Genomic DNA, 72,089 nt, shown 5'->3' on the forward strand with positions numbered 1-72,089 from the left:
CAGTATGGAAAGTGGTGGGAAAGAATAAGGATGTTTTTTTCTTCACAGGCGCTATCTGCCTTTAGAGAGACAAGTGTGTAGTCAAGGAGGAGATACAGGATGGGCTGGGGCAGGGCAAGTGACAAATATGTCCTGCGGTGTGAATGCAGTATGAACGGCAGAGCTGGTCATTAATCACTGGAAATAGCAGGGCACATTTCTGACAGAGGATTTTTATTTGTCATGTTTATTCAACTTTTAGAATATTTATCTTCCCAGGAGGTAGCCACAATTGACTAGTAAGTCTTATTTATAAAAATGTATGGTGAAATGGTTATTGACAAGATTATAGAACTGGCCTATAAAGCATCATTTAATAATAAAAAATTATTAGAAGAGATTATTATAACGACCCTAAAAACATGCAGTGATTAAATGGGGTCATAAACAAAGTGAAAACAGATCAAAATTTATGAATAAATCAATGGCCTCATCTGTGCTGTTGTCTTTATTTATTGGTGTTAATATATGTTTGGGATGTTTACTGTAACAATATATTTCGTACTTTGTGGAGATCTACGGAAGCTATTTCTCTCCTTTATCATTTTGCAACTTATTCTGAAGAACTACCAGTTTAAAGATAAGTCAGACTCAGTCCATATTAGAATGCAGGTTCTGTTTTTGAAATGGTCTGATGCTCACTGAGATATTTTTGGGCATTTTGAATTACCTTAGTGATTTTCCCGCTAGGGACCTGAGCCCTACCTCTATGGTAAATCCCAACATTGACCTCACTCAGGTGAGGTCCTCTTTCAGCATTGTGTGGCAGCACTTTTCAAGCTGGGGAACTCTTCTTCCCCTATATTTTATTAGAGATAACTTAATAGTATTAAACATTGTGCCATAACCTTAAGCATGAAGTAAAATTAAAATTTTGAATGATATGGAAAATTTAGCTGTGACAATGGCTCTGTCTCCTTGGCAGCCCATTACTAAGAGGTAATTTTCTTCTGTAAGGCTGTTGATATTTCAAAAAAATAAGCTTTATGACTGTAAACAATAATAATATTTTCTTTATCAAAAATGTAATGAAAAAATGACCAGGTGACCTACCTAGTGGATGAAGGAAAGGCTATGGATGTTGTCTACCTGGGCTTCAGTAAAGTCTTTGATACCATCTCTCACACCTTTCTCCTGGAAAAGCTGGTAGCCTGTGGCTTAGACAAGTGCACTCTTGGCTTAAAAACTGACTGGATGGCTGAGCCCAGAGACTGCTGGTGAATGGTGCTACATCCAGTTAGCCAGTCAACAGTGGTGTTTCCCAAGGCTCAATATGGGGGCCAATGCTGTTTAAAATCTTTATTGATGATCTGGACAAGGGAATTGAGAACACCCTCATTCATTTTGCAGATGACACCAAGTTGGGCAGGAGTGTTGATCTACTGGAGGGTAGGAAGGCTCTGCAGAGGGATCTGGACATGTGGAATCTATGGGCCAAGGCCAATGGTATGAAATTCAATAAGGTGAAGTGCTGGGTCCTGCACTTGGATCGCAATAACCCCATGCAACTCTACAGTCTGGGGACAGAGTGGCTGGAAAGCTGCCTGTCAGAAAAGGATCTTGGGGCGCTGATTGACAGCAGCTGAACACGAGTGAATTGTGTGCCCAGGTGGCCAAGAAGGCCAATGGCATGCTGGCCTCTATAGTGTGGCCAGCAAAGCCAGGGAAATCATTGTTCCCCTGTACTTGGCACTGGTGAGGCCATACTTTGAGTACTCTGTCCAGTTCTAGGCCCCTCAGTAGGAGAAAGACATTGAGGTGCTGGATTGCGCCCGAAGAAAGGCAATGAAGCTGGTGAAAGATCTATAAAATAGGTCCTACGAGGACCTGAGGGAGCTGGGGTTGTTTAACTGGGAGAAAAGGAGGCTTGGGGGAGACCTTATTGCTCTCTACAACTACCTGAAAGGAGGATGTAGCAGGGTGGGGATTGGCCTCTTCTCCCAGGCATCTAGTGACAGGATGAGAGGAAATGGCCTCAAACTGCACCATGGGAGGTTCAAGTTGGTAATCAGGAAGAATTTCTTCACTGAAAAGGTGAGTAAGGACTGGAATGTGATGCCCAGGGAGGCTGTGGAGTCATAATCCCTGGAATTGTTCAAGAAATGACTGAACATAGCAATTAGTTCTATGGGCTAGTTGACAAGTTGGTAATCTGTCACAGGTTGGACTCAATGATCTTGGAGGTCTTTTCCAATTTTAATGATTCTGTGATTATGTTCTACATCTCTGGGTTTTTTTCTTCTTGGTAGGTATTAGTCTGAAGAAATGTGGAATGGTACATAACAACAAAGAAATCCCTATCTAGAAGGGCACAGCAGAGAATGACCTTATCAAATGTGTGGAAATCGACCTTATCAAACATGTGGAAATTGACCTTATCAAACATGTTAAGCATTCTGCCATTATGCTAGGAGGCTCTTCTCCTTTAGCTGTTGTAGTAATTTAAAATTTTCATTTTGCTATGATACTGTAGTGGTTACTGTCATGACTTGTGAGGGTTTCCCGACTGTCAGGTGTGCAAAGATGGTGACTGTGGGATTCTCAGGGTTCTACAATACACAAGATCACAGAAGTCTGAGTTTCTGAGAATGTCTTTATTACAAGTTACTACAAGGCTACTGTTATTAAACCCAAATATATTGTATATATGTACAAGTCACTTCAAAATTACCACTAGGAGAGCAAGTATATTTTTAGATGTATGTGTATATATATTACTACAGTAAAGCAATTACTGAATTCCAACTACTGAAGCAAACATATGCTTATGAATATTTGCCTGTGTTTGTGCCCCATAAATGTATTACACAAGATGTTAGTGTTACAAGTTACACCAAGTTGCTCCAATCAAAGAAGGAAAAATTCTCACTTCAGTGATTATCCATGTTGTGGTGTCATGTAGTGTGGAGTCAGACAGTCATTCCCAGGAAGACTCTGGTGCAGAGAAGTTCTTTCCGTACCTTTTTACTGTAGATACATAAGTGGGCACACAGCATCAGTTACAAGAATAGTTATTGCTGATTCCTGTTTTCCTGGAAGGTCAGTTCATTATCACTGTTTCTTTGTCATGAACCCATCAAGGTTTCTTTGTCCTGCCAGCTACTCACCATCAGAGAGGTTTTGGGTGATCTTATCAGAGATGTCTTGGGACTCCAGCTAAGGATATATCCTTTATCAGTATGTTTACCAGGTCACCTTTTTGGTGTCTCCTGTCAGATGCAATTATTTAAATTCTCAATCATCAATTTTTTTTACTTTATTGAGAAATTTAATTAGTTTTAATTTTCAACAAATGTGAAAGTAGCAGTGTCCCTGGCACCTCAGAAATAAACTGTGTACTCAGTTATATGACATTTGCTTTTCTGTGCTTGCTGCATGAAGCCGCAAAAGACCTGTGTGTGTAGAAAATGAGAGCAAATGAGCAGAATATTTCTGGGTAAAACCCCTGATTTTTATTTTATTTTGTTTTGTATAGAAGGACATAAAACATGCAGTAGATTTTTAGTCTGAAGTACAAAAATACTTGATATATTTTTCAGTTTGGCAAAATTAATTCTAACTGCTGTCATACGCTTTTCAGAGACTGGAAGTCAGAAGAATGTTAAGTGAGTGTCTGAGGGCATTATTTTCTACTCTTTGGGTCATCATTCTCTTTTATTTCTCCCTTCCTCCCTCAACCTGAGGTGTAATGCAATATTCATGGCACTCAGAAAATATTGGGAAAAAATGAATTTTTATGTTTTTAAAAAATTTTTTAGGTCACTGTTCAGTGAAAAGTGTATTAGTATACTTACCACGTGTACCACAGGGGCCAATAAAGTACCATAGCATTTTCTAAAAAGTAGGATCAGATGGTGAATTAGAAAAAAAATTATTAAAAACCAAATTTTTGAGCATTTTGATGAGCCGACTACACATGTGTATTTGCAATTTCATTTTGTTCCGTGCTGTACTTGCTTTCCCTTCTATCCTGCAGGGACATTCTTTTTCACTCTTATTGTAGTCCAGCTAACTACCCATGAAATACTCTGGAGACCAAGGTTGGGGAAAGCTCTCCTTTAGTGCTGAGTAATCTATCTGTGTGCAGTTAATGAAGGAACTATTGTGAGACAGCAGGGAAATCAGAGTGGGTAACATAAAGATTTGTCCGATGACAGTGCAACTGATTACCACCTAGTTCTTCATAATTTTTTGTGTTTGTGGTCCTATTCTGTTTGAAGGGGGATATTATGTGAGGGATCGTTTATTATTCAGAAAATATACTTATCTCCTTAAAACTAAGTGAAATACTGGACTGGGAAAAGGGAGTGGAGACATCTTTGTTTCTGTGCATGTTAGGAAAACCCATCAATATAACAAAAGAATAGAATGTTAAGTATATATGTATATATGTATACATATATAGTTTCCTGAGTGGAGAGGAAATTTCAGCAAGGAGACAAAAGGAACTCAGTAACAGGCATTAATCACATTTACTTCCCCTGTATTCAGTCTCTTTTGCCTTTCTAATCCACACTGCCTTGTACACTGCATCTGCTCCCTGCCTTTTTTGTCAGTGCCTGCAGGAAGTGCTAGTGCTCTGACACTGTTGAGAGTTTGGCTCCCAAAGAACACAGTTCCAAAATTACTGCCTAATGCTTCAGTCACCTGAGGAATAAAAAGAAGGAGGAGATACTGAGATTTCTCTGGTACTGAAATGACAGGGTCTAAGCCTTTCTTCAGCTCTTCGTGGTGACATTGTGAGCTTGAACCTCAGCCAACCAAAAGACACAAATATTACTGGAAATGACAAGGAATGAATGTCAATTAACATGACAAAATCACGTTGGGAATGCTTTTTGCTGTATCATGTACATTTTGGTTCTTTTTTCCTGCTAAGAACAAGACACATTGTAACCACAAGACAATTTTATCTTTGTCTCCAGAATGTCCTGATCAATACCCCTTTGTTGGTATGTATGTAGCAATCAGTATCATCCCTAATATAGAAAAGTAAGAAAACCACAGCAGCAAATTTTCTACAATGTAAAAGTAAAAGGTATTGATTGAAGCTACTTGGATTTTTGCCCCAAATTGTAGCTACAAAGTATCAAATTACCATTTTTCTTGTGCTTTTCTCATCCCTGCTACACCTGCCTGCATGCATCCAAACATCCACAAATAGAAAATGTAATAGAGCAGAAAAGCTTTCCAGATAGAGCAATAGGAAAAGTGAGAAAGGTCAGCTCTTTTCCGGTTTACATTATTTAGCAATTCAGTCGTAAGCTCCCTTCTCTTGTCTTTTTAAGGAGAGTTAAATATTTCAGTAGGCTTTGGATTTCTGAAAAAAAAACAACCTATTGACCAACCAACAACAGAAAAACCCCAAACCGAACCCACCTCAAAACTAAAGGGAAAATTTAATTGCTGAATGGAAGTACTGAATAGATCAAAACCCCTCTCTTCACCTTGTCCACCAATTATAGTCCTCAGATGTGGGGGAACTGTATCAACATTTTCAAATTTTTAACTTTTCAAATGAGGAGTATTAGAGACTGCATGTAGGAACAGACTAGTAAAAAAAGCTTCAAACCTATGGATTTATTTGGGAAAAAAACCCTCACCAAACTCCAAGTTCACAAATGTCTGTTTTATAAGTCCTGCTGTATTTATGTTATAACAACTAGTATTAGGATGATACATGAATTACTAATCATCAGCTGAAGTGACTGCAAGTGCTCTAATGCTCCATTCACATGGGCTTTTAAAGAAATACTAGCAGTATCTGAAGGAAAGATTCACACTGCAGATTTATAGAGTGCTTGCCCTGGGCTATGTGTCTTTTGTAAAACAGTGTGGCACAATTAGCTAGATTGCAAAGCGAAGTCAGACAAGCCATGGCTTGCTACAGCAACCAAGATGTCTCAATTCTTAAAGTTTTTTTGTCTGACCATTTTTATTAACATATACTTCTTACATTTTCCTTCTATTGTCTTACAGGTCAGAGTTCTTGTAATGCTGTGAATGTTAAGAAAGCGTGAAAACTACAAATGAGAGAAACACAATTATAGGGAATAAATTAATGTCAATAAACTCATAGAGAAACCAGAAAATACCGTATAAACTATGTAAAAAAATTTCTGACTCTCTGGAATATCATTTAAATTTTTAAATATTGCTTAGAAATGTGAAAGGATTTGGGAGTAAATTCTAGGTAAGTATATCTATTTAAATGTCTGTAAAATCTCTTGATTTTAAGTAACAGTCACATCATCACTGTGGAGCGGATGAACATCTGATCAACATGGAGGACAAATCAAAACTTTTGTGAAATCTCATTTTCATCTGCATACAAGACTTTGCAGTACAAAAGGACGTTACAATAATGCCCTTCTATATACCAATAATGGACAGTGCCCTGAGAGATTTATATAACCAGCAATTTCCAAAGAAAACAAACAAGAATATTCTGGTTTCTAAAACACTTAATCACTTTGTCTGGTTTTTTTCAGTGCATGAACAATTTAATGGAATTTAGGCTTTAAAATTACACCAGTGAGAAACCACTTTAGAGTTGGGGGAAAGTGGCATTGTCACTATGTCAGCAAAACAGATATATTTTTAAAATCCTGTGCTTCATTTCAAAGTAACTATTTGGTGTGTATACAGGATAATTTATCAAAGTTGAATCCTCTTGTAATGAAAATTCTGTGCAGTCAGGTTCTTTGACTCATTTATATCACTCCACTATCGGAATCTTTCAGAATCTAGGCAAAGAAATTTAAAATATCTTTACTATAATCATTTATATAATCTCATTTCATTCTACTGATGGTAATTAACTCTTATTCCATGTAAAGTTTGGTACACAATATTGATGTCATCTGTCCAAGTTAAAATCAAATAAAAATTTGTATAATGGCTATAGTTTTTATATTGTTCTAAAAGATTTCTATAAGGGTAATTAGAATGAGACAAGATCCTCTTGAATTTCTTCGACATGACAGGCATTTGAAGGTGTTGAAAATTTTGAATGGTCCTACCTCTTCAAATTCCTGTGCATATAATTTTCTGTCCTGTATTTCTGTGTTTTGTTCTGTTAAAAAAAACCCAACAAAATAAACAACAAAAAGAACCCTGAATGTTTTGTTGCATACTTTCCTAAATAATCAAAACCTGAACTCTTTTTTTCACTTATTTTATTTCTTGTCTTTGCAATTTTGCAAATAAAGTATGTGTGCTCATATTTTAGTACTTTTTAATTCTTACTGTTTGATTTTAAGATTAAATCTTACTTGTGCCCTAAGAAATTACCCTTGTAAACACCAGCAAATGAATGAATATTGTATGATAACTTTTCTGTAGAAACTTTGCTGGCACTGGTATGGTCTTCCATTATATTCTATAGGGTTTTTTGTCAGTCATTTAGTGAATCAAATGTCTACAATGCCCTTTCATTCAATAGCACATTTCTATAAAGGTACTTTGGCAACTTTGGCTGTGAACTATTTTACACCTGCTTTGCAAAGAGGTTGTCTCTGAATTCTTTAAACTGTGGATCAGAAACTTGGCTTACAAAATTTCATTAGTAGTGCAGGAAGCTACTATAATTCATCTAACTGTAGTAAATTCAGTAGGAGTCAATTACATAATTCTACTTAAAGATGCTCTTAAGCGCTGTTCTGAATTGACAATTTAAATCTTCCCTTATTTTTCAAGTTTTAAGCCCATTTTAATGGGTCAAGAGTTAAATGGAAATATTTCACAGCTAGACCCATATGGAAAAACTGGAAATCAAATAAGCAAAGTATTGAGGATCAATCTTAACTCTAGGTAAAAGAAAGACCTTTTCGGAATTATCAATGTCATATTTTTCAAAACCACTAAATGCACAATAAAGAGATGACATGCTAGTGGCCTGTAATACCTCTAGCTGTGAGAAAAAAAAGTACTGTGCGATACGGTGAGTTGCACTGTTAAATTATCCTTTTTTCATTAATACTTATTTTAGAAATTATAGGTACTAACTTTTGCAAGTAACTGTGCAGTCTGGCTATATGTGAACGGTTTCATTTGGTGAAAAATCATAGCATACAAACAATGGCTGAACGAGTTGTTGATCATCAAATTATTATAATGGAATCTATTTTTAAAAGTAATTTTAATGTATTCTTGTGTGCTCTTTGCTTATGTTACCTCTTCTATTCTCAGAGAGAGCACGTATTTATAATCATATTTTGTCAGTTGATTCAAGGTTAAAGACAATGTTGATTACTATACAATGCTTGATTTTACAAATAGAATGTGTATTATGTGTATTGCTCTCTTTAAACATCTTTCTGCAGTAATTGGTGATAAACAGTGATCAGCATTACTATTTGTGACAAATCACGATGTTTCCATCTCCTTTGAAATATTCAATAGTCCAATTGTTACTTTTTTTTTTTTTGTGAAATGCCAGATGTTTTTGAAAACCTTTTGGAGTGAATCACTAATCTACTAAAGCTCCATTGTTAGGATTTTTGAATGAACTTTCAATACAAATCACAGAGAATTAAATAAAGATCTCCAACCACTGTTAATAGGAATTTTACATGGAATTTTCTTCTCCCATTTTGAAACTTTCCATTTTGCTCCCCTGAGTTCCTTGAATATTAAAATCCATGGAGTGAATCAAATAACATCTAAAACAAGCATAAAAATAAAGTTTGAAGAGCAAGAAGTATGCAAATGTTATTGACATTAGGCTGTAGTACTTCACAGGAAATGGGCAATGACAATTCTCATAAATCTGAATATATTTTGTCCCCTTAATATCTATTTTTTTTCTAAAGCTAGAGGAAAAATATGGCTTTTATAAAGTGACATCAAATGGAGTTTTATAATGCATACTATAACAACCACTTTTTGTTACACTTGATGTCATGTCCTTCTGTGCAGCTTTTTCTATTTCCTTTGTAATCCATCAGCCACACTTTTTCCATAACCTTTTGAAGTAAAACACAGAACATTAGCTAAAGAAATTAAATTATATAAAAAGATACTATCAGATGGAAGAACCCTGTTTTTAATTTACTTTGTGTTGACACAGATTTCTATCTGCTATCACTTTTCCTTATCAGGCTGACGAAATAGAATTTGTGCAGTGGATATATAGAAAACTCACTGAATGGCTATCTGTCATAGTCAGAAAAGGTGCTATCTGTCATCAGTGGGGACCTTATTTACTTTTAAAAATGTTTGCCCATACACAGAATATCAGCTACAGTGTCCTTGCCCTTTGCTCTGAACAATGTGGTTATTAGAAGGAACTAGTACTAAATAACATAACCTGTCTTTCTGCTCACAGATATTCTTTCAAATATCCAATCTGTACAATAAACTAAACCTCAAAAGCAGAAACAGTGCCAGAAAATATGAAGAAGCTTATTCAACACGACAATAAGGTAATTATCTAATTTTAAGCATGTTTTTAACATTTTTCAGCTTGTATCATTTGCAAAGTAAAAAGGGACTATGTGCTTCAGGAACTTTACCCATTGTGATTAAGTATTTTAATCTCAGTATCCTAAACCCTTCTGACAAGTTACATGTAGAACTTCACACAACAATTTTTATTTAAATATGAGTTTTTCTAGACTTAAATTAAGGAGCTTAAATTAAGGTTAAAAACTAGTTACTGAATAGTTTTTCTTCTCACAAAGAAGTGCTTAAGAAGTCCTGGGCTGAAATGAAAGAGTCAGAATGCCTAGATACAATTTCTTGTCACTGGCTTGTCACTGGCTTATCACTGTGTTCCATTTGAAATAATGGAGCAGTAGAAGTAATATGTACTACAGTAAAAATTTTTTGCAGTATAGTGAGGCACTGGATTCCCTAATGTTAAAGTCAGGACCTGTAAAGAAATATTTTTTAAAAATATATTTATTAAGCCTATTTTGAGATGGTACTTGCAGTCCAAAATGCAATGAACATTTTTCTTTTTTTTTTTTTTTTTCCCCCCTGTGGTACATTTAGACGCTGATCAAAGTCCTGTACAAACAAAAACTTAGTCATATGAAGAAATACAGTCCAAATGAAAAGACTTCTGTCAGGTGTTCTCTGGCTGTATATTTCCCTTATATTTCTAGTTTGTCAGGCAAGATATTGGTTTTTTTTTTGGGTTGGTTGGTTCCCCCTCCCAAATAATCTACTCCAAAATTAAAGACATTTAAAACTGATCTATTCTTAATATAATCATCAGTCCAGGAGAAAATTTTATTTTAGATTTTGAAAAGTATTAGTTTAATCTTCAATTCTAGAGCAGAAGTGGTGTTATTTTAATTATTAAGAATATCCTAAGCATGAGCAGTGATATTAAAAAGTAAGCACAGCAAGACACAGAAATTAAAGATTAACTTCATAATATCTTACATTTAAAACTGTCCAATGATGATGAAGAACAACTGTTATTTTAGAGAGGCTATTAACGTGAGACAGTAAACCTTGATGAAGAAGTCACTGGTCTAAGAATACTGGTCTAAGAAGAGAAACACTACTTAAAGGAAGGAGAAAAATTAACCTCTCTACCTCAACTTGTGTAATGACACAAACATTTGATTCCAAAATGTGCAGGGGAATTTTAAATCAGCTAATATTTTAAGTGATCATATGTAACACAAGAATGAGTATGTGCAAGAGACAAACATAAAAAAATGTGAAAAGCATGCTTACTCCCCTATATGTGCTACACAGTAATCACTGGACTGTGCCAAACCAATGTCTAAATGACATGGATACTTTCTTGATAATCAATGTTTCTAGTTTCTGGAAGAATCCCTTGTATCCTTGAGGGAGTTGCTGTTCTTTGGGGCATGTTGTTTCCTAACACTCAAGTAGTTACTGCATTAGTCACTGCAGTGGCAATTCTCTGCAGTGAGAGCAGTTCTGCATGGGACCTTTGTTAGGACTGAAGGCAATTCCCTTGATTATATGAAGTAGCATAAGTGGCAGCTGCTTTTAAAAGGAAAAACTGCTGTATATAAATTAAGATCCACTCTTTGCCTCAGCAAGGGCAAATCTGGAGGGTAGATTGCAAATACTCAAAGGACTATTGGAGTTATGGACTATTGGAGTTATGCTGTCGGCTTCATTCTGTGAAGGTAAGAGCTAAGATTTCATTCCGCATGTGCACTGCAAAAAAATACGCACAAATCTCTTGGATTAATATCGTTGTGAAGTAAAGTTACATACGAGCCCAAAATGATACAAACACATAATGTTAAAGTCCACCATATCCTGGAGTCTCTTGCACAGTGCGGGAAGGATCATTCTTTAGAGATATGTGCTCCATAATATTTTTATTTGTTTATCAGGATTTCAACAAAGTTTCCCCCCCCCCCCCCAATGTAGCTGAACAGAGGGCAGTACAAAAACAGTAAGGAAATATGATGCGCTGAAATTAAAAAATAAAAAAACCAAACAACTCCTATCCCAGTTAGCCCAATTAAAGGGAATATAATTCGAAACAACATTAACATCACTGTCAAATAATTGCAGTGATCAGTTAGCTTGGCATGATAGTACTAAATCTTTTCTTTTTCCTAAGGAGAGAGAGAATTAATTGCAAAACAAAATCCAGAAAAGAAGAGTACCACAGTGCTCTAAAATTACTTTCTTTGGAATAGGTTTTAAAACAAGAAAATTTCAAATTGAGCATAAATGGATGCTGTGATTCCAACTTCCAATAAAAGTCTAAAGGACTTAAGAAACTCTAGGGGCAGATTCTTAAAAAGTTTATCAACTAAAACATCAAGAGGTGCTGTTCTGGCCTGAAAAAATTAGAAGAGTGATCTTGGGATTTTTCTAATGTTCCAATTATTATTTTTCTAATGTATGAATAATAAAAGTAGTGGTACTCTGAAGAAAGTGGCTCATCGGAGCTGTAGTTGTTTGTTTGTTTGTTTTCATGGCCACTGTACATGTAGCACCATGGCATTCCAGAAGTGTTGTGTTCTGGATATGGAAAAGCTACAAGGACAACACAATTATGTTGGTATCCACCTGGCTGTTTGGGAGACATCTGTGTCTGAGCTAGTCCCCTAAACCCCTGTTTCTGAATTGAACTACAACAGGGTGACTTTTAGAGAGCAGATTAACCTGGCTTTTTCAATGAATATAAAGAGATCCTAAAAAGACTACCTCAGGTACAGATGTTGACAATGTAAAGTTAGGTGAAATGACTCTTTCCCTTACAACTTTGATAGCATCTGTTCAGTTGCTTCCATTTGTGTGTCTCTCTTCTTGCAGGAGGTGGTAATTTGGTGCTATCTTGCTACTAAACATTTGCTTTTGATTCTCAAACTGTTTATCCAGGAATGAGGGTTTTGCACTTATTGGCATGAAAGAAGTGGAGGAAAAATGAGAAAAGATAAGAGTAGACAGCTAAAGACAACAAAGAAAATAGAGTTAGTATTACTTTTGTGCTTCCAACTACCTCTTCCTTTCTCTTCCCAAATAATTTCCAGGTAACAAATACTACAAGTAGTGTGATAATTGAAAAAAGACAAGCTATACAGCCATCACAGATGCTTTGTTTCATGCCATACCACTCATTTCTGATCATGCAACTCTCAGCTATACAGCTAGTCTTTGCTCAGGGAAGTAGTCTGATTTATCTGTTTCTATAACTTTTATAGCTTTATAAGTATTTGAATATTCCTGGAGTGTTTCATAGAATCTTAGAGTCATAGAATGTGCTGAGTTGGAAGGGACCCACCAAGATCATCAAGTCCAACTCATGGCCCTGCACAGAACACCTCAAAAGTCACACCACGTGCCTGTGAGCATTGTCTAAATGCTTCTTGAACTCTGTCAGGCTTGATGGTGTGATCACTTCCCTGGGGAGCCTCTTCCAGTGCTCAACCACCCTCTGGGTGAAAAACTTTTCCCTGATATCTAACCTAAACCTCCCCCAACTCAGCTCCATGCCATTTCCTTGAGTCCTGTCACTGGTCATGAGAGTTAAGAGATCAGTGCCTGCCTATCTGTTTCCCCTCACTAGGAAGTTGTAGACTGCAATGAGGTCTCCCCTCAGTCTCCTCCAGGCTAAACACAAACCAAGCAACCTCAGCTGCTCCTTATCAGTCTTCCCCTCTAAACCCTTCACCATCCTTGTGGCCCTCTTTTGGACATTAATAGCTTAATATCTTTTTTATATTGTGGTGCCCAAAACTGCACACAATATTTAATGTGAGGCCACTTCTGTGCAGAGCAGAGCGGGACAATCCCCTCCCTTGACCAGCTGGTGATGCTTTGCCTGATGCACCCCAGGGCACAGTTGGCTCTCCTGGCTGCCAGGGCACACTGCTGACTCATATTTGCCAATGATCAGGACCTGCTGCTCTCCAGCCTCTCGTTCCCTAGTCTGTACACACTACCCAAGTTGCCCCATTCCACGCGCAGAATCCGACACTCACCCTTGTTAAACTTCATATGTTTGGTGACTGCCCCTCTCTCTAATTTGTTGTGGTCTCTCTGCAGGGCCTCTCTGCCCTGAAGCGAGTCGACAGCTCCTCCCAATTTAGTGCCATTTGAATCCCAAAACTGCAATAACAGAATTGTTTTAGGTGAGTCATGTTTGGGGTGTATGTTTTTGCAGTAGACCTCTGTAAGTAGTTGCAGTTCAATGACCATGAACATTTCTGTAGATACTTAATTTACTAGTGCTATGAGTCACTAATATAACATTCACATCTGAAGGACATGCTTGATCTTCAGGAAAAGAGAATGCTTGACTTTCAGGAAGAGGAGAAATTCCTTTAGAAAATTCTTTCCTGTTCTATAACTGGGCTTGTGTTCCAGTCAGACAGATATCAAAAATAAATTTAAAGTCATGATGAAGTCAAGGAAATGTGCAAGTGACCCCATTGGTTAAACCAAGGTGGACTGGGCATGTTAATTGACATCTTTCTACCAGCACAACTGCAGCAAATCTGGGACTGATCATTATTTACAGTTTGTGTGATTTTGAGGTAAGAGAAGTGATGCTGTTTAGTTATTGCCATTAGTGAAAGGGGATTTGCATGGAGAGTTTGATGTTTTAAAGGATTATCTCCTAGTATAATTTAGTTCATTTCCAAAACTATGAAAATTCAAGCCTGTCCTTTATAAAAATATAGGATGTTGCAGTGCTTTTATCCCTATGCCAAATGAAAAATAGTCATGTGGCAGGTAAAGTGGTTGGGTTCAGTTCTTGACTCCCTATATTGAGTGAATTGAATCTACTTCTCCTGCTGACAAGATGCATGTACCTGTCACCAAACTGGAGTCTTTACTAGAGAGGAAATGAGATACCCTTTTCTCCTCCAATGAACGTTTATGCTAAAAAAAATGAGAGATAAACTCATATAGGAGTGAATAATCATGCCCTTTAAATCCTCTAATTTTAACTTGTTAACTCTGTTCCCTGGTGTCTTTTGAACTTCGTATTTGCTTATTGACCCGTGGTACAATGAATTTTGTTTCACAACAGAAAGATGTGTCTGAAAATTAAATCACACCCATATGCCACTGAAGTAAAGCCTTATTAAGCAGAGAAATAGAACAATAGTCCATAACCTTTAAGTGTTCTAGTTGATTCTATAACAGCATTTTCTATGGCTGTTAGAATTAATGCTTCTCTACTGTCTCAGAATATTTTTATAGTATTGATTTTATTATTATTATGCTCAATAAACTTTTAGTATTTTTTTAACAGGTACGTGTGATTTTCCTGAGCAATAGATAGTCTCACAGGAAAAGGACGCTTTAAGCATCTCCGAATGTGTGGGCATACCAGTGAGATACAGAGAGTCTATTATGTAGCTACTTCATTTCAGTGTGCATTAGGCAGAGATAAGAGCATTTTGTTTGATTAATTCTGTGCAAAATCTTCTATCAAATTATTAATATCCTTTTAATAGGCATATCCACTTAGTAAATGAGATATCATCAACTTTCTCTATTGCAAACATTGCAGTATTTATCTGTTTCTCTGGTAATATTAGCCGTGACCCTAAAGAAATAAAACATGCATCTGACAGGACAAGGGCCAAGGTTCACACTGGATATATCCACAAAGATTTTTCTTGCATTTATTGTCTTGGCTACTTAGCAGGACTAAACTTGCAAAAATGACACAAAACCCAACAATAACTACAGACAAGTTATAAACTGTCCTCTGAAAGTCAACCTAAAGAGAAAAAATGTGCATCCTTCTAAAATCTCTACAGAAATGCTATTAATGTAATCCTAGGCACAGAATCTAATAATAAAAACATAATTAATCCTAAATTTACAATCAATGTTTCTGCAGAACTCCCATGATAACCTTATTGCTTCAAATGATATATGCACGTAGAAGCTGGTATTTGATTGAATATGATTAAAATTCAAGGCAGAGGGTGTTATGATTGTTCAGATCACATGCATCAGATGACTAAACACCAGAGAAAGAGGAGACTGCCTCAGCTAAAAGGATAGCACACCAATGAAGATCTATGTCGAGAGAGTAGGATTATGTGAGCAATTTCTCCTGCATTTTTGTAGGCCTTGCCTTGACATGGCCAGGCACAGACAGTATAAAATGCACAGTCATCATGGCTTCAGGCTCTGAAGCTGAAACAAAGAATGATCTGTGCCAATATTAAGGAGGAGTCCCAAAAAGTAAACAAGTGTTCTCACCTCATATGGACACCTGCAATAATCCAATTAGAAGCATGTTTTACTTTCATGTAACCAATAATGTAGAAGAGAGATCACACGCCGGGGTGTAAAAAAGTACATAAAGGGCATCTTTTTGTAAATAAAGAGGACATTTTGTGGGTCACATTGGTCGTGTGCAGTTTGTCCCGAGCCCCTCTGCGGACAGATCTACCAACTGGTTATTGAATTTTGACTGGAAATGTGAAAGACTATGTGCACCTCAATAATCTGTAGCTGCTCTTCAGAATGCAGAAACAAGAATATGGCGTGACATATGCTTGTAACACTGGGACTCTTTCCATGTATTTGGAACATCCAGAACACTTCCCCCCCCCCCCTACAACAGGACAACAAGAATCCAATGATCCAGATCCTTGTATTTGGTTTCATAAAGGTTGGCTGTTTACTGATACTTGGTTGTTGATAATGGTTGGTATAGAGCACCTCGAAATGCTAACATTTAACAAACAAAACGTGTGTTCCCTTGGTGCTGCATTTTCTATGTGTGCTCTGAAAGTTCACATACTGACAGTGTCTGATGAAACAAAAGCAGAGTAATTTCATTTAAAATAGCAATCCCTCAGGATTATACTCTGGTACCAAGATACTAGATTCAGTTCCCTGGATAGCCCACGAGGATTCAAAATTACATTCTCTATTTCCCATTTACAAGGGAAAGACCTTATGGCACAAGACAGAGAAAATAAATTTCTAGAGCTCACTGATGGGAACATTCTGCTGCAGATTTGCATTTTGAACCCGTGCTGGTGTGGATATGACTGCCAAATCAGACTATTATATTGGACAATGTATATAAAAATGTAAAACCTCAATGTGATATTTCCCCAAAACATTTTCCTAGTTTCCCAGTACTTGTTTAATGGAATCTAAAATCATTCTTCTGTGTTTCGCAGGAGTCCTCCTCCGTTAGTTTCCTGCACTGAACAAGGGTAATCTTACAGTTTCTTCAAAACACAGTGATTATAAACTGATACGAAGGATATGCTGATTTGTTCATCTGAACCGGTCGCCTTCCAGTTTTGCTTAATGTCCCTCCGGTTTTGCACTGGAAACCGCAGTGAACATTATTCATCACTATTCATCTTCTCATTGCCTCTCATGATTCTGTAATACTTTATCATATTCCATTTTGGTAACTTTTTGCCAGTCTTGTTATGGAAGTTATTCTATCCATTTGATGATACTTTTTACCCCTTTCTAAATAATTTTCAGTACTACCAGTATTGACTCTGTATTCAGAATTGTAGATATATAAACTAGGTACTGATGCTTTGCAGTTTCATCTTCTCTTTCATTTGTAATAATTATAAGGTTCTTCTTTTTTTTTTTTTGACTGCCACTTGGCAGAGAGCTCACATTTTTATAAAGTTATCTTTATAGTGTAAATATTATATTCTTCCCATTTTTAAGAGCAAATAATCAGTTCTGGAGTCCATCACTATATAGGCAAAATAAGACACAGTATAGGTAAAATCAGAGATTTGTTTTCCCATGTCTTTAATTTCATATTAAAATTCTACAGAATTTCATTTATGTTTTTATTACCCAATCACTATCACATTTCTTTTTCAGAATTTCCTGAACCTCACATGTATTAATCTTGATCACTAGGCTCTGCATTGCTTTGAATGCCTCTTAATGCAACCTGTTTTTCAGATTACTTATATATGTGTGGGGGAAATGGATTTCAATGCTGTGTCCTCCAATTTGAGAGTTAAACAATTCTGCTTCCTATCTTCTAATTTTGAATTCTATATATTTACTGTGGTGGGTTTTTCTCATTACACTTTCACTTGATACTTGCTTTACTTACGTGCCTTAAATGTAGAGCCTTTTTCTGGGGTATACCCCACTGAGCCATAGACATAACTTCCCAAATGTTCATTCTCTCACTGGTCCTATGAAACTTACAGTCACTACTCCAGGCACTTTAATTTGAAAGAACACATTCACTCATGCTGTTTAGTTCAATCTGTACTTTAATGTAGATCTCAATACTACCTCCAAAAGAAACTTTCAGACTGAGAAAACCGATGTCCATATGGTGTCCACTTCAGAGGCTCAATCAGATACACTCTTCAGAAAAGTTAAGAGAATTTCTTCTTCAGATTTTTTCCATCACTCTCAGCAGCCATGAACTAGCTATGGTGAACTCCACTCCTAGGCACCATAGCTCTCCCCATGCTTGCACAGAGAACATACATACACTGCTCAAGCTTATGAAGTCCACTAGGTTATGAGGTGCCTAAAGCTGTGTTCAGTAACACCCCAGTTCATTTCTGAATCTGAATCTGACCTTCACGTATGAAAGAAGAACAAACTCACATCTTTTCCATATCAGTTATCTGCTCATACCTTTCAGTAAATGCATGGGAGCTCTTATTTCATAAAAGCTCTGCTGTCACTCAAATTCATTCTCAAGCCAATTTAATGGCTCACCAAGTACCACAACTTAAATAAGCCAAAGACTCAAACAAAGAAAGCTTATGAAAAGGAAAGCTGGAAACAAAACCTCATTTGACACTCAGAAAAATTAACTTGATGTGATTTTTTTTTTACAGGCAATATTTTAATAATTATTGGTCTCTCTCGAGACTAGAAGACAGCATTAATTTAAGCTAAGTCAAACTTTCTGATCTTGCTGCATGTCTTTCCTAGGCAGCTGCATAGACAAAACATTCATTTAAACAAGAACTTTGAGCATAAAACAATGACACTTATGAATGAAACTATAAGAAAAATATACATGGTCATCTTAGAACAACATAACAGTAGTCTAGCTAATGACTTAAGCATTCTCCAGTTGAAGAATGTAGTTTTGGTGTTTGTTACTTATCTTTGTTCCCCCCAACAGACCTTACCATTCATTACACTCCTTTTCCTTTTATGAAGTGCCACTCTTGGCATTTGTTAGAGTTTAACATAACAAAATAGTACCTTAATGCCCTTTGGCAAACCTTCTTCCTGTTCCTCCAGAAGAATTCTTTGGATGAAAAATGTTCTCAAACTTGCTCAATCTACTCCTTGCTTCTTCTTTGTGATTTCAAAACCAGTTACTTTTGTATAATTTCTCTTCAATCCTTATAGTTTTTCAGTAAACCAAGTTGGTCAGAGAGCGCTCATAAGTCTTCCCTTCTAGTCTCAGTCATATAAACATTATAGCACGAGCAAGGTAGGACTCTATGACATGTAAACTGACAGGTTTTATGGTAAATTTCATATGACTTGAGAAGGGATTTGGTCGAAGAACTGATGGAGAAAAATGTTCATTTTGATTTAACTGTTTATCATTTCACTAGAGAAAAAGGCTTGAATTTACACCATGTGAATTCCTCTTGGAATTAGGTTCCTTCCTCCTTCTGTGAAAAGGGATTGAATGAAGGTTGAAATCTGAAATATCATCTGGAAAATATTAAGACAGAGATAATTTATATTCCTTATCCCTTACTCTGGCTAATTACCAATTTACTACGTATTATTATTTTATAGTAATCTGGAATGCTTAAAATAGCTCTTCCCAGTTCTTCTGATTGTTCAAGTGGTCTTAGACATTATTAATGCAGAGTATGGAAATCACAAAGCCTTAGTGTGACGTGTTTCTAATCAGTGTGTCCTGTAAAAAGAAGTATTTTTTTCAAGTGACAGCATACTTTTACTTTCACTGCATTAGAATTCACATATAGAAATTCCACAGTACTTACATTTTGAAAAACCCTTACAGTCATTTAGTGCAATTTTATAGTACAAAACTAATGTTATGCTAACACTAAATTCAACTGCTTTTTAAAATGCAGCATGGAATAACTCTCCTTTCTCTTAAGTGATCTTTCTTTTACCTCATTTTTAATAAATTATAGAAAACATTAAGTATTCTACTGATGCTTTCACAGAAGTACTTATATGACACTTTCATTCTGTTTTTAGACTCATCATCTGAATTAATTATGAATGATGCAAAGATTATAAATGATTGGGTTGTCTTCCGAAAATGTAAATTGATTGTACATGCTTTTCCTTCTGCTTCTTTCCAAAATAGACTTAATGTTCCAAGCTGAAACATCTGCTTTCAATAAAATCCTTGTGTATTTGTCCCATCAAATGCACTTGTAATATGTAATTTCTCTTTTGTTTGCAGCTGTTTCCATACTTTTCCCATGTTGTTTCAGACTTATAAAAAAGGAAGTTAAATCCTTTGTCCATCTGAGGCATTTTGTCATTTTCCTTGGGATGGTGAAACTCAAAGCTTGGAGTAAAGTGCAATAAACATTTATGACCTGGGACGAGATGTTCACTTGGGATGCATGAAGTCTGAATGAGATCTGCCACTACAGTAGTAGGTCTGTTCCTGACAGAAGAGTGTAAAGAAGGGGTTACATCCTAATTCCTTTGGCTTCACCTGGTATGGGGAAACCAGTGTGTCACTCTGAAGTTTGCCTCTGCAGGCATTGTTGTGCAATAAGAGGGCATTTGTACAACAGAAAGCAAAGACTTTGGTATAAAGCAAACATCGTGGTGACTTGTTTTCCCACAGTACAGAGAAAAGACACAGATGTTCCTTTTATCTCTTCTCATTTCAGCCAATTTTTCATTTTAGGGAGAAAAATCAAGGACATCAGGTATTTCCACTTCATTAGAAGAGGAAATGGGAGAAGCTTTTTGGTAGCTCCATCTGACCACTTGCACTGGCTCAGGAGGGGTTTTGGCAAAGTTAGAAGAGGACTAGAGACATATTTCTGTCCCTTTTGCAAAGAAAAGTCTCCCAAATATTCTTTGTCCTCATATCCATGCCAAAGCTAATAAATAAGCCAGAGAGTGATAAAGGGTCAAGCTGAATGTGGTAGTGTGTACACGCAGACTTTTCAAGGGATTCCAGGAAACTTATGTACAAAGATGAGACAAAAGCAAAACACAGCCTGCCAGACAAACAAAAATTCAATTTCAATACTTTTTTTTTTTAATTCTATACCAATTCAGCTTTCAGTGAAAGTAACTGTGCAAATAAAGCTCAGAAATAATTTACAGTTGCACCTGAAAGTCCAATGTTTCTTTATTTTTCCTTTTTATTTCTTCATGGCTTCCACCTCCCACCAAATTATTTTAATAACCTGGTTGCAGACTAAGTAGGCAGTTGCCTGGGACTATCACAGCTTTAATACCTACATATCCTCTGAGAAGATTGCAGATCATTTTGTTGAGAGGAACAAGGAATTATTTAGGGCATTCACTGAGCAGCAGCTGCTAATTCCCCTTCCTTCCCCTGTACAGTCCCAGAAGGATCAGCAAATTCAGTCTTTAAGCCATGACTCCAACTTCTCTTTCCCTCCTCCCTGAACATTATCAATGATTCAACCCCACATCAACTCTTCAACCTAACTATCTCCCTAACTTTCCCATATCACAGAACAATTTTAATGCAACACTCTTGAAGTAGGTAAATATAACTTTTCTCATGGTTTTGAGAAGCCAAAACAAGATCCAAATAAATATTCAGATTTCCTGAAGACTTTTAGAATCCTGGAAAGGAAAATAAAAGAGACCTTTTTCTTTTTTGTTTAATTTACCCAGTATAGATTATGTTGTCTGTTGGTCTTTTGTTCTGCACTAAGTTAGATGATTTTGTTCTCCAAGGCTACACTCCAGAAACTATAAAGAACTGTAACATTTATTTAAAAATACTTTTAGTATTTCCTGCTAATCATTCTCAAATTTGCTGGAGTTTACCTATCACTATATATTTATACTGTATAATGTGCTTGTTATGTTGATTTCATCTGTACTACTCCATACAGCCACAGTCTTCATGGTGAATTACATTTTTTGAGATCTTTATCCGTAAACATTCCTATAACATGCTGCCATTTGTCAAGTATCTTGAATTTAGTTTTTCTGGTTTTCTTTGCATGTGTACAAACAAAATTGAAGAAATAAGACATAAAAACTGTGAATCAGCTGACAAAGAAAGGGTTAACATGAGTATATGTATTTTTTTTCAATTTTCTGGAAAGAGTCAGAAATTAGTCCTGACTCTTGTTTGCATGGAAAATTAATAATAATGAACAGAAAAATTAAGATAGTTTCATTACATCATTTGAATGCTTTCCTAAATCAAAAGTCTAAACATAATTTTTTGTAACAGGCCTGTGTATAATGCGAATGGATTGTCTTTACAACTCATTCATACCATGATCACCTGTTCAGTTATCTTGTGTCACATCTAAATCTCAGGAGTTAGTGTACCCACCACTTCTGGAAGTGACCAAAATGTCACATTCCCATGGCAAATAAGAATATAGTGAGCAAAGCTGGAGGCAGTAGCTTGTCTAGTTGACGCTTTTGATATTTTTAGTTTTCCTTATTCGTAAATATTTTTCAATTTTATTTTTCAATAAAGTAAAAAGAATGTTTTGCAGTTATACACCACATTTCCTTCCAATGTTACTCTCTTTTAGTGTGATTAGAATTTTATGTTGTGTTAATGCTTTTTACTAAGAAGCACATTAATTGTATCATCTAGTTTCAATTAGCTCTAATAGAGTGCATGTATAACTGCAAAGTCTATTGTGCATATCCTCACATAGATGGAGAAATGGAGTAAAAGCTATTATTTTGGTGTCCTGATAAATTATGTTCCATATTATGTTAGATTAACAAAATGCATGACTAATGTCCCATGTACACATGAGCTGTGACAGCATTTCTGAGTGTTAATAAGTCTGAGCACTGGCTGATGTCCAGTTTCTTTTTTTTATGGTAAATGCAAATTAAGCCCACATCTTCTCATTATATTTTGTAATTTAGTTCTAAATGCTCAAATCTAGTCATTGTTGTTGACAACTTTTGTACTGTAGCTCTCCAGATTGAATTAAAAGTAATAATAAAAATAAAGTAATGATTATATCTAGATTGGAGCCTGAAGATAGTTGTTCTTTCTGAAAGCACATTACAAAATTGCACATAAACAAATTAGTGGCTAAAGGCAGCACTTGTTTGAAGCACAGTGGCCTTGCAGATACTGAATTTTTTTGCAAACTTCACCAGTATTCAAACCAACAGAGAGATTTTTTTGTGCAATAGAACATGAGTATCAGAAAATTGTTACCATTTTGTTATACAAAGAAAAACCTCGGTTTTTGCATCTGTGAGGTGCTACTGAGACTAACGACATGGAAATGTGCTGAGAGCACTGACATCAGAATAAGGATATGGTTGGCTGTGACCCTGCTAGACACATCAAAGAGCAATTGCAAGAATCGTTTAGGGACCCTCAGATAGCGCAAACTGATCCATTCCCTACCACCAGCACTAGGAGGACCATGATGTTTTTCTTAGACATAAAGCAGCTGAAAACTTTGTTTCTTTTTCTTGTGAATCTGAGATCATAACATCATAGAATCATGGAATGGCCTGGATTGGAAGGCACCTTAGAGATCATACAGTTACACCCTGCCTGCCATGGACAGGGATACCTTTCACTAGACCAGATTTCTCAGAGCTCCATCCAGATTCACCTTGAACACTTGAACAGGAATGGCGCATCCACAGTTTCTCTGAGAAACCTGTTCCAGTGCCTCACCACCCTCACAGTAAAAAATTTTTGCTTTCTTCCAAGCCTGGATGGTACTTGATTTGCAGAAGCATTGCATAACGCCAGTTCATAAAATAGTTGTCATAACTTGGGCTGCTCAGGTCAACTCTGGACGCAGACATGATGTACATACAAATATGACTAGTACAAGGTATACACCAGACATGGTGTCTGGAATATTTGGTTTCTGGATAGAAAATAGTATTGTCCTTAGCATGTGCCATTGAGTTCAGGTTCATATTTTAATGGCATTCTTTTGTTTTTCTGATGTGACTACAATCTTAGATAAATGTTCTTAAAATATTTACTGACTCCTGGAGTCCCTGTGCAGTAAAGATGTGGAACCAGAGGACAACCTCATTTGTTTGAGAGGCAGACCAGTTCTTGGATTGACAGGAGACTGTAGTGAATCTCTACATGCAGAGAACAAGCATCTAGGTCTTTAACCTGGTGCAAATAAATATATGAAGCAGGGCATTTTACACAAGTTGAAAACTGTGCTTTGAATCTACAGCTGAAGCCATCCTAAGTACAATGTAGATGAGAGGCAGATGCAGTGGGTACAGTAAGATTGGAAAGCAGTGCACCTATGATTGTGGCATAAGATACGAAAGTTATTAATTTTGCACCGTATTTTGTAATCCAGCATTGTGTGATGCAAAATACTGCTTCCTTTATAGTGCAATAGACATGCTCAGGCTGCTTCAAAGTATATTTGTGATACAAAATTCTAGGTGTGCCACATATGAAAGGCATAAAAAATCATAGTGCTTTTCCTTGAGTTTCCTTGATTTGAGTTTTTCCTTGGTTTGACAATGCTTAAAAAGACTATGTCTAATGGTAAGGCCAGATCCAGCCCTACAAGCCACCCTGGTAAGACTGTTCAACCCATGTCTAAATATTTGACAGCTGGGCCATAACATACAGTGACTTATTATTTACTATTAGCCTGTACCTATCTGACATTAGTGAACATTGCAAATAACCCAAAGAATGAGGTCAATTATACACATATGTCCCCAAAAGGCTCATCTTTGAAACATCTTCATAGTTATTGGTGAATGATGAACAAATTAGCAAATTGAATCTGATAGTGTAATACTTCACTAGCAATTCTTAACCATTTTTTCATGTCAATATGATTTGAAAGAATATCGAACAATAAGGGGGAAAAAGGATAGAAATACAGGTTATTTTATGGGCAAGTATTCCCAGCTACTTAAAGGACAAGTCAAAGATAGAAATAACTGTTTTAATAATAAAGAGATACTGCACATTGTAGAGGTAGCAAATTATTTCAGAGACAATACAGTTGTTGGATTTTAACTATTTGACAGAGAACAGAATCTCTGAAGGGCTTCTGTGTGTCTGTTGGTGGAACTATAATTGAAGCAATGAATAGGCCAGAGCTTACTGAGACTGATTAACCACATCACCTGTCCTGCATTAATGTTACTGCTCTTAAGGCTTTTAACTGTGAATGTTTTCCTCAAGAGGAACATATATAGTTTTCCAAGAAGTCTTTTCTTCCCAGTCTGCTTAAGTGTCTAAACATTACCTAAGAGTAGACTCATCACCTTTATCTAGGGAAAAATAAGCCTCTGAAGGGACTGTTTCAACTCCTCCTAAAATATGGATCTAAGATTAACTGGTCCACAAAAGTGTCATTTCTCATCACTGGCTTTAGGAGAAAGCTAGGGTGATTAATGACTTATATGTCTTTTGAGATAAAACTTACCACTGGTATATTTTCATTTAAGATTAGTACACAAACAGTCCCAAATAATGGCAGAAGTAATGGCTCTATTTGTATTCTAGGAAATTGTCGCTGAGATAAGAATGGACAGATCTGCTCTATTTTCTTTTAGACTGTTCTGCGAAAGAATATTTTCCTGTGATTAAGTTCTGGTCTGTTTCTAAGTAGAAATACTAACTATTATGTTTTATGACAGATCTATTATGTTTTATGACAGATTCATTCATGGAGTGATCACCTTTTTTTTTCCTTACATTCTAAGTTGTCTTAAATATGTAGCAGAAACTTTAGCATTCTAGTAATGAACATTTCTGATTTGAACAGTTGTGATAGAATCTGAGTATATGGACTGGGATTATCTATAAAGGTGAAAAGGAGGGCCATGTTTTCTTCCTTGAAGACTACAGACCCTTTGCTTATGGTGGACAAAGTTTTTGAAAGCAATCACTGTAATTAAATTGAGAAATCATACACAGATTTCATTGTAACACTTTATGCCATGAACCTTTTCCAGCTAAACATCCAAAGTTAGTTGTCCTTATTGAAAATCACATCTAAATAGACCAAATCTGAAAACATCTAGCTGAAATACCCGTCTCTGGTATCTAGTTCACCTATAACATATAGGTTATCATATATAACATTTATTATTTTAGAGATGCATCCCCTGCTAAAAATTCAATGTTTCTTTCTATTAACTAGCCACAAGACATAGGCTCTGATTGATCACTGGGGATCTTTGCATGTGAATCCACATGACATTCCTTGAAATAATTTTGAATACTTCTATTTTACTCCCATGTTACATTTCTATAATGCTCCAAATCTATTAATTTTATGAACTTCCCTTCCTCTTTTCAAAAACATTTTTGCTTATTTTATTACAGAACCTACTTTCATAGTTAAACATCAAAGAACTATCACAGCAAATATATAAATGCTTAATAATCATAGTCTAGAGCTATAAATATTAATTAGATCATTAATCTGAATTCAAGCACTGCTTTGTGTTTCTTCCTTTCCTTTTCACTGTAAAATCTTATTGGAGTCAGAACTTCCTAAATCCTGGTCTACAATTCTTTTTCTACTATTTAAAATTACATATTGCACTCTATGTCACTAATCCTATTTTACAGTATTATGCTTTTTATAGGAGCAAGTGATTGTGATTTAAAGTGCATTGAAATTCTGATTATGTTAAAAGTTGTGACATATCAAGTAAGGAGATGAAACGGGAAGTCTTCAGGGCAGAAAGGGCAGTCTTATCTGATGTAGGTGAACCAGATAGAAAAAAATATTTCATGTTTTTTTAATAGAATGATTTCGCAGTCATATAAGAACACTTCCACTGGAAGTCCTTCATTAAAAGCAGTCCTGTATGACTTACGTTTCAAAACTCTAGAGTCTGAGAAGTGATAGCTTCCCACCACAACCAGAAACAAATTATTTTATTTTATTAAAATAATTAACTCAAATCCTATTTAAATTTATGAAATGGCAATAGAGGACTCCAAGTCAATTGGTAACATGGTTTGTTTAGCACCAAAACTAGCAAATAAAGGAAAACAGTTGCAAATTCTGTATCTGTAATGACATTTTCTTTTATCTGCCTTTTCTATTTGGGTGCATAGGTCTTCTGAGCAAGAACTGTCTGTGTCTGCATATTGATATAGTACCTAACTCAAAGTATCTTCTAAGTGGTGCTTTTAATAAAAATAGAAAACTGTTGTCTGAAAACCTGTTTTGAAGCAAAAGTTTGGATCGATAATTTTTCCTGATTATATCCTAGAGTAAAATTTGATTTTGGAAATTTCTAGGATAATTTTTTAATAGACTGAGAAAGGTAAGGTTTCTATCTTGTATTTGAGCATATGCAGTTACACAAACTCTTGAGTGGGTCTTAGATTATTTCTTCTTCTGTTGTCAGAAGAATATTAATGTTCAATATTTTAATTGCCAGCTGAATACTACCTTATTTTAGTTATATATATGCACCATGAAAAGAAGCATCCATCCTTTTAAGTATGGGCTCTCCCTGATATGAGTTAGAAATATATTAAAATAATATCTTTCCTCAGTTTGTCCTGAATCACCCCCTATGACTGAAGGCCTATTTCTGATCTTTTTGGAATTCTTCCTGTTTTTATCAGCTCAGGAAACACATCTCACCACTCATTCTCTCAAGATTAGTAACCTAGGGCATTTTACCATTCAGTTGTCTGAGAAGAACCGAAGCTGCTAGACACAACTGAGTGGGAGGGATTCTAATGCTGGTGAAGTGTTTTCCCATATTTTGCTAGAATTAGAAGCTCAGTTTTCTCAGACAAGCCACAGGCAGCAGTTGGGTTTACACAGATTCATTTCCACTTATCCTTTGGAACATATTGTTATTGCCAGCTTTGTCTTTTCTGATACGAAGTAACTTGATATCCTCATGTTAATTTTTTTGAATGGTATAGAGTAGAGGTAGTTTTGAGTGCTTCTTTTTTAGATTCCCACAAACAGATGTCCTTTATGCTTTATTAGTTTCTCTCTGGGAACTGTGCTGATGAAATGAGTTAGCAGTGTGTTGCATGTTAGCATTGTCATCACATACAAGTTTATTAGTGTGTGATATCCACCATGTGCATTGATCCAGGACAACATGCAGTACCACGCTTGCTTTTTTGTATTAATTCATACTCTGTAGAAGGGAAGATGGCAAAGACTGCAGCAATGTGGAAGGTTTGAAAGGTCTGGCATGAACTAAACGGTAATAAAAGAATAACCCTGGCAATTAAGAGGACAGGAGAAAGGCAGGAAAGTATTTTTTGTCCCTGTCTGCAAAATTTCTGAATTTCTATTCAAAACCGAATGAAATTAAGTTTCTGGAGCATTTTTGTCGTTTGCCTTCATGGTGGAAAAAACCTATGTCACCAAAAATTATGGTCCTGCAAGGCCAAAACCAGCGATCAAGAAGCTAAGGAGCTGTGTGAGATTATATCCCTGGTCATCTTACCTGATGAAAGGGTTATATGTCATTATCTTACATGTCATATTCATACTCTGCTTATTTCCTTCATCCTTATTTCAAGATTAAGTCAGAAATCTCTCTTGAACTCAAGAGACAAGTCAAAAGAGCAAAATTTGATGCTGATCAAGCTTGTGAGTAAAAAGCATTTGGATTCTGAAAAAACACGGTTATTCCTTTATTACAGTTTAGTTCATGCCAGTCCTTTCAAACCTTCCACATTGCTGCAGTCTTTGCCATGTTCCCTTCTACAGAGTATGAATTAATAAAAAAAAGCAAACGTGGTACTGCATGGTGTCCTGGATCAATGCATATTTTGTTGAAAATTCTCTGCATCTCAAAAAGTCCTTACTTCAGAGTTATATGTCATTGCTGAATTATGTATTGAAAGAATGAAACAAATGAAAATATGCATTAACACCCTCCTCTAACCAACTGAGCTAATCTCAGGGTCCCATGTACACAGTGTCACATTCACTTTGTGAGAACACAAGCCAAATTCAAAGAAGCTGAATATTCATATTTTATAAGGTAAACAAAATAGAAACTGCATTATATCTGAACAGCTTACATCAAGAGAGTCTGTAAAGTATCTGTGTGTTAGCTGGTACTTGAACTGTCTGGTTCTAATTACTTGCACTTTGTAACATTTTACCTTCATATTTGCAGTAACATTTCTTCCTTCAGTATGGAATCATAGAATCATAAAATATCCCGAGTTGGAAAGATCATCCAAGTCCAGCTCCAGGCACTGCACAGGACAGCTCCCAGAATGACATCATGTGCCTGAGAGCATTGTCCAGGCGCTTCTTGAACTCTGTCAGGCGTGGTGCTGTGACCACTTCCCTGGGGAGCCTGTTCCAGTGCCCAAACACTCTGTGGCTGAAGAAGCTTTCCTTAACCTAACCTAAACCTCCTCTGGCACAGCTTCATTCTGTTCCCTCAGGTCCTGTCACTGGTCACTGGAGAGAAGAGATCAGTGCCTGCCCCTCCACTTCCCCTCATGAGGAACCTGTAAGCTGCTATGAGGTCTCCCCTCAGCCTCCTCTTGTCCAAGTTGAACAAACCAAGTCAACACAGTGGCTCCTCATATGGCTTCCCCTCAAGGCCCTTCACCATCTTCGTTGCCCTCCTTTGGACATTCTCTGATAGCTTTACATCTTTCTTATGTTGTGGCATCCAAAACTGCACACAGTGCTCTAGATGACCACTACAGTATCAATTCTGAGTATGAATTGGGGATTTTGTTTAATTTCTTGTAAGATCCTTACTATAGTAGATTCATTAATTTGAAAAGAAAGTTATGTTATATTTTAAAGGTAGATTCAAACAGTTATATTAAAAATAAAGCAGTGGCTAATGAGAATTAAATGTAAGTGAATCCAATCTCAGAACTTTTACCTTTTGTTATAAAGCCTCACTATGCTTGAGTCCCAGGATATGACATGACTATGTCTAAGAATTTATTGCTCCTAAGCAAGAATTGTGTCAAGAACACCCACAAGTCCATATTACCACAGACTGTTCAGTAGTTGATTGATCATTCTTACGTGATAGGTTGATTCTTTGTATGTTCTTGGGGTTTTTTGAGTTATATAATGTGTATAACGTATATAATGTGCCATTAGGCAAAATTTGTAAGGTTTATTTAAATGTTGAACTCCTGGGAAACTCTCACATTTCATTATTCTTCTCCAGAAACTAATGGCAATGGAAAACTAAAAAACCATTTTGGTCATGTGTAGCCCCGTAAATAATTTAAAGATGCTCATTTCAGTTGTGGGTATAACAGTTAATACTTACTGTGAGTGAAACCAGTCTTATGAAGGGACCAGTTAGACCACACCTTAACACTAAATTTCCTAGTTTTTGTCATCTCACTGCAATCTTAAGAATTAAGAGAAGAATCTGCTTCATGGCTTTGATATTCAGATAGTCACAGCCATTTAGAACATATGCACCTTCTGAAACGTCACTTCTTATTTAATAAAAAAATTGAAATGTTTTTGTTTGGGTTTTTTGTTTGTTTGTTTTGTTTTGTGTTTTTTAATAGACAAAGAAATGCATTAGCACTAGTACTGAACAGTTTTCTAGGAAATAAAAATATTTCTATTAATCACTCATAGAACTTTTATGGAATTCTTTATAATGATATTGCATTTAGGGGGTTCCCTGGTGGTCTAGTGGTTAGGATGCGGCACTCTCACCACCACGACCCGGGTTCGATTCCCAGTCAGGGACTTCTCTGGGCAGATGGAGCTCATCAGCCCTGTAAGGCCATCCATCTAAGAGAAGGTCACTCTAAACAAAAACCTATGTCCTGAGGACCTCGCTGCCACCGTCCAAGCTTGCTCAGCCCCGGCAGATGAACCTTAGGATTAAAGGGTGGGCTCAGTTCAGCGCACACTGTGTCTCACCTAAAAAATCCACTGTGCAGGCTCCAAGGGTAAAGACCTTTCCCAAATCTTCGTTCGCGAAGATTGGCCATGAATGCCATGAATATTGCATTTATGAAGGATTTTCTCAAAACATGCACATGTGAATAAAAAAACATGTGGAGTAGCACATAAACAATTGCAAAATTGTTTATATTTGGTGTTCAATTATCAGTGAAACTGGAATTAATTTCCTAGGATGATCATTACTGAGGTAATACATGACAATCCATTTATAACTTTACATTTATGTCTTCCTTATAGGTTGTCACACTAAAAGTCAAAAGTGTTAGATATTTATATAAATTAATTTAAAGTAAATTCTGTCATGGAGACTAGGAAAACAGACAGGCTTTGTCTTTCATTGGAAATTTAACAACAAAAGCTGCAACTCACATGAAAATAGCTATTTCCTTCAAATATTCCTGTAATATCAAAAAGTATTTGAGACAACAGAAATTAGAGATATTAAACCTAAATCATTGCCTTGGTTTTTGCAATACAAATTCTCTTCTGGGCACATTTAAAATGGTATATTGTATTTCCTCCAAATTGTATTAGATAAAGTCATGGACTATTACACTGTTGTCATTCAGCTCATTTCAATGAAAAAGCAATTACTTATGGCAGATTAATGCAAAAACTGCCCATAATCACACTAGGTTAGGTTGAGAGTTTATTAGAAAAACACAAGCCATTTAAATTAACCCAAATGACCAGCATGTCAGTTCAAAAGAAACATGTGCTTTAATTTGTTAAACTGTAACCTTTGCTATATTAGAAAAATACTTTGACACAAACACTTTACAAATGTCAGCAGAAAATCCATACTCCATTTCTTCACATCGGTTTTGTGACACAGTGTTTGCTGATATTCGTCAAGGGATAAGTTAGGATTGATTTCCTTCCACCCTTACTCTTTTCTCTTGTATTATGGGGAATTAAAGGGCAAAAATTACCTGTTTTTTTCACAGACCATTCATATGGATATGCTACAGTAGGTAAACTTAACTGCTGGCTGGAACTTAAAGGTCGATAAAATCTCTCGAAAAAGGTTTCAGTTAGAGAAGGCCAGAGCATCCTAAGACTGAAAAGCAAAAGTAATGCAGAAAACTGCAGAACACACCAAAATAGACTTGCTGAAAATAGCTTGATTTAAAGAATCAGTATTATTATTCGCTTTAGGATAAAATCTCCTAATTTTCCTAACTGTTTCCATCCATCTCTCTCAAGAAAATCTTGTCAACATTTATTGTCATAATATTTAAAGATTTATACACTGGAGGTTTGTTCCCCTGTTGAAATAATATTGCCTTTTGCTAATGCATTTTGAATTGGATGGGAAGGTGTGATAAAGACACTTTTTGAATACCATTAAAACCAGATCCTATGAATGACTCAAGCATATGAATTGCTTCATGTCCACGCCTATAGTTTCAAGTATCTGACCATGAGCTGCTAGCATACCTGACATATAAAGACGCATATGTTATGACCCAACCTTGAAGCAGAGTAGCTGAGGTTCTTGTTGATTGGTCCCTTGGCGCAGATAAGAGTGAAACAACACTGAATGACCATATATATATGGCAGGTTTATTTTAGAACAATTTGGTTGCGATGGAAAGGGTTATTATCTATAAAAATATAGCAATATAAAAGTATAAAAATATCACTTACGAAAATTTATAAGGAAAAGAAAGAAAGAAAAATAAAGGATTAGAAGAGATGTTGGAAAGGAAAGATATCACCACCCATGAATCCAGCGATTGTTGCAATTTAGATGTCTATTGGTTGAAGTGATGGTCATAGTCTTTATCTGTCAGGTCTATAGGAATCCCATGAAACAAAAAGTTCAATGGTTTAATATACATTCAGTTTCAGGTGGTAATGCCCAGGTATCTCCCCTGGGGGGCAGGACAGAGTTTTGCACTGTAGGATGCAACACTGTGGATCATGTGCAGTCATCTGATAGAAGGCCTCAGAAATTAGTTTGTGGGCACTTTGGAGGTTTATAACCTCTTCTAAGACATGACAGCTGTTTCTCATACCACCATAGTTGACCCAGTTGTGCCTTATCAGAAAGGATGAACACCTTCAGGCCCACTTGTGAGTGTCCCAGTACCTCCCCTAGGGGGGTGGGGGAGTTTTACACCCAAGTCTCATTGGAAGGGAGGACATTTGCATGACTGTTTCACAAATATTTTTCTTGGAGAAAATTTTTAAGAAACATTAAATAGTTTTGTTCAAGAAACAAATCAAGAAATTGCAATGAAGAAAATGACTGTCTTTCACAGCATAACAGATACAAACCAACAAAGCCATGTAATTCATGTGAATGTGGGTCTTGGGTATTTACCTCTTTATGGTCCTTTAGTCACAAGGAAGCAACAAAGCTTCATTGATTCAAATGGAATTATATGTAATTATTCCAGGAGAATTTCTGGAATAGTTACATAGAGATTTTGTCTCAAGGACGTTTTTTTTTCTTCTATTGATAAGGATGGGTATTATGAGCATTCTGAGCAAGAGACAAGGTAGATGGAGAAGTAAGCCTTTGATCCAAACATAAAAGGAATATAGGTGTATTAAAAAAAAATAGGCTAACAAAATAATGCTGTATATATGTCTAAAATAACTATTAAGAATGAGGACCAAAATCAGTTAGAAGGCAGTTATGCTGAGATATGTTATGTTCTGCAAATTTGATGGGAAAGGGGGAATGATTACTTGTTTCTAAAAATTGCCAGAAATTAGTATCACAGGTTCTGCACTAGTCTTTCCTGACACACGAATCTCATGTTACTATGTATGTCCCTTACTGGTTGTAGAGAAAGCTATCATAGACTTGTATTTTTTTATGAAATTTAACAAAAGATTTGACTGTGTTGAACATGGACTACAATTAGGAAACAAAAGAATTTTCTTCTGCTGAGGTACACATATTAAATGAATGGAGCCTCTAAAGCCATCTGTGACAGGATAAACCATAGAGATTCCCACTTCTTGCATGGAATACTTTTTCTATGCAGGATTGAAAAGAAGAAAATATAATTTAAGGGATATAGATTGTAAAGGGTATGGAGATAGACAGTACACTAGTTCAGGTGACTACTGCACTATTGAATTCAGCTGGTTTCAGTTCAAAAAAATGTGACCCACTGTTTTTCAAAACCATAAAGATAATAACAATGATTGTCTCTTACTTGAGACATCATTCTGCACTTTTGCTTTTTGAATGCCATTATTCTTAATGTAAAATGATGAGGAACTCAACAAAATGAAGAAATCCTCACTGAAAAGAGAGAAAAAAATTGTTTCTTTCCTTGCAATAGAAAATGACATAAGAAGTTTCAATGCTCTTTTCAAGAGGGCAATGGACCTTTGTAAAAAGTTTGCTTTGGTTGAAAGACCAAGCAGCTTAAGCATTTATTTCCCAGGATGCATATTACCATATTGCTTAATAGATGTCAGTGATGTGATACTTGAACCTTTTTGATTAAGCTCCTGTTGAACTTCAGGCTGCAATAATCAACAGTCTGTACAATTAAAATTTTAGATTATTTAAGAAGTCTTCAGAAGCACACATATTATAATATGAGATGATTATTGTCGTTGTTATGAAAGAGTCTGCTGAATCCGGTGGGAATGTTCATCAGCATCCTGTAATCAGCAGCTACGGAGAATGCTTAATTACAGTTATTTAGGTGACACGTTGATGCAGTAGTAGTGGTGTTGAAAGCAGAAAAGTTGCATGAATTAGTGCTTGTAGCCATGTGAGAGGATATTAAAAGGCATCAATATCAATGGAGAATGTCTGATTATGTGGCTGCTTTTACTAATTTGTCTTACTATTAAACCACTGTGCTCAGCATAAAAGACCATTTGGTTTACATGTTTTCTATCTCTGATATTTGTTCAGAAAACAAATCATTACATTGTATTTGGTTGTCCATATTTAAATGTTCATGGTCTATCTAAATAGCTTTGATGGATAAACTATACAAAAGAAAATGAAGTACAAATATGGATAATTCTTGTAACTCCAAGATTGTTTTTTAACATAATTTTCCTGACTGGATTAGGTGTCAAAACTGGACTGTAAGAAATTACTAATGCATGTTTTTATATATTCATGAATGTTATATAGTTAAATTCATATAACTTAGTAAGAATCATTTTGGGTTACTACTTAATTGCTTCCGGACTTGTGATATTTTAAGAATTAGACTCATCAGACAGTACTAAGTTTTGCTTTGACTTAGGAAATTTTTATAACTTACATATTGCATCCATAAATGAACAAAGATGTTTATATTCCACTTTTTATGCAACAAAACCACGTTTTCTAGTCTGATAAATACTAATCTTTTACTATAAAATTTGGGGTCTATGTGAAACCAGTGTTAAATATACACAATCTAAGAATTTTTTATGTTTTTATGTACTTTTCACAGTCCCATTTCACTATTTAAATTTTTATAAAGTATATCTTCAATTTTATAATAAACTGTACATATAGTTTAAAAGGAACTGGCAATTAAATCTGAAATTTTCTGACAGTCATAAATATTAGTACTATTTATTCATCAGCCTGATTTTATGGGTACATTATGCAGCATTTTGCAAGAATTAAAACAGTTCTTGACTCTAAAGTAAGTTGAAACACTGCAAATGACATGATCCTCTAGTACTTTCCTTTACATTAAACGAAGTGGAGATATTTTTCAAGAGACTTACTGAAATCTTAAGCTTTTTCTGTAATTTTTCCTCAGAGCAAAAAGGTTTCCATTGAAAAGGAAACTATGTTTTCCCATATTTACATAGTCAACTCAGTTTCTAGGGGGATGTTGTTTATCTCCCATCATATGATTAACTTTACAAAGGTCTTAATCTACCATCTGCATGCAGACTCTGAGCATCTGAAACTGAGAATCCAAAGTGACATTTTCTCAAAAGGTACTAATTGTGTGCAACGTATTGAAGGAGAAAAAGGAAAAGCTTCAACCTCTCCCTGCCATTTTGGGTATCTACCTCCTCAGGAACTATAATTAGAAAAAGTACCAGAGTAGTTTAATAATTTTGACTAATTAGAACCTTTAACCTTATTCTTTAACACTAGACTTTATTTTTTTCCATTGAAATACAAATATATAGTAGCTTATTGCATTTATATTGCATTTTGAATTAAAATTTTCTCATCTAAAATTAAAATTAAATTGTTTCTTCATATAGAAGCTATTCATGTATAAAAAAATGGGAAGTAGGGAGCGAATAAAGGATTTCTTTCTTTGCTGTATGTGTTCATTCTTTATGTTGAAAAAAGCACTAATGAAAAAACTTTAGTACAAGGATGGAACAATGAAGGTATGGTTCATGTGTGTAGTGATAGATATGGTTTGTTCCTCTGTCTGTTCCAATCAAGAGAGAAAGTTTCTCCATACATCACAGAATCACATAAATACAGAATTACTGAGGTTGGAAGGGTCTTGTGGAGGAAAGCTGGTCCAACCGCTTACTCAGGAAGGGTCAGACGGAGTCAATTTCCCACGATTTTGTCCAGGTGGCTTTTGAATAATTCCATGAATGGAGACTCCATAACCCCTCTGAGCAACCTGTGCTAGTGTTCAGTCACCTTCACAGTAAAAAAAAAATAATGTCTTCAAGTGTTCAGAGGGAACCTCCAGTATTCAATTTGTGTCCTTTGACTCTTGTCCTATCACAGGGTACAACTGAAAAGATCCTGGCTCTGTCCTCTTTGCACACTCCCTTCAGACATTTATATACATTGGTGATACCCCCCATGAGCCTTCTCTTCTCAAGACTGAACAGTCCCAATATTCCCAGTATTTTCCTCATAGAAAAGATGCTCCAGTTCCTTAATCATTTTTGTGCCCCTTCACTGAATTATCTCTAGTATGTCTGAACCTGTTTTGTACTGGGGAGCCCAGAACTAGATGCCTTACTCCAAGTGCCTCAGCAGTGAGAATGGAAGGGATTGACCTGCTGGCAACACTTCTAATGCTGCCCAGGACACCACTAGGCTTCTTTGCTGCAAGGACACATTGGTAGCTCATGTTCCCTGAGTCCTTTTCTGACAAGACGCTTTTATGCTGGGTGGCCCCCAACATGTATTGGTTCAAAGTGTTTTTCCTCCCAGGTAAATTACTATTTTACTTTTCTTTGTGATTTCATGAGCTTCCTTCCTGTCTGCCAATTTCTTCAGCTTCTTGAGGACCCTCTGGATGGCAGCACAACTGTCTGGCAAATCAGTCATTCCTCCTAGTTTTGGGTCATTAGCAAACTTGTTGAGGGTACACTCTGTCCTCCCATCCCCACCATTAATGAAGATGTTAAACAGGATGCTAAACTCACTATTGACCCCTGGGTACATCACTAGTTACTGACTTCCAACTAGACTTTGTACTACTGATTGCCATCCATTTTGTTGATTTTGTAATCACTCGCTCAGAGGACAGCTGGTTACTCTGTCTCTTTTCTATCATTCTTAGTTTAAATCCCTGCTGATGTCAGCCATGTTCTTCATGAAAATAGCTTTTCCCTCCTTTGTGAGGAGGATCCCATCTCTCCCAAACAGGCATTGATCTGTAAATAGGTCATATAATCCAAAACCTGGTGGACAATAGCAGTTCTTCAGCCAATTATTGACTTGTCTTATTAATCCACTTCTCATACCCTTTATTGTTGATGTCAGGATTGAGGAAAACACCACCTGATCTCTCAAGCCCTTGACTACTGGTCCCAGAGCTCTGTGGTCACTTTTGATACTGTCCAGTTTTTCTGTGGCAGTATCATTTGTACTCACACGGAATAGGAGCAGTGTATAATAATCAAAGGAATTTCCCCAGGCAGGCAACAAACCTTCAGATATTTGATTGAGTTGACAAATGGGTGCCTCTGTCCCCTGCAGCAGGGAGTCAAATGTCTGACTCCTCTTCAAATTTGAGAGGAGTAAATCTTTTTGGTGATGCTTGAGTAGATAGATAGATTAAGTGTAGTTCAGAATTTTGCTTGTGCATAAAGAAGTAAAAAAATATATATAAAAATACATAAAAATATTCTTAAGGTGTCTTAAAAATTACCTTTGTATCCTGTTATCCCACTTTTCCCATGTGTTATGACTCTTTTTAGGGAGTTGTAGTGATAGAGAGAACTTAGTGAACATTTAAGACCAAATATTCTTATCCTTTCTCTCTCTCTCTGGTCTCTTGGACTATGGGATCAATGTTACTGAAGGGTCAGAGTAGAAAAACAATGTTCCAAGTAAACTCAGTCTAAATCTATGTATAAGGGAATAAAAGCACCAGAAAAAGGCTGGAACTTTCTCGTTGTTTGGTACATTTATTTTTGAGAGATACAGTATGATTCTGCTGCTGGGAGGGTTAAAAGTTCAGCTCACTGCCAAGAAGTATGAATCATCGTACATTTTTGCATTTGGGATGAAGGTTTAAAATCACAATTCCCATTTCCCATCTAGTTATGGAACATCCTTCTCAGAGAATATATCGATAGAAAGGGAGTCTTGCAATGTAACTGACTGACCAGGGGAGAAAACCCTCTGTTCCAGTTCTCGATTCACTTTTTTTTTTTTCAGTTTTGTATCTCAGATTACAGATACTGCAAGGAGAGGGAAACAGATTCTCTCAGCACTGCCATAGATACTAGGGAAGGCAAGATCTGTTCATTAGTTTTAGAAGTTGTGCATCACATAGGTGGAGACATATGATCAAAAAGCAACCAAGTTGCAATGAAGTTTTAGACCTCCTAGAGGACCTTGTCTTTCTAGACCAGTGGGCATCCAGGAGACTTCCATTCAGACCAGGAAAAACTCAGTGAGTTCCATCAAAGTAAGATGACACCGTAGACCTTTCAGATTACAGTCTCAGCTGGAAATATCTAAATATCAGTGCTGGGTTCAAGGAGACTTTTGAAGCCTCATGCTGTTAAAACAAAAAGTAGGTCACAGGAGTACAGGAAATCCAGCTATGCTATCATTAGAGATTGCAGGAGTTTGTGTTGGTAACCTAGATCCCTTCAAGAGTATTTGTTTTATAGTAATCTTTCTTCCCCCTATCTTTAGGCTTTTATGTCATAGTAGAGATATAACAGGTTGTTTCTCTTTATTTTAAATAATTATGTAATTGTAATTTTGTACAGAGCCAAGGGAAATCATTCAAGCATTTAGGCTGAACGATATGTTTATTATAAGACATCCAGAAAACATATGAAAACTTAAAGAAATGACAGACCACAACTTCCCTTGGCAGTTGTTTGCAATGGCTAACTGGAAATTTTTTGTTGTACTTTCTGTCCTCACCATGGCTGAATGTTTGTCTGAAGACTTTTGAGCCTTCTTTCTAGCAGCTTCCAAATGACTTTGGTGTTTAGTTTGTTTCTGCAGACTTTCTTTCAGTAAATAATAGATAATGTAATCATAATGTTAAATTGAGTCTCTGAGACTTCTCATCACAAATTTTATCATCTTTCTCTGCTGGTATTATTTAGTTGGGTCTGAAAATGTCAAAAACAAAAGCTAAAATGATCAATGAAGAATAAATAAGAGATAGTGATCTATCAGGCACATTTTTAAGGGGAAGCATCACTAGTATAAAGCATAATTAAAATATAATGGACTCCAGCTGCTACACAATCACAATATGTTTACTTTCAAAGCAGAAGACAATCAGACTGAGGAAGAATACAATTGAAATGTCCTATTTCTCCTTTGTAAAATTACTTTGGTATGTATAATCAACTTGTTGAAGGACGTTAGTCATGGTTGCTCCTTCTAAACTACTGAGTCAACGTATTCAGAGTGGTTTGTATATCAAATCCACTGTGTATCTAAGCTAATTAAATATCTGATCATATGTAAAATACAAGTTGATAATTGCTTATGATTTTTGATAGGTAATGTCCATAATGTGCTAAATTCACATTTTTCAATATTGAGGCTGGATATTTAACTCTGTATTAAGGTATAGGTATTCCCTCAAATTCATCAAAAGGAGTCTACCTTTTTAGATTTATATTTGTATTTAGGTTCAGACATACTGTTTCTTCTCCAGAGTCATACATAATGACTGTTGTCAAACCATATAAATTGTTTCCATAGATTCCATTAGGGATTTTGTAGTGTAATCAAATGTTCTGAGATGGCACTATGTTCATAATTTACTAGAGATTCCCCTGTATATACACACTGCAGACATACAACTATTTTGTATTTTTTTTTAATTCCTTCTCTGTGGCTGTGACCCAGTAGAGAAAAAATAAGAAATGTATGCACACAAAAGCTGTGGAACTCTGTTGAACTGCAGTAGCACTACCAACATGGAACTAACAAGCTTAATCAAGTTGAATAAAATGTTGAATATAAATTATTTTTTATAATTGTTTATTCTATTTTCATTCTGCTTTGCAGATATGATCAGGATGACTCAGTGATTACAATGATGTTTGTTGTATTACAATTTCTTTTGGCTCTTTTTGATCCTATTTTCTAGCCCAAGGGAGACTTACATGTCTGTCAAACATGAGGCAGAATTTGATGCTTACCTCATTACCCTGAAGAGAGAGTTTTTAAGGGAGAACCAGCAAACAAAATACCACAAATCCTACCCTGTATGCCTTCTGAGCTTCAGCTGAACCTACAGTCACTAGCACATTTCCACCCCCAAGCTCTTTGACTAGCTCTCTAAGGATATCATTAAAAGTATACTGTATACTGTGTATAGAAAAGTGAAAAAGCATAAGATATAGTCTGCTGTAGCCTGTATGCCTTATTTATATAATAAACCAAGTTCAATGACATGTTGTGGTGGGTTTTTGTGGCTGGGTTTTGGTAGCGGTGGGGGGGGGTACAGGGGTGGCTTCTGTTAGAAGCTGCTAGAAGCTCCCCCTTTCCAGTGGAGCCAGTGCCAGCTGGCTCCAGGATGGACTTCCAGCTGCTAGCCAAGGCCAAGCCAATCAGGAGTAATAGTAACGCCTCTCTGATTTAAGAGATTCTGTTCTCTCTATTTAAGAACAGAAAGTTGTGGCACAGAAAGAATTCCAGCCAGGGAAGAGCGGAGTGAGAACATCGGAACAGCAAAGTAGACACCGAGGTCAATGCAGAAGGAGGGGCAGGATGTGCTCCAGGTGCCAGAGCTGAGGCCCCTGCAGCCTGTGGTGCAGACCATGGTGGAGCAGCTGTGCCCCTGCAGCCCATGGAGGACCATCGGGGTGCAGAGACCCACCTGCAGCCCATGAAGGAGCCCATGCTGGAGCAGGTGAATGCATGAAGGAGGCTGTGACCCCATGAGAGGCACAGGATGGAGCAGGGTCCTGCCAGAGATCTGCAGCCCTTGGAGAGGGAAGCCCACACTGGAGCAGGTTTTTCCCAGATAGGACTTGTGGCCCCTGTGGGGGACCCACGCTGGTACAGCTCATTCGTGACAGGTTGCACCCCATAGAGAAGTGACCCAGGGGACAGCAGTTTGGGAAGAACTGCTGCCTGAGGGAGAGACTCACGCTGGAGAGATCCATCAAGGACTGTCTCCTGTGAGAGGGACCCCATGGGAGCAGAGGAAGGACTCCTCTCCCTGAGCAGTGGCAGAAACAACAACTGAACATAACCCCCATTCCCTGTCCCCCTACACCATTGGGGAAGAGTAGGGAGAACATGAGAGGAAGGAGGGGTGGGGGGAAGGTGTTTTTAAGACTGTTTTATTTCTCATTTTTTAGCTCTTACCCTGTTAGTAATGAATTTGAGTAATATCCCCACATTGAGTCTGTTTTGCCCATGAAGATAATCAGTAAGTGACCTCTCCCAGCTGTTATCTCAGCTCATGAATCCTTAGCTGTTTTTTTTTCTCTCCTCTGTCCAGTTGCAGAGGGATAGTGAGAGAGTGGCTTTAGTGGGTACCTGACATCAGGCCAGGATCAACCCACTACACATGTGATGTGACATGGGCTGTGGAGAAAGCATCTGCAGTTACACAAACAATAAAAGTCAATAAAACATCAAAGGCAAGTTAGAGAGCAATAATTTTGGTCTTTTCAGACAATACCGTGTTATATCAGAGTTACAAGAATCCAAAATTACAAAAAGAAAATCTGTTCCTATTAATCAGATTAAATTGTAAACGGTGTTTTGGTTAAACATGCTGGCCTGATGCAGCCTCACCTTGAATATTGTCTGCAGTTTTGGTCACTGCAATGTAAAAAGACATTAATATATTAGAAAGCATCCAAAGGAGGGCAACGAAGATGGTGAAGAGCCTTGAGGGGAAGCCATATGAGGAGTGGCTGAGGTCACTTGGTCTGTTTAGCCTGGAGGAGACTGAGGTGTCACATTGCAATCCACAACTTCCTTGTGAGGGGAAGAGGAGGGCATCTCTGTGATGACCAGTGACAGAACTGAGGAAATGGTCTGAAGTTGGTTCAGGGGAGGTTTAGGTTGGATATTAGAAAAAGGTTCTTCACCCAGAGGGTGATTGTGCATCAGGGGAAGTGATTACAACCTGACAGAGTTCAAGTAGTATTTGGATGATACTCTCAGGCACTTGGTATGACTCTTGGGGATGGTCCTGTGCAGGACCAGGAGTTTAACTTGATGATCCCTGTGGGCCCCTTCCAAATTGGCATATTCTGTGATTCTGTGAACTCCCCCCTTTAAATTCTTAGTTCACCAGGTAATTTGTTTTCGTAATAAATACAAACCCCTTCTTTTTGAACTAAGAACTCGAAAATTTTTTGCTTACCTTTGTGTCGCTATACCACAATCAGCTTTTGGATAATATAGATTTTGCATTATGAAAAAACTCAAAGCAGGTCAGTCATTGTGTAAAAATACTTATCAATATGACTTGTAATAGGGGAAGTTATTTGTATCATTTTTCTAAAATTTTTAATGGTATTTTCTTAAGAAGGAAAAAAAAAACAATAGTGCTAAGGTCAATAAACTTGTTAGATAAAAATTTAATTTGAAATAATACTTGATGCATATGTTGATTTTCATGCCAAGCTTGTGAAATCATCATCATCGTGGCTAGGCTTCGCGAACAAAGATTTGGGAAAGGCTCTATCCACATTTGTTACAAGCACACTGGTGGCTAATAAGGCCAATGCGAGATAGACATATCCGATTGCAAAAGGCACAACAGAAAGACTCCTTAGGTGGTGTATTCTGCAAGGCACGATTCTTTCTGCGTTGCCTTTTCTCCTCAAGAGCGATCCTGTGTGCTTTCTCAAAGGAAACAGCAGCATTATAGATGGTGTGTCTCCAGGCCTCCCGATTGGAGGCCAGAGTAAACGAGTTATGATGGCCAATATGGCCAAGGCTGAGATGATGTTTCAGGAAGTCCTTGTATCTTCTCTTTGGGGCTCCTCTCATGCAGCAGCCGGTGGCAAATTCACCATAAAGCAAGACCTTAGGGAGGCGGTGGTCCTTCATCCTGGAGACGTGCCCTGCCCAACGCAGCTGTGTTCTCATCAACATGGCCTCAATACTTGTGACTGCTGTTTGTTCTAGAACAGATGTATTGGTCACATAATCTGACCAGTGGATGTTTAAGATTGTACGGAGACAGCGCTGATGGAAGTGTTCTAAGAGACGCAGGTGGTGGCGGTAGATGACCCACTGATTTGGAACCATATAAAAGAGTAGACAGCACAATGGCTTTGTAAACACTGATCTTGGTACTTTTCTTCAAGTGTTTATTACGCCATACTCTTTTATGGAGTTTTCCAAAAACACTATATTCCTTTGCTAATCTGTTGTCTATGTCTCCGTCAATCTTACCATCCGAGGAGATGAGGCTACCTAGGTAATTAAACTGTTGGACTGATTTGAGCTCTGATTGGCCAATGGTGATATGGGGATGATGGAAGACTTCCTGAGGTGCACGTTGATAGAGAACTTCTGTCTTCTTTAAGCTGCCTTCCAGCCCAAAGAGCTCAGCAGCATTTGCAAAGCAGGATGTTAAAATGCTGCAGAGCTGCTTCTGTGTGGGTGATGAGGGCGGCGTCATCAGCATAAAGCAGCTCCCAGACAAGATGATTTAAGGTCTTAGTATGGGACTTCAGTCGCCTTAGGTTGAATAGGCTTCCATCAATACGATATCAAATGTAGATACCATCTTCTTCATCGAAGAAGATGCCGTGGCCCTTTGGAGCATCATGCTGAAAAAGATTGTGAATAGAGTTAGAGCAAGAGTGCAGCCTTGTTTCACACCATTGGTTATTAGAAAGGGCTCAGAAAGTGCGTTGTCATATCTGACTCGGCCGCACTGATCCTCATGAAGTAAGATGATCATTTTAAGGAACTTGGGGAGACATCCTAAATGTTCCAAAATCTGCCATGAACCTTTTCTGCTCACAGTATCAAAAGTCTTGGTGAGATCAACAAAGGTTACATAGAGACCTTTGTTCTGTTCCCTACACTTCTCTTGCAGTTGTCTGAGAACAAATACCATGTCTGTGGTACTCCTGTTGGCTCTGAAACCACATTGGCTTTCAGGTAGAATTCCTTCTGCTATAGCAGGTGTTAATCTGTTCAAGAGTATTCTTGCCAGGATTTTGCCAGCAGTGGAGAGCAGAGTAATACCACGGTAATTTGAGCAGTCTGATTTAATTCCTTTCTTCTTATACAAAGTGATGATGACTGCATCACGAAGGTCTGATGGTAGTTTGCCTAGTTCCCAACAGCGCACCACAAACTCGTGAAATTTAGCATGGAGTGTTTGGCCCCCATGTTTCCAGATTTCAGGTGGAATTCCGTCAACCCCAGCTGCCTTGCCAATTTTCACCTGCTGTATGGCCTTAAGAGTTTCTCCCAAAGTGGGAGCAATATCCAATTCATTCTTCACCAGTTGTTGTGAGATGGACTGAATTGCTGAGTCTCGAACTACACGGCTAGTACTGAAGAGAGTCTGAAAGTGTTCAGACCATCGATTCAGAATGGAGGTTTTATCTGTCAGAACCGTTTGACCATCTACGCTGAGTAGGGGGCTTTGGACCTGGTATGTAGGCCCGTATGCTGTTTTCAAGGCCTCATAGAATCCTCTGTGACAACCTGTATCTGCACATAATTGAGTTTTCTCAGCTAGATTGATCCATCACTTGTTCTGGATGTCACAAAGTTTCTGTTGGAGTTTGCTGCCTGCAAGACAAAAGGCTGCTTTTGTTATGTGACAGGAAGGCAGTGCAAGGTGTGCTTGGTGAGCAGTTCTCTTCTTCCTAAACAATTCTTGGACCTCTTGATTGTTTTCATCAAACCAGTCCTTGTTCTTCTTGAGGGAGAACCCTAAAAATTCTCCAGAGGACTGCAGGATGCTGTTTTTAATATGGTGCCAGAGTGTTACAGGAGAGGGATCTAAAGAATCTATAGAATGATTTCGAGCCTAGTTTGAAGATTTGCCTGGAATCTGTCTCTCACTGTGGCTGATTGGAGACTGTTAACTTGGAGTCTCCTCTTTGGGATACTGCCCCTTTTAGGTTTGAACTTAAGATTGAAGTTAAGTTTGCAACGCACCAGCCGATGGTCTGTTTGGCATTCTGCACTAGGCATCACGCGGGTATGGTGGACATCGCAAACTTCCCTCCGTTGCACTAAGACATAATCAATGAGATCCCAATGCTTATATCTAGGATACATCCAGGTTGTCTTCAGGCTATTTTTCTGTTGAAAGATATTATTAGTGATGGTGAGTTGTTACTCCGCACAGAATTCTAGCAGAAGGCGACCATTATCGTTGCAGTTTCCAACACCGTGCCTTCCTAATACTACTTTCCAGGCTTCAAAGTTCTTACCTACTCTGGTGTTGAAATTACCAAGGATAATGGTCTTATCATCTGCAGGAACCTTTTGGGTAAGGTGGCGCAGGTCAGTGTAAAATTTATCTTTTTCAGCAGGGTCAGCTTGGAGAGCTGGAGCATATATACTAAAGACGACAACGTGTTGCTTGTTGTGTAGTGGAAGGTGTAGGGAGATAATATGGTCAGAATGACCTGTCAGCAGATTTTTGAGTTTAGGAACGATAGAGTTTTTGATCATGAGGCCAACCCCTGAGACATGCCTTTTGGTTCTGGGCTTACCTGACCAAAAGAGTATGTAACTGGCACCATGTTTTCCTCATGAAGACGGACTTCACTGAGAGCAGCTATGTCGATGTTGAGACGTGATAGTTCGTGAGCGATTAGGGCAGAGTGACGCTTAGGGCGACCACTATTTGCAGAATCGAGCATGGTTCTGATGTTCCAGCATGCTAGAGTCAGTTTGGTTACACCTTTGGAGGCAGGTGTATGCCTTTGTCTTTTGATCTTTGTGTGACCGCATTGGAAGAAGATGCCTGTTGGCCTGCAGTTAATCAACCAGGTGAAGGTGGAGATGAGCTTTGTTTAGGCCACCTTTTCTAGTCCCGTCTCTGAGTGGAGCAAGCAGTGCTGTTCTTGAAAAGGCTGCTTGGTCGTTCAGGATGCTGCCCCAAGAGACTGTCATCTCTGGTCAGTCTCAAATGACCAATATCCTGAACCACCTGCATGCAGGGTTGGGTCTGTGGCTTCCAGTGCACCTTTCACCTGCCGTTTTGACCCTCACCTGTTGCTACAGGGCTTTGTGAATGTGGTAAAGCCTTTGAGCCTGCGCAGTGGATTTTTTTAGATGAGACACAGTATGAGCTGAACTTGGCCCACCCTTTAATCCTAAGGTTCATCTGCCAGGGCTGACCAAACTTGGACAGTGGCAGCGAGGTCCTCAGGACATAGGTTTAATTAGAGTGTCCTTCTCTTAGATGGATGGCCTTACAGGGCTAAGTGAGCTCCATCCGCCCCGGTTTGGGATTAAAGTTGTCCTTCTCCTAGGATGACTGCCAGAAGGCTAACGAGCTCATCCTGCCCAAGGATGTATTGTGTCCAACCCTACGGTTTTGACCTGTCTGGCATGGGCAACCCTACCGAAGGCATGTACCGTCACCAGCATAGCTTGCAACCACATAGGATTACACAGGCTACATTACTATTAAAACGATTAGGGTAAGTCTTTCACTTCCTACTTTTTCTGCCACCCATCTATATTCAATCCCAAGGAAATACCCCGGAACAACCCTTTGTCCTGACTAACCTTTCAGGATGTAACAAATATATTCAGAACATACTGAGCCTGGGCAGTAGCTGCAGGTGAGCCAAAACCAAACAAACGAACAAAACTGTTTCGGCCCCCACCTGGGGCTCGAGTACTTCTCAAGGCCCTAGCCTGACCGATAACCCCAACCCCCCAGAAGAAACCATTATCCACCCTGACCTTTTCCTCCCTCCACTGTGTTACCTCATATATTTCCATGCGCCACTTACCTGTGACACTTCATGCAAGGCTGCCCCACCTGCCCTCCTGCCTGCCCGCCAGTCTGAAGGAACCCCATGGCCCGCCCACAGCCCACCTGGCACCCTTCTCCTCCCCTAAACTGGGCTGGCAAACCTCTGTGTGCTCCGAGGCCTCCCCTCTTCTCTCCCACGAGGGCGCAAAGCCGCGCCGGCGAGGCTCCCCCTCTCCTTTCCCACACCAGGGGTGGCCCCGTGAGGGCCCAGGGGTGGCCCCAGGCCGCGCGGTTCCGATGGGAGGGGCGACCCCACCTCCAAGCTTGTGAAATAGGGTGAGATTAATCCAGTATTACCTTATCCTTCTAGAAGGTAAATGTCTTAACCTGAATTAGTTGTTTAGGCTGTCTCTGAAATCAACACAGAAAGATTTTATGGGACAATTAACCTCAGGCTATGATAAATACATAAAAGAAATATAGGCATGTTCTCTGGAGCAGCCTCTCTGTCTAGGTTATTAATAACTAATTTCTCATCCTTCACAGAGTCTTTAAAAGCATAGATATTTTTCATACTGTTACATGGGCCTGTCAAGTGCATATACATTTGATTTTGAGCATGAAATGTGCTCATAGGTTGGAATATCTGATTTTAAAAATCAGCGTTATCAGAGTGAGCTTTTTGTGACAAACTATTAATCTTGAAAGACTTTATCCAAATGCTTGGATAAAGATACTTTCAGCGACAATTGCTACTCTTTCAAATTGCTAACATTCAAAATGTTACTCACACAGAAAATAGGACATTTTCAGACATTTAACAGATTCTCACAGAATCACAGAATATGCCAAGTTGGAAGGGACACACAAGGATCACTGAGTCCATATCCTGACCCTGGACTTGTTTAAACTACTAAATATATTGTATCCTTCCTAGTGACAGAGAACTACACCGCACATTCTCTGCAGCTACTGCAAACAATTATATTTCATTCCTGTAACTGGTAGTTTTTTCATACATGGAAGAATTAAGAAAAACTTAGCTGAACTTCAGAGTAAAATTGGAGCTGGTATAGCTGGAGTGAAACTGTACAGACTAGTGTTAGCACTATAAATGATATTATTAACTGAACTGCATAATTAAAACTCAATTGAAATACCTCTTGATTTTAAAATTTAAGAAAAAGATATGCTTATTTACATAATGCTTTACAGCAAGATGGCCATGTATTACCACTAATGTTCACTTGCTGCTCTTGTAACAGCAATTTCAATAATATATGATCTTTAAAATTGCAAAAAAAGAAATTGTAAACATTGAATGATAAACTATAATTCTACAGGGCATTAATTAATATGTAATTGAATGAAAAGTTAAGACAAAGAATGGCTAACATTTTTGGTAACTTAAAAACAAAGTACTGTATTAATTTATGGTTTAAGATAAAGTTTGCAAGTCTTATGCTATTTTAAGGAGAAGGTTTCTCTTTAATTGGATGATAAGTTCTACAATATAATACTAGCTAGAAAAAGATAATCTGAAGTTGGCATTTTCATTTAAATAACAAAATACATCCAATTCAGAAGATTTATTTAGTCATGGTTGTTTTTTAATTCTGCTTAAAATCGTACCGAAGAACAAGATTATTTTTTTTTTAGTGGGAGAAAAGTTGTGACAGTGAATTAAGAGTACTGTTTATTCTTATGTTTATAAACAGGGGAATTTATTCTGATTTCCACTGGGGATGAGTTCATTAATTTTTAACCTTCAGTTGCAGCAGAGTGAATGAGAGAAACACAGGAGTAGAAGCATTACATTTGTTTAAATCAGAGTGGGGCATATTTATTTCCATTAGTTTTCAAAATTTAAATGGAGTATATGTGTAAACAGTTTTAAGCACACTAAATAGCCAATAAATAAATAAACAAACAGTACAACCTATTAAAGAACATAACACATAAATTATCATATATATTGTAATATATATAATTATATAAAAGATATGTATATAATATATAAAACAACACAAGACATAAAACATCAATTATGGCTTCCTTTCTGTTACACAACATCTTAGAAGATGGTAATGGTGATCTTATGCCTAGGATTGCACTGTTATATATAATATAATATCATATTCAGATTATATAAAAAATACAGTGCACAAAATTTTGCCTGAACAGTAAAAAGACTACTGAAAACTGATATGTTCCAAATATCCTGAATATCATGGGCAAAGTGTGATCCAGGCCAATTAATTATGCGACAGATATCCACTTAGGCAATGCATCTGAGATAAGCAAACTATACTGTGCAGGTGAAGATTTTCTGTGCAGCATGTGTCTTGCAGGTATGATATATATACACCATTTGCACACATACTTCACAGAGGGAAATCCTATGAAAAATTATGCCAAGCTGCCTGTGATTTAATGAGCGTTAGAACTCAGAAACTACTAAGAGTTCTTTTTATTAATTAAAATCAAAATAAAGTTGACTCGCTTTAACTCAGATGTTGTCAAGAAGGTCCAAACTGCCGTGATTTTTCCAGGGGTTCTTCTTTCCCAGATTATTCCTTGCTGTCTGTGGCTGGTGAAATGTTTTGGCGGCTGTGATGGAGGTGACACCAGGGTGCAGGTCTTCACTGCCTTTTGCAATGACATCTCTTCCTGATATGTCATTTTTTCTGACTTTGCCTCTCAACTTCTCTTTCTTATTCCTAATTTTCAATAAACTATTTTATGACACTTTATAGTGCTTGGTTTTGTGCTTCATTTTAGTGTTTTTGCTTATACTGGAGGCACAAGAGAAAACGCACCACTGCTTTGTGTTTCTGTGTTTAACATAGGATAGGACTACTGCTACTTCAGTATGAAACCTGTTCAAAACTGAGAAATCCTGCTGAGGACAGCAACTGAAATAGTCAGAATCTCAGTACTTTATTTTATACAGTGAAAAGTGTCTGGTGTTTGAAAAGTGTATGAAATAATCTCACAGCTGGAAAATATGGGCTAACTGATTTTTATTTTAGATCTCTAATTTTTTAGTCAGTGACTTTAACCTGAAACAGGAGAGATGCTGTTTTATATGTCTTCTACTTTCTAATCTTTGAAAAAGTGAGACTTTCCTCTAAGATATTTTTAATTTGTATTTTTGTGAGCTCTTTGTTATGCTAGTTGATAGAAATTTGCTGGGGACTTGTGGAATCTAAAAATGAAATGAGTCTTTCAATTATGGTGAAGGTGTTTTAGGAAAATGTGAATCATAATTTAATGAAAATTAAATGCTTACAGATCCAAGTCTTGTTTATAGTCTGGACTTTAATTATACACATTTATAAACCAGGAAACCAAAAGTTTTATAATAATTTTTCTATCAATTACTAACTTAGTAGAAACATTGATTTAATTTTTGTTCTGGAAGAGTAATTTTGTAGGGTTTTTTGTGGGCTTTTGTGGGTTGGTTTTTTTTGTTTGTTTTGTTTTGTTTTTATTAGTTTTTCACTGTTATTGACTAGGTCAATAGAAACATGAAGAGTTTTACATAGCATATTTCAGTGTGAATGTCAAGCCTTATACAGTGCTTTTAGTGACTAAGGCAGAGATGCAATCCAAAAGTTATTTTTAGCATTACAATAAATAAAAAATAAAAAGAAAAAATATTTCACAACCTTTTCACTTTCATAGTACTAGGCCTATGAGATGACAGGTTTCTAACTATCTTAGAATTAAATCTGAGAATGGTCTGGAGGTACCAACCTGAAGCAAATTTGAAGTAAAAATAAATGTATTTTTATTCTTTCTATCTTTGCATGTAGAATTATTCTGTTTAAACAAACACAATGAAAGATTTCACATGGAAACACTGACTCAAAAATGTTAGAACATTCACTCACTTGAAAAAGTTAAAGTATATTGCATTCTCAAAGTGTAATTGAATTTTTTGTTCTTGTAAACTCTCTAATTGGTACAATATTAAACTTCATTTTCTGATGAGAGGGGCTAACTTTTAAGGTTCTTTGTCTCTGTGTAGGAAGATTTCTGCATGATGGCTCATCTGCCATGAACTAGATAGCATTATCTTCAGAAATCAGCAAAGGAGAGCTAATTCTCTAGGGTTCTACCCCAAGTCTTGCACTGACTTTATTGTCAGTGACACAGGAAATGCTGCTTAATACTGAACTGACACAAAAGGAAATTTCTGGATCAGTTGCACTGTGATTGGACTTTAAGAAGTCAAAAATAAAAGCGTAGAGTTTGTGGTGGATTAGTTTTAGTTCTTTATAAAAGGAATACAAAAAATATTTCTTAGCAAAATAAAAGTTCTTCTGAGAACTAACTGTTCTTACGAAAAAACCACTTAGACCATGCATTCTGTACTCTTGATACAGATTCAGGTTTTTAATGTTTCCTTAACAGGCTTCTGAAAGAGCAGTTTGCCTATTTTCTGTCCATCACTTAGGTACTGGGAAGGAATCAGGCACTTTGACTTTAATAGGACTTCACTCATTTTATTGGCTATGCTCTAGCCACTCAAGCCCAGGAATGTTCTCTACCTGCTCTGTTTTGCATTTAAGATAGTAGGTAGTTAATACAGTTTTTTCCTACACTTTTTTTCCTACACTCTTTATCAGAGATGTTTTCAAGGAAATTAGGAAGAGAGATCAGAGGAAATGCTCTAGCATAACATTGCTACCTTAATGTAGCAGTTGATATAGTATTTTACAGGATTTATTGCATATAAAAATTTGAAGCTTAGCAGGTATGTATTTTGTACACTAAGCTGAGATCTTGGTGTCAGCTGCTGTGAATTAGTATCAATAGTGCAATAAAAGTAACATAAATTTCTGTTTACATGTGTTGCTATACAATATTTAAAGTGTAAAGAATTTGAAAGGTTGTTAACGAATGGAAATGTTTATGCTAGAGGAGACGGAAAAATGGAATAAGGAGTAGGAGGCATATGGTAACTCAGATGAGAAACATTTCATGCTGGGAGAGCCATTTCTCTTCTATGGTGTGTTGAATAATCTGGTGTGCATGTTTTTCTTTGTTTATATGATGTCCTAAGAGCAAAATAGTTCCTGTGAATTAATGAGAATTTTTATGAATTTTAGACAGTCTTGCCTGAAAGAGGTATGTATCTAGCTATAAAATACGCAAATATAGCCCCAAACAATGATGGCTTTATTTTTAATGTTCTGCATTTTTTGTATTAATATTTCAAATAACTCAGTCAAGACGGGGAGCTTCCACTTACATTTGTATAGCTCCATATTTTTAACTGACTTGTAGTTTCTCTAGGACAGGATTTAAATTAATGAAAAATCTTTAAAAAGAGATTGTAATATGAGCTTTCTGCCTATGTCTCGAAGTTGTGTGTGTCAATTTGGGAAAAAATAATGAAATAACATGAGTACAATTTAGATATTGTTCAAATGAAAGGACTGTAGTGTTATGACGTGGCATGCAACAACCCCAGACTCAGTTCCCGTCTCTAAAAACAGAATTTGCAAAGCTAATTTTGGTTTGGAGCAAGGTGAGATTGACAGCTGCCAGTGCTGAGATGCCCAAACCAGTCAATAGGAAATGTGGAAGAGAAGAACATTCCTTAAATGCTGTCTCCTGCAGGGACTGCACTCCCCAAGCTGGAAGCTGGAGTTCTGTTTTGTGCACATTTGCCTGATAAAAGCACTTGCCCAGTAAATGGTGTTCTGCTTCCTGGGATGCTTATGGAGTTTTTATTTGCTACTTGTTGGATGAAGGAACAAAAACAAACTAGGAATAGTTCTGAGAGCAGCCGCTCAAGACAGCATCTCTCCCATCGGAGAAGCTGAACTGCTAACATCTGCTCTCCTCTGGCCTGTGTGGCTTTTGTACTTCTTGCACACAATGCCACAGTTATCCACAAAACCAATAAAAGGCAGTTACCTCCCACAGTTTTGTGATTGGTACAGTCTGTTATGATGGGCCAGCTCCAATCCTAACCTTCCTTGTCCTTGGTGGGAGAGGTCTCAAAATGGATATCCTGGAGCAGACGTTCTAACAAACAAACCATGGGAAATAACAGTTTAAGTAAACTTTTTGTGTTCTGTGAAGCCTGAGCAAACAGGCTCCGTAGAGATTGGTGGAGGAATGCCTGTTTTATGGACTTTGGAAGAGGGCAGATCTTGAGGAGACATACGCAGCAAGCAGCTCAGGCATAATATAGTCCTTGTTCCGATGTTTTGAGAAGCTACTGTTCAAAATACTAGTGTGTCTCAGACGTCTGTGGTTCTCAATTCTTTTTGTTCCCCATCTGGTCTCTGAACTTCAGCATTTCTTCTTGTTTGGGTGAGACTCAGAAAGCTCTTCATTGTGATGTGTATAATTTGTCTAAAGCCTCCAGTTAATCAGAAAATGGACTTGTAATGTTCTTTGCCATTGATGCAGACATGTAAAAATATAAATATTTTTTCTCAAAAATTTCAGGTAACTTCAGATGTACTGTATTTAAACAAGTGATCTTGAGATAAAAGTTCGTCTATTATTTTTCCATATTATATCTCTAAAAGTTCCCCTTGAAACATGTCAATAGGAGCCTTTTACTTGATTAGAGCATTCAGGGATACGTACTACAAGCTGCAAAGTACATTCGCCTCTTAATAATTCCTCCTCTTAGACTTAAAACAATGTTAAAATAAAACCCTGTACATAACTGACAAGTCTAGAGATAACATCGCCCCCAGCAACAGACCAGTGATTGATTGATGGGTTATATATTAGCTAAAAATAATGATGGTCCTCACATTTTTCCTCCTACAGCATAGTTGTTAATCTTAGCTGTATTCCAGCGTAGCCCCCTCTCACAGAAATATTCCAGAATTTTTTAAAAATTAGGTAACAATCTTCTATTCTGTTTTTATTAGTAGCAGAATGTCAGACTGCCCTGAACTGCTGAAATATATATTTCTGTCATACAATTTTTTGCAAGAAAAGAGGATACATCTGAAAGAAAGCAGAGGCAAGAATGTATTACATTTATTTTGCAAGAAAACCTATTAATTTACGACTTGATTTATGTATACAATGCTGAAGATTTTTAAAATGTTATTATTTATTTATTTATTTATTTGCTCTTTGCCTGACAGTTTCTAAATGAAAACTTCAGTTCCAAATTTTATTTGAAACTACAATGTCCAGGGAAGTACCTTTGTTTATCTCAGTCTGTATAGTGCTCATATTTCTTTTTTTCTGTCTCTGCTTAAAGTTTGAATCCCTGGTGAGTAGCTTTCTGGCGCTGCAGTGAATATGCTGTGACTGTATGGAATAACATCAGGACACCACTGACATTTTGTTGATAAGATTTGCTTTAAAATGTATTCACAGACAACCTGTCTTGCAAGTATACATTACTGTAGAACCTTTATCAATTTCAGACACACTCAGCCTCTATCATGCATAAAACTCACAGAAACTTTTGCCAAGAACAGTTCTCCAAAAAGATGGATAGAAAGAAGGGGAAGCATTTTATAACATTTCAGTTCCTTGTTATGTCAAGATGGAGAATAGAATAAAAAACCACAGTAATAAATTCTTGGTTTATTCATCTATGTCTATTTCTCTGTAAATGTCTGATGCAAACATAGATCATTAGCATGCTCTTTCTAGACAGGCTGGCTCATACATCTAGATATTTTCTCCTAATCTTTCCATTTCTTTTCTTCTGAGAAAATAACTGCAGAAATGTCTTTTCAGACATTTTTGGTTGTTGTTCCTGTTCCCTTTAGAGTCAATTATTTTGTTTCCTGGATTATGCAAAGCACACCAGAAGCTACAATTTATCATTTTTTTTTGTCAGTTCTGGGGTGTCACTTAGTTTTACAGAGGAGATGTATAACCGTGGACAAACATACTCATACAAAGGGGATCAGATATTAGTTAGATATTACCCCATTGATTACATTGAGGAAACTTAATCTCATATAATTCAGTAGTAAAACTGTCATTTGCCTCCACTGAAATGAGGTTATTTTATCAAGAGGCATTATCCAGGTTGCTAACTAAATGACAAGCTACCTATTGGCAGTTGTCAGCATGCTTCAACTGGTGATCTGGTCCCACACAAACCTACATGTTTGGAGAAGAGTGGCTGTTAGACACCAGATCTGTTATTATTGGGTCAGAATCACCTCGTGGGGAGAGTGTGTATGTGCGTGGAGGGGGAAGGGGTGAGTCGAACCTCATAGAGGTGGGATAGTGTCGTATCCCTCATGGGCCCCTGGAGCCCACATGAGGAAAGCCCTGGAGTAGCTGTCAGTCACAAATAGCCTAGGATAACTATAATACACCACACTTCCTGGAGCCCCTAAGCCAGGCTCAGATTGGCAGGGACAGTGAGAACACTGCCCCTCAACCTGGCCTCGAACCCCAGAGTGGCCGATGGGTCAGAGACCCCACCTGGAGGGGTTGGCCATAGAGACAAGAGCTGATAAACCACAGTCAAGTGTTTGCCTTGTGTCATGGCCCTGCCACCTGGATGTGTGAGAGCTGGTCTTCCACAAGTTTTCAGTGGTAGCTATCTCTCCCTTTTCTTCTCTTTCCTTGCTCCCTCTCCTTCTCTTTCTCCGCTCCTTTCTTGATGCTTAAGGTGGCTTAGGATGACTTGGAGCTGGAGTGGTTGGATCTTGAGTAAAGTGTTGTGGAATTGGTTGGATATTGACTTAAGGGTTGTGGATTAATAGTATATGCTGAGTCAGTATTATGGTGGAACATTTTTGTCTAGCTTGTGTGGTGTCCGTTTGAACTTTGGCCAAGTTCCCTTATTTGCTCCCCTAAATCAATAAAGAAATCCTTTGGGAATAAGTCCATGGCTTATTCTCTTGACACTATCTTGAGGTATTAAAGAACCCTATATCTATATATTAAAATAAAATTCCTAGCCAGCTAGTGAGCTGGCAATTCCCAGGGCTGGAGTCTTACAGTGGCTAGAAAGTTACTGGTGGAAAAGGAACTGAGGATGCTGGTTAATAGCTGGCTGAATGTGAGCCAACAGTGTGTCCAAATGGCCAAGAAGGCCAATGGCTTCCCAGCTTATATCAGAAATAGTGTGGCCAGTAGGATGAGGGAAGTGATTCTTACCCTGTACTTGGTGCTGGTGAGGCCACACCTCCTGTCCTGTGTCCAGTTTTCGGTCCCTCACTGCAAAAAGGACTCAGGTGCTGGACTGAGTCCAGAACTGGACTGAAGCACAGGTCTTATGAGGAACAGCTGAGGAAGCTGGGGTTGTTTAGACTAGAAAAAAGGAAGCTCAGGTGGGACCTTTTGCTCTCTGCCTGAAAGGAGGTTGTGGCAAGGTGGGGGTTGGCCTCTTCCAGGCAACAAGTGACAGCACAAGATTAAATGGCCTCAAGTTGCATTGGGGGAGCTTTAGGTTGGATACTAGGAAAAAAACCTTCGTGGAAAGAGTTGTCCAACATTGGCACAGGCTGTCAAGGTTGATTTACTATCCCTGGAAGTAAATGTGGCAGTTGGGGACACGGTTTAGAATTGGGCTAGTCGGGGCTATGTTAATGATTGGACTTAATGATCCTAAAGGTCTTTTCCAATCTAAACGATTCTCTGAAGTCTAGGTACAGATTGTGAATCATTTCAATCTGTCCTCTGCTTCCTCTTTAGACCAAGCAGCAAATAAAGGACTGAAAAACTCCCAAATGGTACAGGAATTAGAAGTCTGGATCTTGTTGCCGTTATTAAGTTGCCACATGAGCCAGCAGAACCTCATATAATGGTATTATTTTCTTTTGTAGTTTTCTACTCTATGGTTTTCCATTTGCATAAGAAAGAAAACCTGCCTGACAGTTTTTTGGTAAGTGATGAGATGGAGTGGCTACTCCTAGAAATGCTGCCTGTACATTGGCACTCTATATTTTTGAGTTCGATATATGATAGTTTGTGGTGCTTTTGTACATTCAGCTGAACAACCTAGCTCTGAACTTCCCAGTGCTCCAATCTGCATTTTACCTTCTCTCTTCTTGAGCCTGCTCAAATCCTGAAGTAATACAGCTGTGTTGATGCGTTTCTGAACTGAGGTGAAGGTCCTAGGGGAATTGTTAGCTAGCTTATGGGGAAACTTGGTTTCAATCCTTTGCATCTGCATGTTACTTTGATGTATTACATTAACTCTCAGGATCAGATCATCACTGGCTTAGAGATCTCTTCAGAGTATGCTGAGACACAGTAAAGGTGTTGCACAGTGGTGTTGTTCCTGCAGAACACAGCTCTGCACTGGTACTGCCTCTACAATAGTAGATGGGAGTGTTCGTGGAACCGCTGGCTGACACTGATGACAGCTACAAGAACTGTTTGAATCAGTATGAAAGAATTCTTGCCTTATGAAACAGGGCTGCTGAAGGCAAACTTCCTATTGAGAACTGGCCCTGACCATGTTAACTGCTGAACTGCACTCCTGGTTTATTGGGGACTGCTATTTGCCACTGCCCAAAAGCATGCTAGGGGCAATTCTAATAAGCTACTAATGGAGAGAGTTGAGCTATTGTGTCCAGAAATGTTTCCTCTCTCTAGTGTATATCTATACTTGGATCACAGACTGCACTCCAGCCTGGCCTGCTTTTACCCTCAGCCTGCTGCTGCTCCTCAGCTCCTTGCTGAGGGAGAAAAGGGATTTTTTTTCCTTTCTCTCTTCTTTGAGTTCAAGGCAAGGTATCATACAAACTTTTAACCAACCTTCTGAGTCTTTCTGTATTTTATTTTATGCCCCCCCAGGCACTATCTTCCTTTCCTACACATATGTACCGCAGTTTGATGCTAATAATCACAGTATCACTGCCTATTTTCAATGTAAAGAAACTGATGGTCTTGAGGTCCTGCTTTTGTGTCTCTCAAATGTACTCCAAGGACTTCTAAGCCATAAATTGCCTGGGTTTTGTGGATTTAATTCTTTTATTTGAGCATAAAAGTTTTCTGCTTATTAAAAGCATAAAAGCTATGTCTACAATTACCAAAAGCTTTAATAATCATGGAAGTGTTTAAAAAAGCTCCAAAGTAATTATATCTTGCAATTATTAAAAAAAAAAAGTTTCCAACTATTTCTTAGTGAATCATAACATTTACCAGTTTGGAGCCTGCAGCTATATGGATGAGATTAGCTGCTAATTGGAGGGAGGAGAAAAAAAGACTGAATAGAAAATTAATTTTATATTTTAAAATAGCTTGGACTTGTATCTGATTTGCAATGAGAGAGTCACTTTTGTGTGGATTGCTTTTTATTTTTCTTCTCCAGGACTAGGAAAGAAGCCTAAGCGTGCCGTTCTGTGTGCAATATAGTGATTGCAAATCACGGATATTTTTTGAAAAGGAAAAGTGGAGAAGGTTGTCTAAGGCCTGTCCGCTGCTTGCAAGGACTCTGGCATAATAATTCCTCTTCATACATGCCATGTTCTTGGCAGTCTCATAAAAGTGAAACATCGTGGAGACTAGAGAACATCAAAAGAAGTAGGAGGTATAAGATGGTTGAGCGGGGCTTAAGTCTTTCACAAGTACTAAGTCCCTTGAAATTCTTTCCTCAACTGTACAAACTGTTCTCAGGCATCTCCAACTGGCACATTTATGACATGGACAGACAGTTAGTTTCAGGAGTGTGAGTATATCTCTCAGATATCATGCAGCTCCAGATCTTGATCCCGACCAAAATTCTCTTATAATGTGCAGTGTCAACAGAGAAAGCCTGTGTAGCTGGTACAGGCTGCAGCTGGTATATTCACAGAGTTATGCAGTAACTGTAAAGCTCAGTTCAGATGCTGAGGGTGATTGAGGCATGATCGCACAGCACTAGCCCAAGGTAAAATGATGTACTTCTAACTAGCCTCAGTGACCCTGATGGTTTTCATTCTGGTACTAGTGAAATCTTCACTGAATCTGGGTGGTGGAGTGGACAGGGAGATATTTCTGTACTGATCTCTATTGAATTGTATTGGTCTACTAAAAAGTGTAATTAACACAAAATTAAAGTTTTTTTAGAAGGATCCGTCCCATGCTGTTGATTTGTTTCTTTGTAACACTTTGCAATATTAATTTATTTAACAAATTTTGTATGTTTAGATGTTCATAGCTTGAGGTTTGATTCATCAACCCCTCTTCCTTTCAGCAAAAGCAGTGACTAATTAACATTCATCTGCCATGCTGTAAAGTTGATTAAGGTGGTGGATGATATTTTAACTGATTGTCATGCAGTGGAAATGACAGAAATAGCAATATCTGGGGCTAACTGGAATTTGAAATTTCTTCCAAGTTTGAAAAATCTTATCTAGATCATGCCTAAGGAGAAGTGCAGTAACATATTTCACAGAAGATAAGATTATGCTGCAGAAGAGGAGATATAAACAGGTGGTCTTGGCAACTGCTAGATTTTAAATCGAAGTCTGCATAGCTCTCTAAGATTGAGCCAAAAATTTCTTCACAAATAAAAGTAATTTCTTAAATGAATTGTTGCTAGTACAAGTCATTTTCCTACCAAAGCTGGTAAAGTAACAGAAATATATGTAGGTGGTTTTTTTTTGGGAGGGGTATTTAGTTACTGAGTAATATGATTAAAGTATTAAATTTCCAGCATCCACAAATACTTTATGTGCTATTTCTGTCTAGGGACCTGATACATGTAAACAAGGGGGAATATTTCTTATCGGGGTCCTGAGGAAAAACAAGCTGTCCATGAACCAGCAGTGTGCTCTTGTGACCAAGAAGGCCAGTGTTATCCTGGGGTGCATTAAGAAGAGCAATGCCAGCAAGTTGAACGAAGTGATCCTGCTCTTCTTGTTCCCTGGTGTATAAATTGATACGCACACAGGTAACCCCAAGTCATGGCTAAGGTATTAAGGAAAAGTTCATTCCAAAGTCAAAAACCCTAAAATACACTGCTAAATCACAGCAAGGGGAAAGAGTGCATGCAGCCTGTACCCTGGGTGCTTTTATATCAACACCTTTTGCATGTGCATAACTTCAAGGCTATGTTCTCCCCCTGTCCTTTTATGGTCTCCCTATCTCCCAGCAAGGGTCTCAGGCTTGTCTGTGAGAACTTTATCTCTTCTTGCAACAGGGGAGTTAACTTCTCAAACAGACAGGCAGAGAAATATATAAAGTGTTATTCATGGGAAAGAATCTTCTCCCATGATGGGCCTTTCCCAGCAGTGAAAAATTCCCTGAACAAAAATTCTTTATCCTCCTTGACTAAATTTTCTGCATATCATTTTTCCATTCCTACAACTGATGCGGCCTCAGCTGCAGTACTGTGTCCAGTTCTGGGCTCCCCAGAAAAAGAGAGACATGGAGGTTCTGGAGCAGGTCCAGTGGAGGGCTACAAAGATGACTGGAGGAGTGGAGGATCCCTCTAATGAGGAAAGACTAAAAGAGTTGGGCCTATTCAGCCTGGAGAAGAAAAGAATCAGAGGGGACCTTATCAATTTGTACAAATGTCTGAAGGGAGGGTGTCAAGAGGATGGAGCCAGGCTCTTCTCAGTGGTGCCAAGCAATTGGATGAGAGGCAATGGCAGAAACCAGAACACAGGAAATTTCACCTGAAAATGAGAAAGAGCTTCTTTACAGTGCAGGTGACTGAGCACTGGAACAGGTTGGCCATAAAGGTGGTGGAGAAATTCATAGAATCATAAAATATCCTGAGTTGGAAGGAACCCATGAGGATCACTGAAATCCAGCTTCTGGCCCTGCACAGGACCACTCCAAGGATCATGCCATGTGCCTGAGACATTGTCCAAACACTTCTTAAACTATGTAAGGCTTGGTGCTGTGAGTTGTAAACAGGTCAAGTGTAAAGAAATCCTGATCAGAGTAGACATTTCTGTTGCCCACTAGTTTGACTAGTTGAGTCATTTTCAGATAGCCTGCACCTTCTCTATACTAAAATGATGTTGATAGTAAATATGTTCAAATTAGAATCTACTTTAAAAGCACCAGAAACACAACTGAACTTATCTGACTTTTTTGCCATATAGATGGAGCCTTATAAACATCTGAAGAAGGGCAAATACTTTTCCCCCTCTAATATAAATTCCAGTATGTTTGAATATGTAGAAAGTTTTGCTTCATTACTTTGCATCTCCCCTCTAGGCAAGGGGAGAGCATTGGTTTCAGGAAATGACAGGAAGTTTTATGAAAGAGAAGATGAAATTTAGGCATCTTATTTCAATATATCCTTTGAAAATTTCAGACCAAATATCTAAGAGAGATTTGGTAGTACTCTCAGAATACTCTTAGTACTTTTGGTAAACTATTAGTACTCTTGGAATAAGATTTGTTCATCACAGCTACTTTCTGCAGTACTGTTACTAAATAATAATTAATTAATCAAGGAAAATGGCCAACTATCATAATCAGAATATTCTGAAATTGAAATTTTCTATTAAAATAGGATCAATAGATCATACAACTTTCAAAATATGTTAATCATTATTTTCATTACTGAAATGTTCAGCCAGATTTAGCTTTCTAGAAGATAGTTGTGTCTGTTTTGTACAATATTTTGTTCTGATTTTGTTCTTGTTCAGTTCAGAAGTAGGTCACCACTTTTCAGGACATCGTTCTGTATCACTCAGGTTTTTAGGCAAATTTAAACTTCATCAATATTGTATGGTGATCATCTTAGTGTTCCTTGTATCACTGTAGCTTAGGCCCTGTTGCATCATTTTAGATATGATTGAAGAGACAGGGGCATGAAGCATTATTCTGAAGCATTCCCCATGTTACTAAATTAATGCAATTATTCTCCTTTATTGATTTCTGTTATATGTTTGTGTGTTTTATATATGCATATGCATTATGACAAACAGTATTTGGAAATGCCAAAAATATCACTAGTGTTAGCTTTTTAGCCATGACATGTTAACTTTCTGTCCAAAATGATACTGACAAATGAAGAGCTTCTCTAATTCAGGATATGCCAGCTAGATGGATTTGTGCCTGTTACCTCTCTCAATAGGAAGCCTGGAGGGATGGGGGTGAAATTAATGCCAGGGCATGTGGTATTTAAAAGCAACATAGTTATTCTATCACCGCATCAACTGACAGTGAAATTCATGAATTATTTGAAGCCTTTATGAATAGCCACTTGAAATATCTCTGGAGGTTTCTACCATAAGGCTGCCTATTACTCTTATTTAGTTCTAAGACATCAATTAAGCTTGATAAAGCAGAAAAAATGAATGTCACATTTGGTATACTTCTGGCTGACTGCATTGATTTTTGGCTTCTGAATAGATTCAATTACATGGTGTAATTCAAGCTTGTCGTGAGTGTAATTTTGTTGGATCTCCTCCTCCAATAACTTTTCCATTTTCTAATTTCCCATGGGAGATAAAAGGTCACTATAAAAGCTACATTTTAAAAATAGTTGGGCATTAGATTTGTTAAAAACACTTAGTAAAACTAATGAGTTAATAAATGCTCTTACACACAGTTGTCAAAAATCTGAAAATGTTAGAAACAGCAGGTCTCCAAGACACCTTCAGTGCTGGAGAACATTGGCTTTAAACAGCAATCTGTCATCATTTTTTGAAAATCCAGGCTTTAAATTAATGATGTTCAAGGTTTTATTCTCCTTGCAGATTCTTGATGTGTGGATCTGGTTTTATTCTGCTGATATTCAAGATTTTTCCTTCATGACCATTTTCCACCTGTCTCTTACATTACAAATCACTCCAGTTATTGCATATGAAAGATGAAGCAAGAAATTAAGCATAATTATTTACCTTAAGGTACTATTGCTCAATTCACTTTATTACTCTAGCGATGCTATCTTTGATATGGAAACACTGACGTGATTCCAAGTTTTAATGAGTATTTTCTTGAATATGAGGGCAGCTGATACAGTTCCTTTATCTTATCCAGCTTTACAGACCAAGTGCTTCAAAACAGTATTTTCTGTATGTCTTCTAAAATAAGCAAATGGTGTTTCCTGTCAAATTAATAGAATCACAAATAGGCAGTGAAATAAGGATATATTTTTTTATGAGAAGAGAAGAAAGTTAAAAGTTTCATTTATAAATAAAAACATGATTTTTTTTTTTCATTTATTTTAATGCTGGTGATGGTGGTCCTGAGAGAAAAAGTATAGACAAGGAGTTGATAATATTTTTACTTTTCAGTGAGAGTAAATGATGTAATAAAATTGTGTGCTTGACAAATGGTTCCTTATTCATAATTCTATTTGCTCGTTTGTTTTCACTCTATTTAACATTTCGAAAGACTTTAAAGTTCAGGGAGTAATTGTACTGAACATTACGGTTTCTGTTTTTTCTGTGTTGAAAAAAAAAACGGAAGAACAGAAAAAGAAAAGAAAAATCAGTCTCATTCAGTTTGACTAACTTCTTTATTCCTTAATATCCCTGTGTGATTTTAATACTTATTAAGTAAATATACGAAAGATCATATTTTGCTACACTACAAATTTCCAGTTTGCTTTAATAAGTCACATTGAACTGTGTGATAAACTGTATTGAAACTAATGAGGGCATTGAAAGAGATATAAATTATATCAGTGAAAAGAAAAAAACACACCAAAAAGCAGAGTAGTATCGTTGTCTAAATCTGGAAATGTGGGTTTAATGCCAATGTGATGCAAAAATTCATATTAACATATCACTTCAGTCCACATCCTCAGCTGCTTTTTTGACTGAAATGAAGTGCAATGCCCTCCTCTGAGATTCATACCTTACCTCCTCATCTTCATAAAAGGAAAAATTTCAAAGTTACCCATGACTGAAGATTTAGGTTGGGCAGGAGTGAAAAGGGGAAGCATGAAGCTTTTAAGGAGCCAGCTGGCTAGAGAGTGATAAGTTTCCCTTTTGCCAGAGAATTCCCTCATCTGCTAGAAAATGGAGCTCCGAGCTTTCTCTGGGAGTTGAACAGCTTAACCCCATCATCCAGTGAAAGACCTGGTTGCCAAACCTTGTCTGAGAGACAAGAACAGATACAGAGAAGGTGACATCAGGAGGAAATGCTTCCACTGGTGTGGAGAGGGGGGCGCGGGGGAAGGGCCATGCTGTTAGGAGTGTGCATTACAGAAAAAGTATATTTTAAGGGGGTTATGAAAACTGTAACTGGCAAAGGAAAGGTAAATGTGGATCAGTTCTTTAATATCCTTTTCAGTAGATTGACAGTTGAATATAATCAAAGAAGGTGAATATTTATGCAATGGAATTTGGCACTGCAGGGCACAGGAAACGTGATATATTCACTGTCAGCCACTGCCAAAGGCAGAAAACTGTAATGGACTGTTAGATTTTTTCAGTATAACTCATTACGGGGTTCTTATGATCATATATGAGCAGGTTTACTATCTCCAAAATACAAGAAAATTGTGAACACCTTAGATACAATCTGCTGAATATGTATATGTTGCCTTTGCATGGGTTGCAAAAGGGGAAATCTATAATAAAGTTTCATGAAGCTGACTCAGGTGATACTCATACACTTCTTAACTACCATATTAACTTGGTTGAGTGGCAGCACACAGTTTTTGTAAGGTGTATGTGCATTAGGAGAACCCTAGACAACAGCATACCCACTTGTGAAAAGGCCTTACAAGCACTGTGCCTACTTGGGTAAGTTTCCCACTTTAGATCCTATAATGCCTTGCAGTAATGTTACATGATTGCCTTCAGTTAATGGGGCTATTTCTTAGAAAGGTCTTTACAACCAATTTTGAAAGACTAATTAAGTTAGGACAACGTCTTCTGGGTTCATTTGTAGTATGCTCCTTGGGGTTGTCCCTTCAGTCACAGCTCACTCACAACAGATTTTCAAGTGTAGCAGATTATGTAACAGCAAATCACCCGTGTCCTTGGGTTGTGCTGTCTGCCCTTGTTTCATTAAAATAAATCTTGATTAATAGGGCTATTTTAATGGAAAGTATTTGGATAACATGGAATCCATTTACTTAAGAGACTTTGATGTTGTAGGCCAAACCTAATGAAAACCATATTAGTCTTAGCAGTGCAACACAGGTGACACTTTAATACAGGTATTTGGTTCAATATTGTGCATTTGTGGGGAAAATCTTATGAGATTAGCTGGCAGACAAAAAGGTTAATCTTTTAATTTTAAAGTGTAATAATTGTTTTAAATGAAAATAAATTTATGTTATTGAATCTATTTCCTTATCCACGGAACTTAATTCAATCCAAGAATGGCATGGAGAAGGGGAAGTTTATTCACTATTTCTTCTACTAGAACTAAGATTTTTTTTTAAATTGACCTGCAGTGAGTTTTAAATTAAAAAAATGAATGCTTTTTCATAGAAGACACAACTGCATAAAGGAGATCACTGCTACAATATATTTTGGATACCAAAAATACAAATTGGAATAAATAAGAGAAATTCAAGAGAAATGGCTTTGTCTGTTTGAGGCTATTAAACACTGTGATCCAGCTGAAACCACAAATTAAAGAAAGCAAAACTGTTGCAGAGGAGGGTCACTTGATCTTTTTCCTGTTTCTTCTCACCTTCCTACCTTAAGCATTGCTGGGGATTTCCATCACAGACATACCAAACTAAATTAATTTTGTGGTTGGGTATTCAAGTATTAATCCTTTATAACCATAACAGTGGCATCCCACATAGTCCTACTGTATTTCTGCCAATGACTGAAACACAGGTCCAGGAAAGAATTCAAGGAGTCTTTGAATTCAAGGAGTACTGACGGTACCACTGCTGTTGGGTGATTGACTTGCTCCTCATCTCCCCTTTGCTGATCCTGCATGATCCTGTAGGCTCTCCTGAACCAGCTCCCTGGAGCTTTCATGGCCATATTGTCAGTCAGGTAATCTTACTTATTTGACTCAAAAAAAATTTTATTCCTACCATTCAGATTAATTTTCAGAAAAACTACTAAGTTGATCTGATTTGTAGTATGGTGACACAGACCATAAAAAGGGTAATAGGGACAGAGGGTCGATCTTTTCACAGACTATCAATCTTTAAATCACATATTCCTTAAAAATATATATTTACTGCAACAATTTTTTTATTGTCCCTGTCCTTTTAAATCTCATCTAGGAAAGAAATATGTCTTAGATTGGAACTCTTAGTTGTGCGTATTCTGACTGGGATCTTTTCTTCAGAAGTAGATTTTACAGTTCTGTCAACAGCTTTTTTAGCACCAGAGAGAGTTTTCATTTCTTGTGACTAAATTTTTGTATACAATTTCTAAATCTGGACTCTGTCTGAAGTACACTTCAAAGTGGAGTCTTCAAGAGAATGTCTGCAATCAGCACGCCTCACATGTTAGTATTCAGTTTGCAAATCTGATATGATAGTATTGTCAATAAATGATAAACTGTTAAGCTAATCACGTTGTTTCCTCTGATTGTTTTAATATTCTCAAATTCAATATTCAGTTTTCTTTTCCTCTAATGGTTTGACAATACTCACAGTGTATTCTGAGTTCCATTTCAAAAGTAATATTAGAAAATACATTTTTTTAATATAAAATTTTCACACAATTCAGTTACTCTTTAGTGTAGATAAGAACAGGGAAAGTTGGAGTTCAGTGCATTTATTTCTACCTGAAAGTTTCTCTATTATATTTTCTGTCATTGCTTTGGGTCATTTACTTTTGCCCATTTTGAAAAGAACAACCATTTCCCGTGCTTTCAGGTCGGTAGTTTGTTTGTTTTCTGATAAAATTCAGTACATTTCAACTAAACATTGTTCCATCTTTTTGTCACTATTCTCCTGTATAGTGTGTGCACAGAGCTGGTATTTTAAAACTCTGAAGTAATGTAAGTCACTTTTTTCACCTTGTGTCCCTATCTTGACTTACTTGGAGCAGCCTGGATAACTGTCATTGCATCCTTAGTGACATGTCAGTTAGGCTGCTCTCTGGGCTCTGGATATGGAGCAACTGCTTGAGCACATGAAAAATGTCATATGTTAGACAGCAGACCTGTCATTCTGCAAATGCATCCTAAGAACAAGTAGGATATCCTAGATGATCTCAAAGGACAGTATACACCTATTTGGAGTATATTGTATTTCTTTCTGTGTAATTCTTCCTTTCCCCACAAGTCATATAATTTCACATCTGCTTGTATCTTATACTGTTAGCTTATTAATTGTTAAATAATTCATATGGTTGCCAGAACAAACATTTATAGATAGAAGTGAGCAAGTGAAAGCACCTGGAACAAAGAAAGGGAGGGACAACAGCCGGAAGTGTTTTATTTGCATATTCTCCTTTCCCTTGGAGTGTATTCTGTTGTACCTTTGAGTGTTACTTACTGAAAGGACTGGAGTTTTAATGCTCTGATTTTCTAGCAGCTGGGTGGCTACCCAGAACACATGGGAAAATAAAATGGTTTGTGTATCTAGCCATAAGTGATTTGCCTGAGGTTATTTGAGAACACTGTGGATAGGAGCCGAAGTATGCATGACCTAATCTAGTACTCTAACCACTTGTTTGTTCTTCCTCTGCATATACGTGCTGAAATTATATTTATTAAAAATGTTCATTATTGTCAAAGAACTGCTCAACACTTGGATCTAAGTGACATCTCTGTGGGGTAACTTGAAGTTTAACCTCCTTTCTTTATAAATTCAAATATAAATTCATGTTGTCTAATCAACACTTTCCAAGACTACATGAATACTAAATGTACAGACCGTGCACCTTCTTCTGATTGCAGTGATATTTTTAAAATTCATATAAATAATTATGTTAATTAAGTCATTCAACGCCAGCCTCTTATCGGAAAGCCTGAACATAACTGAATAATTGCCTGGCAGGCATACATAAGACAGCTCAGGGTGACCAAACTGTTTTGTTATTATTTATAATGTCCATGTATCATTCACCACACAGCATGTGTGGTACATGGTTACAGTCTCCACTAAAATCTGTAAAATCTGTATACCTTTCCATGGGGATTTAGGAATTAAGAGCAGTGCCTCTGAAATACCTGGTACAAAGAAAAACATGTCAGTTTTGTTGCACAGTTGGTCAGAAAATTTACCATTTATAAGACAACAAGAACAAAAACATATTAATCTGTTTATTCCATTATGCAATGCCATTCTGATAATGGGATACAGCTGACAAGAGACAGAGTATTTTCTCCATCTGTTCATCTATCAATCTTTCCTTGGCATGAAATATGAAAAATTTTGTCCTTATATAGTACCACAAAGACAAATATTAATGTGATTTATATTTATCTTAAAATATGATACCACTTAGGCGTTGGATATATGTAAACAACATTATGCATAATAAGTGTTAGTTACCCAAAGTATGTAGACAATATTTAACACTTCTGTTTCTTATGCTTACCCTGTTCTCACCTACTTTAGAAATATGGCCTTTAATTCTGTTTCTATTTTTGAATGCAGAGAAACTGATAAGAAAGGAAAACTAGCAACTTTTTCTCCATGTCAGTAGGGGTTTGTTTGGTTGAGCCTGCTGTGTTTTTTTGTGAAGGATGAATAATTCTGGTTGAGAATCAGAGCAGAGGGAGTTGTTATTTTGTACTTGCCAGCAGGTGAAAAATGTAATGGATGATTGCATCCAAGAACATAACAAGAACTCTGGAGATAGGGGTTCAAGTCACTTACTTTCTCTCGCTATCAGTACTCTATGTGTATGAAAGGAGAAGGAACATTTTCCTTTCTCATAGAAATGTTGCAAGGGTAAATGTGATGCTATGGGTGATGAGCCCTGTATTAAGGTAGGGACCAGTAAATGCAGCTTGCCTGACAGAATCTTATAAAAATATTCTTTTGTCCTTCTTTTCTCTTCTTCCCAGTCTTTGAGGGTGTATGAGTAAGGGCACTGAATAATTGAAAACATGAATCAAGTACACCTATGACAGTAACAGTTGCTGGTGCTTAACATCTGAAACTACTCTCCCACCCTATCCAACTTAACGACCTACTTAAAGCTGTAGTCAGGTGCTCTAGATGGGGAATGAGGAGGAACAAACTCATTAATACTTCCTATTAATACTTCCTAAACAGAGAGGTTTTTGTGGGAAAGGTCTCCATGTTTTACCATTTTGCCATGATTTCACAACTGACTCTAAATCCTATTCAGTTAGGACTGACCATTTTTACAAAATAAAGAGAGATTTTCCACCTCGTTCTGGACAAACTTCAGTAGTTTTTTTATTGTAACAGTCAGAAATAAGTAAATAAGAAGATAAGAAACTTTAGTCAATGTATCATATCGCCTTCACTTCAAAAGAGCGCAAAGAAAAGGTCAAAAAATATTTACAATCTGAAATTTCTTTGTTCTTTCTTTTTGGAGAAAGTATCTTGCACAATGGAGAAACGTATTCTGACAGCAACCATTTTCACAAAGATTTCTGCTCTTGGCATGCAGTTAGACATGAGCTCCCAAGGAGAAACTTTTTTTTGTCTTTACTTCTTAATGATATGGGGAAGGGTTGAATTGGAACAGGATTGCTGTGGAAAATCTGGTAGTGATATTTTAATTACTTTTCCCCAAGTTGAGTCTGTGTTGCTTGTGACAGTAACTGGTGAGAAGTCTCCCCCTTTTTATCTCAACCCTTGAGCTTTCTATTCTGATTCTGCCCCCCTGAGGAGGGAGAGTGAGTGAGCAAGTGAGTGAACATTTGGCTCTTTGCAAAGGATAGTACACCACAGGACTGTGTAAGCTTTTGGAGAACTTTCTTTGGACCAGCACTTGTTGCCAATTCACTAAGTGGATAGTACAATAAAACAAAGCTCCTGTTATAAAAGAGGTCAGACTTGATGGCAGAATCATCCCTTTGGCTTTAAGTTTTGAAACCATGAAACCTATTAAAACTTTCTGCACAATCAGAAAGGAAGACAAGGTTTGACCTATGACCTCAACTATATCAAAGTTTTACAAGATTAGAGCTGTTTATGGTTTAGTAAGAAACTTGTTTAACTTGACAATTTTGTGCAGATTCACTAAAACAGCTGTCCTTGCTACGGGTAAAAAAGGCTAAGTGGTTTAAAGGGTCAATCTTAATGAGGATATGTGCATGTAGAAAACCTCTTTGAGAATGGACTTTCTGCTCTATAGTTGTACACTGATTAAGAAAATGGGAATCTGACCTGTGGGTAAGGTTTTGACTGCTTTTGCCATGCCAGCTACTAGTTCTGTAAGCAGTGATCTAATGAAGTCTGGTTTATTATGGATTTATTATCTCTTAGTTAATTGTGTGCTTCAGTGGAAGCTATGCCTGTGATCAGAACACCAATAAGGCTTTTGTCACAGAACCTCTGGCATCTAATTTTAGTCTTTCTCTGTAGAAATCATTTTGTGACAACTACTGAGAGTCATAAGGTCTTTCCAACATCAGCTGTCTATTTTTCACTAAGACCTCATACACTTTAAATTGTCTTTATGTTTCACCTCCTCTGTCATATCTGGCTGAAATCAGACTAGGTGTTCAGAAGTTATTAGAGAAACACTTTTTCTTTCTCATGTACATACCCAGACTCAGTGACTGAGCAGAATAAGCTATAGTTTCTTTGGAAACTAGGCTAATAAATAGCAACAGTGAAAGATTGCCTCATTCAGTGTTTTTGGAGTCTGCAGTGAATGCAAAGTGTACTCTTACTGTAAGTAAAAGGATATAAATAAAAACCACCTGGGTGTGCACAACAGCACAGTGGAAACTGTTTTACCACAGGTGCTCATTGCTCTTGAGCAGGACCAAGAAATCTGTCAGCGTTTTGGGTCAGTATGAGAAGAGGGGTAAATATTGAGTGTTGCTGAAGGCTTGTTCCCTCTGTCTATTGATCAGAGCAGTGCAGATGTGCTCTTGAACGTCCTCATGACTCTAAGAGTAAATATATGAACAAGAGGGAGGAAGTGTATGTGTAGAGAAGGAGGAGTGGAAATGTCACAGGGCACAGAAAGAGGAGTGAAAGTCTGAAACAAAAAGTCTTATGGTTAACTGTGCTGAGTCTCTATACATATGAAAATATCCTGACATCCCTGGACCACGAGGAAGTTGCAGACCCTAGAATATATATTTCTGATACAGGAGGAGAGTAAGGGCTTCGAGTGATACAGTGATATTTTCAGAGGAAGATTTTGCTTTTTGCCAAAACAGCAATACTTTCTGTCCTTTGTGTCTAAAACTGGGGCTTCTAAAGGAAGTACGCAGGAAACTAGGTATACTTGTAAATAGAATAATCCATTGGCATCTGAAGAGAAAGAAAATGTGAGACACCACCTATTGGAAAAGGAGTTTCCTGTTAGGTAGTGCAAGTGTTATTTTCACCACTTCATTACAGACTTTTAATGTAGTCTTGATAAAAATGTAATACTCATTGCAATCTTCATCTCACTTGGAAGTTTGAAGATACATTCATCCTCCTGAACTCCCAGACCATAGCAAAGATTCTGATGGGTACCGCTGTGGTGATATCCATCAGAGATTACAATGGTGTAGACAGGGCTGAGGAATAAAGGTATTGGAGCCCTATCATTCTCAGGTGCTTCTATAACTGCAACTCTCAGAACAACTTAAAATAGTACCATGTCTGAACTGTCTTATTTTCTTTCTCTTCCATCTTTTCTTATATATTTACCTTTTTAGCTTTCTTTTCAAATTCAATAAAACAGGAAGACAAAAGAAGAGACCAATCTTTCCTAGTTCTGAAGCTAATCAAGGCTGAATTTAAAGATCTTGATAAATCTGTTGCACCGAAGATATTCTATAATCTACATTTAGAATTTGAGAATTGACCTGTTTATACAATACAAAATAAAAAAATAGGATTAGTAGTAAGGGAAAACCGTTATTTATTATTTGTGATGTAAATTGACCAGACTCAGAAAGGGAAGTTCACATCACTGTAGTTAACTGTGCAGTGTAGTGTAGTTAACAGCTGTAGTGTGAGAAAAACGCAATAAAATTTGCCAGAATCTAATGTGGTGAAATAACCATATAAAACAAAAAAGGAAAACCCCAAAACAACAAAAAGGGGAAAAATTCTATTTACCATGAAAAACCTTGATTCATCTAGTAAACATATATTATTATGATACAGATTTGACCCTTTCATTTTTTATTTTTTGATACAACCCACTATGTTAAAGAATTATTTTTTTGAGAAGAGAGCTTTTCTACCATTATTCTGATTGTTACATAAGCAAGGCAATACTATGAATTCACCAGATGTCACTAGAAAAGTCAGTAGAAAGCATTTCAAATTAGAGTG

The sequence above is a fragment of the Pseudopipra pipra genome, chromosome 3 (assembly GCF_036250125.1).
Source record: "Pseudopipra pipra isolate bDixPip1 chromosome 3, bDixPip1.hap1, whole genome shotgun sequence".
In the NCBI taxonomy this organism is placed as follows: Eukaryota; Metazoa; Chordata; class Aves; order Passeriformes; family Pipridae; genus Pseudopipra; species Pseudopipra pipra.